This window comes from Urocitellus parryii, unplaced genomic scaffold, assembly GCF_045843805.1.
Source record: "Urocitellus parryii isolate mUroPar1 unplaced genomic scaffold, mUroPar1.hap1 Scaffold_49, whole genome shotgun sequence".
In the NCBI taxonomy this organism is placed as follows: domain Eukaryota; kingdom Metazoa; phylum Chordata; class Mammalia; order Rodentia; family Sciuridae; genus Urocitellus; species Urocitellus parryii.
The window spans coordinates 4,575,440-4,647,528 of NW_027554054.1; the positions used below are offsets into that span (position 1 = coordinate 4,575,440).

A 72,089-nucleotide genomic window follows, 5' to 3' on the forward strand; every position below is an offset into this window, starting at 1 on the left:
ACTATCCTTAAAATCCTTAAAATGTGAAACAGATTATAATTTAAGGCAAGTTTTATTATAGGGATAATGTTATATTTATGACTACATGACTGCAGTGATTATATTTTACTTTCCACAAACACATAGAATTAGAAAAAAAGTAGGTCACATCTTTCACATTTTATTCCCCAATTCTCTTAATAGTGAATATTGATATGATGAAGAAAGTCATACAAAAATGGAAGAAACCTTTACTGTATATTTAGGTTGGAGATTATAATTTTCATAAAATATAGAATGAGCCATAGAGTCTATGGGCCTCACATGGCTCAGGAAGTTGGTCTGATATGCTGACAAAGCATTTTTGGTCTGATGGGTGGCTGACAAAAGCATTTTTGGCAAAATTTAATATTTAGCTGTTGTTCTATATAAATTCACCATAATTTATGTGAAACTATTTGGGGAGTCTTGTACATCTGCTTCTGAATGTTTTCTATCAAGTTGCCAAAGAATAGTTTAGAAACCAGAATCGTTTTTATGCAGACATTGATAAATGTACAAGCATTATAGTTCTTTCCTGACAATTCTTAGCTATTCTTTTTTATGTTTTATGAAAAGGCATTGTTTTCATGATCATCACAGGAAATCCTTCAGCAGAAATCACTCATTAAACTAGTTCTATAAATCCTCTATTATTTTCTTCCAGTTCACATACAAGGTCAAGCAATTATATACAAATTTAACTTTTCAAAATTACTTTAACATTCATCTTTCTACCTCCACTACCTCCTCTCCTCTGCAGTACTCAGAGTATAGTGAAACTTGGTCTTACTTCCTCTATTTAAAATTTGAAGAAACAGAGGCAGAGAAGATTTAAGCAACATAGTTAATGCCCCATAGATGTTTGGTGGCAGAAAAATGATAAATGCACTGGTGTTTTTGATTCCCAGCCCTTACATCATTTCCCAAAATGAGTTTTCTGGAATACTAGAGTTCTGATAAATGAAAACAGGCATTCTAGTAAAATAAGTGTTTCCTGGTCACTGTATAATATAATTTCACCATTGCCAGTGGATTTTTATAGAAGTCACAAGATATTAAATGTCATTGAGGTCCTATAATTCAAAAAGAATGGTTAACCTGGCATTCCTCAACTTTTTTGTTCAAGAATATCTTGCAAAACCCACCACTATTTCACAGTACACACTTTGGAAAATGCTGATTTACAGCATATGTGAAAGCTTTACTTCCTCTCAGGACTGAGATTATTTACACATCTTGAATATACCCTTTATATATTTTGTTCCTCAGAAATCTAGAAAATTATAGACCTCAAAGTAGAAGCTAAATATACTTTTATTGATTGAGTGATAAAATCTAAAATATGGGCATTTATAAGTAGAGGCCTAAACATTATTTGGATGTATTTGTTGAAATAATGAACCAGTTTATTGAAACCAAAAGAGAAAGCAGGATCTATTGAAAAGTTTCTACCAGCTGGAACATTTAATGCACGTAGGGATAAACATTAGGAAAGAAGGCAATGACATGAATAAATCAAATAAATTTATAAGTATGTTCTGAATGTGTATTCAGTACCTATTATCTTATAGTTACTACAAATGCTTTCTCAATCTTCCCCCAAATTGAAAAATAGGTAATGCTGCCATTGAATAATAAAGTCACTTAACAAATAAAGACATGCATACCCTTTTTGATTTCCAATGGAATTAATGAAGATGCCACTAGCCAGGAGGATATGAATAACAATGAGTTGAACTCTAGCCTTGGAAGCCCAGCCATGCAGTTTAAAAGCAAACCACACATCCCTAGTGTCCCTTTCCTCCACAAATTACTCCTGCATGCAATCCAACTCATCTGGAGAAGGTAGTAGCACTTGGCAAGTTAGCAAAGTTAACATGGACTCATTTATTTCAGCCTTTACATTAAACATCAGTGTCAAGCTAAATATCATAGTAGCTTCCTTGGACTCAAAACAAAGTGAAGACTTTGGCCTTGAGATTTAAAAAAGAAAATAAAAAAAAACAATCCCCCAAATTCAATAACTTTTTGAGATGCCAGAGTCATCTTGTTTCAGTTATTCCAATTGATAAATATAACTTGAGGTTCTAGGACAAAAGAATCAAAAATAGTCATTGCTATCCCCAAAATATCTTTCCATACTCACAGGTGTCCTATGTTGTTTAAAGCCCTTTAAACTAAATGAAAGCCCAATGGACCCATTGGTCATTCATCACTGAGAATTTGTAGAGGTGTCCCATGCATATTTCACAGCTATTGTGAAGTACTGCTTGATTTCTGCCAAGATCCCAGGAGGACTGAATTACTGTTAGTCGTGATTCCCCAAGAACTGGTAGAACTCCTTCTTGTACAACCAAGCTAATATATCTTAATAACAGCTTTTCTGCCAGGGAAAGTCCAGGTAAACCTTGATATCAAAACATCCCTTATACTTTGATTTGGTATCAACTGAATCAGAGTCTTCTATGGCTTTACTCTATCATTTTTTTATAATTTCCCACTTCAGGAGAAATGGTCATTGTCCTTTAAACTTAACCACACAACAATCTATTGCTATTACTTTAATGAACCTATCTGGAAAGATTTGTAATATGAACCAGGACAGCCTGTTTCATTTAAGAAAAGGGAACCAAATTTCCAAATTTGTATCAAAATATTTGCTAGGGCAAAGCCTTTCTTGTATCTTATGCTGTCTGGTTCCACAAGTGGTAACAGTAAATAATTTCCTCCCTTTTATTATTATAGGAGGTTGAATTTGGCACTTTGCCACTGAGCTACAAACCACATCCCCATTTTTAATTCTTTTTTAAAAATTTTGTGACAGAGTCTTGCTAAGTTTTTGACGCTGGCCTCGAACTTATGATTATCCTGTCTCAACCTCTCCAGTGGCTGAAATTACAGGTGTGTGCCACTACACTGCTTCGATTTCCCTTTTCATGTTATGTGTTTGTTTTAATTGCTTTTCTATATGCTGCTTCATTATGCTGCTATCAATTTGAGTGACCTCCTTAATGACATCTTCCCTAGTTTCCTATTGGCCCTTTTTAGCAATCAAGTGTTTTAAGACAAACCTACACAATGACACTCTGTGTTAGTTTACTTGCTTAATGTTTTTTTTTTTTTTCATCTTCTTTCTTTCATTCCAAGTATAGAAAGGCATTTAGTGAATGAGCTCTGGATTCAGGATTTTAGCAATCAAATCATAACTACTAGACCTGCCAAAAATTCTATGACCTTGGACAACTTTCCAAACTTTTCTGTGCTCAAATGCCTCATCCATATACCAATGACCATAATAATAGAATATTTTGAATACCATTCTATTCATATAATAGAATTTCCCATGCAATTGTGTAATAAAGATTAAATACGATAATTAACACCCTTTGTGTAGTGCCTGAGATTGCAGATGTTCATGTAGAGTTATTGGTATCAATTCTGGCTTCTAGAAATTAAGACCCATATTTTATGCATCATCCATCAAGTTCAAGTTCTAGGAAGTGACAGAGATGAAATTCTGCCTTAAGTAAAGGTCCAAGCTATAAAGTGGATATAGAATATGTTCAAAGAACAATAAAAAATCACTAAAAAATGTTATATTGAAGTTTCACACTGTACCTAATAAATGTGTTATCACCAGGCAGAAAATGAGTGAAAGAGCTACAGTAAGAATGGGAAGAGACTGCAGCATTAAGACACAGGTCCTTTAAATGTGAAGAGACTGCAGCATTAAGTTTTAAAACTATCTTACTAGCAAATATTTTGACCTAAGTTAGAAACAGAAGTAGGCCCAAATAAGCTATTGAAGTTTCCCTTTTCTTAAGTGAAATAGGCTATCCTGCTTCATGTTACAAATTTTTCCAGATAGGTTCATAAGAGTAATAGCAATAAATTATTGTGTGGTTAAGTTTAAAGGACAATAACCATTGTCCTTTAAATGGAAAGAGACTGCAGCATTACATTTTAAAACTATCTTACTATTTCAGCTTTTGATATAGACACCCTGAAGCTTATCATCACAGATTCTCAGCCATTCCATCTCAGATTCTTCCTTCCATGTGAATGCCTCATTTCCTACAACAAACATTTTATTTCTGTGTCTCTTTCTGAATCCACTTTTCATTCCAATCTACCCTGCTTCCTCACCTGAAACTTCTCAGATGACTCTTCCTTTTATCCTAGGGGTTTTCTCCTTAAAGTCTGGCAAGTGGACCCGCAGCAACAGGAGAGTTTTGTTTTGTTTTTTGTAGTTATACATGACAGTAGAGTATAACTGGACTTATTTATACAAACATCTTATTCTAATTAGGATCTAAGCTTTGTGTTGTACACCATGTAAAAATTCACTGTGGTATATTCTGATATGTATATAGAAAATTATGTCAGAATCATTCTGCTGTCTTTCTATTCCTTTCCCCCTCTGTTCCTTTAATTTCCCTTTGTCAAATCTACTGAAATTGTATTCATCCCCTCCCCTGCTTATTGTGTGTTAGCATCTACATATCAGAGAGAATATTAGACCATTGGTTTTGAGGGATTTACTTATTTTGCTTAGAATAATAGTCTCCAGATCCATCCATTTTTTTCTGGCAAATATCATAAACATACATTGAAGAAAAGAGAGAGCCTCTTTAACAAATGATGCTGGGAAAATTGGAAATCCATATGTAACAGAATGAAATTTAACCCCAATCTTTACCCTGCAAAAAACTCAACTCAAAGTGCATCAAAGACCTATAAATTAGACCAGAAACCATACATCTACTAGAAGAAAAGATAGGTCTAACTCTCCATTATGTTGTTTTTAGGAACTGACTCCCTCAATGAGCCTCCTAAATGAGTGCAAGAAGTAAAATCAAGAGTCTATGTAAACTGGATGGTATCAAACTAAAATTCTGTTTCAAAGAAAAGGAAACAATCAAGAATGTTAAGACATCTACAGAATTTGCAAAAATCTTTACCTCATCCACCTCAAATAGAGCATTAATCCAGGGTATTAAAAAATCAGAAACCTTAACACCAAATAACCCAATCAATAAATGTGCGAAGAATCTAAATGAGCATTTCACAGAAGAAAAAATACAAATGGTCAAAAAATATATGAAAAATTGTTCAACATCTCTAATAATGAGAGAAATGCAAATTAAAACTATGCTGAGACTCCCTGTCATGCCAGTCAGAATGGCAGCGATCAAGAATACAAATAATAACAAATGTTAGCAAGGATATGTGGGAAAAGGTACACTGAAAAATTGCTAGTGGGACTGCAAACTGGAGTGGCCACTATGGAAAGCAATATGGGAGATTCCTCAGAAAACTTGGAATGGAATTACCATTTGACCGAGCTCTCTCTCTCCTTGGTATATACCCAAAGGACTCTCAATGAGAGTCTTAGCCTGCACCACAGCTAATTTTTTTAAGTTGGGATTTTTTTAGCAGGATCTCCAGGATCTTCAAGAACATTTGGGTTAGAGAAGCAGAGGAAGCATGTCTTAGGAAAACTCTTACCCCTTTTACTCTAAATAAAATCTTTGCCCCTCTGTGATGCAATAACCAAACAGACCCAGTTGTTTTTTTTTTTTTTTAGCTCATGAAAACATGCAAATGACTATCCTCCTCTTGGCCATGTAGCCTCTTCATAAGTTGTAAGAAGGAAAAGACTCACCTTCTTTCCAAGTTGTGTCTTTTTTTCCATACATAACATTAGATATCAGAGACCAAACAGGCGATTTGGTTCAGTCTTAGAAGATGGCCATTATTACCAATTGCTTCTGCAGATGAGTTTGAACATTTCAGGGTCAACATTGGAAATCACATTTCATCTCACTATCATCTCCATATTGATGATCTTCAAAATGACTGACCTCACGTTCACTCTACATCAGCCATGTTAGTATTATTTATCACTTCCAGTTCATATTTTTTCTCCCCAATTAAATCTATATATTTTTAAGTCAGAGACATGCTGGTAATGCTGCAGGGTTTCAAAGAACCCCCCACAGTACTTGATGAACTATAGCTCTCAATTCAGGCCTCTGGTTTGATCAGGTAATGATGAAATATTTCTTTGTTGAACTCAGAAACTTTCAAAAACTTGGCATTAGCACTTGGAATTGTAGCTTTTACTGAATATGATGGAGAACCAAATGTTTTATTGTCATTATCATCAAGTGTGCATTTCTCATGTGATCATGTGGCTTATATATTTTTATTGGAAAGAAGGGATCTTTCTGTCACAGTAACAAACACCTTGTATTGCATTTTAATACCCAAAATTTAGTGTAATGAAAATGGTGTGGAATCAGAAGTGCTTTTTTCAAGTCCCTGAGCAGTCATTAGCCATGTGATTGAATTCAGCTACCAACTATTTTTAATCCAGCTACCAACTATTATTCATCCTGTTTCCTTGTGTGAAAGAGAATGATGATAATGTCAATCTCATAGTATAAAGAGATAATGGGTAAAAATAAACCACTTTGAAACTACAAAAAACTTTGTTTTTCTCAATCCATTACTCTAAATTATGATCTTCAATATTGAAATTTTTATCAGTTGTCTTTTAAGTGTAGTAGTATTTAATACTAATTCAGCACTGCTTTTTTTAAAAAAAAGTTTGGAATTAGGATATTTCTATATAACTACTTGTTCTTTCCATCCTCCAAATGAAACATGGAAATTTCAAAATTAACAAGGGTGTTGGGCAATAATTCAGATGACTGCAAAAGATTAAAATTATTTGAAAAAAAATGAACTTGGTGTTTAAGCCTTTAACAGTTTGGTCTTTGAAGAAAGAAATGTGTTGCTTGATGCTGGGAATGATGATAAGGCAATGCTTATTTTCAATTATCTCCATGCTTCTGGACTTTTCTAAGAATGTTTATCAAAAATATGTAATAGATTTAGATTTGGATAGTGGAAATAAAGAAGGGGAAGAAAGAAGGAGGAAAAGAGGGTGAGAAGGAAGAAAGGACCAAAGAAGTCCAGGTATGAGTTTTGGCATTGATTTATGCTGCTGTCAAGTGTTACAAATATATAGTCAATTTGCTGAATTAGTCAATGTTTTAAAATCTCTATTTTAAACATTCTGTCCTTCCTTGAAAGTATTTCTATTTTCTAAAGGAAGCTGAGGCAGGAGAATTACAAGTTTGAGGCCAGCCTGGGCAATTTACAAGACCCTAAGCAATTTAGCTACACCCTATCTCAAAATTAAATGAAAAAAAGTGAAAAGGGCTAGGGGTGTAATACAGTGGTAAATCACACCCTAGGTTCAATTCCTGATAATAATAATAATAAAAATTAGTTAAAAACACATTATAGTATGTTAATAAGTATATTTATGTCTATGGTCTATCACAATGAAAACAATCCAGTATGATTTGACTGCTGGATAACATGGAATGTATAATTCATAAAAGTAAACTTTTCACCAAATCCTACATATCATTTGCACAATTAATAACAATATTCACATAACACATTAGGCTTTTATAATATTTTGTCTTAAATACAGATTCAAACTCTTCAAATATAAAAAAGAAAATCAAGTATACTAAATCATTTTTAAAAATTCAATATTTTTATTACACATAAATCTTTACAACTTGCACTGATCATAAAAACAATCAACACAATTATGTTGAAAAGTGCTAAATACCATAAATTTCTATTTATTCCTCTTACTTTTTTTCTTATTCTGATTTCTTATTCTTCCCAGGGCTATAATTTTTTTTTTTTGTTCTTCCGCTAAAGGAGGGTTTGATTTTACACAGAGGATGGGTGAAGATTTTGAACTGAGACCATCTAAAGTGTTTATTCCAAGAAGCATCCACCTGAGCTTATTACCCAATTAAGCTGGTTACATTTTTAGACTTTGTCCATTGTACCTAAACACTGTTAAAAGTACTAATCTGAGAAGTCTTATAGCCTTTGATTTTTGTGTGTTGTTTGTGTGGGGTAAGGTAAAAATCTTATCATCATTATCAATCTGATTGTTGTTGAATGCCTCACTTGATAAAAGGACCTAAAAGCTTATTTTCAAATGTCTGTTCTGAATGTTTTAATGCTAATATACATCATATATAAGCCTTGTTTTCATTTCTTTATTCTGTATGAATCTTTCTTATTTGAGTTAAACCCATATTTCAGTCAATATTTATACTGAAATTATAATTTTTCTATCAAGCACTAAGCTCTGCAATATTATGTCATAAGCATCGTTTCCCTGGCTATGAACTCTTATAAAAGATAATAAGAGTTATCTTATAAAAGATAAATTTGATGACTGCATTAAATTCTGTTAAGAATGTACTTAGAACAAAAACAAAGAATGCACTCAGTTTATACAAATTTTGTGTGTATTCCAAAGTAGATGATGGTCATCTATTGTGCTTTTTGCTGACAAATTTAGCACACCTTTTCACATAAATAAACATCAACTAAAAATAGCTTAATAGTACCAACTCAAGTCACAGAGATATCTTTAATGTGTAGGAGTAGGTACATATTTATTTTTTGATTTTTAATTAAATTAGCAGTTTGAAGTGGGTTATATTATCAGTGATTCTGAATTCATGTTTGACATTGGTAATAGTCATGAATGCCAATTGTCTCAAGGTTACCACTAAGATGAAAACTTTTAAAAAGAAGAAAGTCCACATTTGAACAATTAGAAAGTTTTGCACATAACTGCAAACTAGTTTCACAGTGTAGAATAAATGTCATTTCCTCTATAAAGCTATACAATTTACAAAGTCAACAGAAATATTTGGAATTTGGCAAAATAATTCTGACATCTACCTAGAAGAGAATGCGAAATAGGTCGCAGATTTTTAAGTTGAAAATAGCAATATTAGTCTACGCCAGAGAGGGGTCGAGGCGCGAGTCAGAGCCAGACCCGCGTCGGAGTCGGAGTGGGTTCGGATTGCCAGCATCGCGAGGGCGCTGCAGCGGACGCCGAGGGAGCATGCAGCACGGGTAATAGTCCCTGCGGGGCTTGGACCCGGCCCCGCCTGCCCGATGGGACGAGCGTCCCCGCGATGCACCAGCGCCCCGCCCTGTGCCCCCAGCCCAGCGCACTCGTTCAGGCCGTGGCCCTCGCCTCTGCCTGAGCCCCGCGCTCCCGCGCCATGGAACCCGGAGGTGGCGGCAGGGAGATCATGGGCAGTTTCGAGTTCTCCCGCAAGGACCTGATAGGCCACCGCGCCTTCATGGTGGTCTTCAAGCACAACCTGGAGGTCGCAGTCAAGTGTATTAACAAGAAGAATCTGGCCAAGTCCCAGACACTGCTGGGGAAGGAAGTAAAAATACTCACGGAACTGAAGCATGAGGACATTGTGGCCTTGTATAACTTCAGGAGATGGCCAATCACGCTACCTGTTCATGCAGTACTGTAATGGTGAGGACCTGGCTGACTACCTGCACACCATAGGGATCCTGAGCGAAGACACCATCAGGCTCTTCCTGCAGCAGATTGCAGGTGCCATGTGGCTGCTGCACAGCAAGGGCATCATCCACCTTAACCTCAAGCCCCAGAACATCCTGCTGTCCAACCCTGGGGGGCGCCATGAGAATCCCAATCACATCCGCGTCAAGATCGCTGACTTTGGGTTCACCGGGTACCTCTAGAGCAACATGATGGCAGCCACACTCTGGGGCTCTCCCATGTACACGGCCCCTGAAATCATCATGTCCCAGCACTACGATGGGAAGGCAGACCTGTGGAGCAGCGGCACCATCGTGTACCAGTGCCTGACTGGCAAGGCCCCATTCCAGGCCAGCAGCCCTCAGGATCTGCGCCTGTTCTAGGGAGAAGAAGAACACTCTTGTGCCCGTCATCCCCCAGGAGACGTTGGCACCTCTGAAGCAACTGCTCCTGGCTCTGCTGCAGAGCAACCACAAAGACCGCATGGACTTCGAGGAATTTTTTCGTCACCCTTTCTTGGAGGCCAATGCCTCCATTAAGTCCCCGCCGGTGCCTGTGCCCTCTTACCCAAGCTCAGGGTCTGGAAGCAGCTCCAGGAGTAGCTCCACTTCTCATCTTGTCTCCCGCCGTCCCTAGGGAAGATGCCCCACATGCAGAAGACGCTCACCTCCCCAGCGGACATGGCCGGCCTCCTGCAAGGCTCCTGGGACTCTGCTGGCAGCAGCAAGGACTCTTGTGACACAGACAACTTCGTCATGGTCCCAGCCCAGTTTCCAGTGGACCCAGTGGCTGAGGTGGCCTGTGTTAAGCCCCCACCGTATAGTCTGCTGTGTAGCGGGAGTTCCCTGGTGGCCTCTGCCGGCCTGGAGAGCCACAGCCGGACCCCATCTCCCTCTCCCTCTCCCACCTGCAGCAGCTCCCCCAGCCCCTCTGGCCTGGCTGGCCCATTCTCTAGCAGTTGGTGTGGAGCCTCATTGCCCATCCTGGTCCCCACCCAGGTGCACAACTACCAGCGCATTGAGCAGAATCTGCACTCTCCAACTCTACCCCAGACGCCCTGGTCTTCTGCCATCCGCAGGTTGGGCAGCACCAGCCCCCTGGGTTTTGCTGGAGCTAGCCCATCTCCTCCATCCCACCCTGAGGGAGCTGTCCTGGCCAGGAAGCTGTCCCTGGGTGGAGGCTGGCCCTACATGCCATCTCCTCAAGTTGGAGCCATTCCTGAGAGGCAGGGCTGGAGCAGGACACCCTCCCCACAGGGAGCCTAGATGCGGGCTGGAAGGTCCCTGCATCCAGGCTCCTCCGTGCCGGAACACTCCCCTTGGGCCCCAGGTCTTGGCTGCGGTCTGCACAGCGCTGCCCCCAACCTGTCCGACTTGCACGTTGTTCGGCCCAAGCTCCCCAAGCCCCCTACGGACCTCCTGGGAACATCTTTAAGCCCACAATAAGCCAGCCCTCCCCAGCCAGTTCCTTTGCCACAGCCCTGCCAGTCCCTGCGTGGCTCACCCCAGCTGCCTGACTTCATGCAGCACAACTCCCTGCCTCCAATCCTGGGCTCTCCCACCAAGGCCATGCCCTCCTAAGACTACCCTAAGGCCCCCAGCTCCCAGAAACCTGCTGGCTCTCCTGGCCCCGCAGGATGTGGTGATGACCACACACACACACACACACACACACACACACACACACACACATGGAATCGAACCCTGTCTGATCTCTCAGAGGTGGGGCCCTTTCCAGGGCTGCAGCTGGGCTCTGGCCTGTGGCCTGCTGAGGACAACAGGGGCCCCTTTGGCCAGTCCTTCAGCACCAGCCGCCTCACCGACCTGCTGCTCAAGGCTGCCTTTGGGACCCAGGCCTCTGACTCTGTCAGCACAGAGAGCCTACAGGAGAAGCCCATGGATATTGCACCCTCTGCTGGCTTCAGAGGGAACCTGCACCCAGGAGCCTGGGGTGGGGGAGCCAGCAGCCCTTCCCCAGTAGTCTTCACTGTGGACTCTCCCCTGAGTGGGACCACACCGCCCCAGGGACCCCACACAAGGATGATCTCAGTGAGCTCTGCTGGCTCCTCTACCCGTCACCTGCTGCCCAGGGCCTTCATGAGCCTGTCCCTGAGCTCCCTGCCCCAGGCCATTGCTGCAGCTTTGCTGATCCCCTCTCTGTCAACCTGGATGGGGCTGTGACCTTTGAGGCCCCTGATCTCACAGAGGAGATGCTCATGGAGCAGGAGCACACAGAGATCCTGCACAGCCTGTGCTTCACACTTGCCTTCCTCCAGCTTGTCCTGGAGATCACTGCCCTCAAGGGCAGTGCCAGTTAGGGGGCGGGGCCCTGAGTGCCAGCTTCAGGAGAGCATGGTGGCTGACCAGATCAGCCTGCTGAGCCGCAAGTGGGGCTTCACAGAGCAGCTGGTGCTGTACTTGAAACTGGCTGAGCTCCTGTCCTCGGGCCTGCAGACCGCCATTGACCAGATCCCGGCCAGCAAACTCTGCCTCTCTTCTACTGTGAAGCAGGTGGTCTGCAGGCTCAACAAGCTGTACAAGGCCAGCGTGGTGGTGGTGTCCTGTCAGGGCCTGAGCCTGCGGCTGCAGTGCTTCTTCCTGGACAAGCAGCGGCTGCTGGATGGCATCCATGGTGTCACCGCTGAGAGGCTCATCCTCAGTCACGCTGTGCAGATGTTGCAGTTGGCTGGTCTGGATGAGATGTTCCAGCACCAGGAGGGCTATGTACCTCGCTACCACAAGGCGTTGCTGCTGCTGGAGGGACTGCAGCGCATGCTCAGGGACCAGGCAGACATTGAGAGTGTAGCCAAGTGCAAGCTGGGCATTGAGAGAAGGCTCTCGGCCTTGTTAACTGGCATCTGGGTCTGACCCACTGCTTGGTGTGCTGTGCTAGAGGGGCTGGACCCTCTCTGCGAATCCTGCGGGGTGGGGTCCACGTACTGGCCAGACTGTCAGGACAGGCCTGCCAGCCATGGCTGATTGATGGTGCTGAGTCTGCGCCGCAGGCCCCTGGGAGGGCCATTAAGTGGAGCCATGTTGTTCAAGCCCCACCATGTGGTGTGTCTCCTGCTTCAGAGGCTGCTGGTCTTTGCCGGAGGTGGATTTCAGGGTGCCAGGGACAGCTCCCTCCCTCTGCAGGATTTCCAAACTGGTCCCCTGTGGCTGCCTCCCATGGCACGCACAGGCTCCCAGTGGTAGCAGGTGGTGTTTGTGGTACCTGCCACCCTCCAAAGCCTGGGGCAGCCATGAGGACACGCGGGGCCCTGAAACAGCATTGCTGTGTCCATGCCAAAGCAAGCTCTTCCTCAGGGCTCACTGCCAAGTCGCTTGCCCAGGAACAAGGATGCATCCTTGGTTCTCCGCCCTTCTCTATAGGAACTGTCCCTCTGAGACCACCCACCCAGCTCTTTGGCCACCTGTGCAGTTTATGCTGACTGCCTTGAGAGCTGCGTAGACAGTGCAGACTGCAAGAACCCTCTCCTGCTCTGTGGGGAGCATGTGGACGCGCGTGGACGCATGTGGACACCCCGGAGCTCTGGATACGCACATAGGTGTATACACACGAGGAGACCCGCCAGCCTGTGTGTGCAGGCCTCCCCAGCCCTTGGTGTGGTCCTGGGAGGAAGAGGAACCGCTGCACTGCAGGAGAGTCTGTCCGTGGGCTGAAAGGCTCTTAGGGACAGTGTGAAGCACCGAGTTTCCCAAAAGCAGAACAGATGTCCTCTTTCACACTTTACTCCTAAAATGTGTCTTATTTTTCTGCAGTTCTTTCTTTTTCATTGTTCAAAGGAGAGAATTTTAGGTGTTTGAGGAATTGCTCTGGAAGGTGGGTGGGCCTGAGCTTTGTTGTGGGTGCCACGTTGTGGGGGGCAGGAGGTGCCTGACAGGTGCCAGGGTATGGCACGGCCCTCTTGCCAGGTACACACTGCAATGTGGGTGTTTCTGGCTGCCTGCTCCCCACCGTCCTGCCCTGTGGCCACAGGATGGGCAGTGCCCAGCCTCCATCCCTACCTGAACATTGTTGGCAGGGGAGGGTGGACGTTTTGTGCAACAGGAAAAGTAACATATGCAGAACCTCCCCGGGTCTTCACAGCCGGTCTTGATGTCAAGGCTTCTTGCCTGGTGGCTTCTGGGCTGGGCTGAGCCCTGTCTCCAAGGGCCCAGGGTGGGGTGTCCTCAGGGTGCCCTGCCTGGGCCTCCCTAGTTTGCCCACCCTGGCTTGGCTCAGCTTTTCCAGCCTTACTTGAATGTATCCCTGAGCATTCACGGAGGCAGATGTAGGTCAGTGGTGCCCACGATATAGGTTCAGAGGTCATGTGCCACATGCACAGAAACATGTGGTTTTCCTTGCAATACTTGAAATTTCGCCACTTTGGACGTATGAGAAAACCCCCACCCCTGTCTCCCTCATTACCCCCGCTTCCATTCTGCATGTCCCCCGTGTTAGTATTTATTGCTTTATGCCGACCGGAACCCAGAGCTGCGGCAGACTGGTGCCACGCCCTGCCTGCTGGCCCCTCCTGGTGCCCACGGCTGTGGCTGTGTGTGCTGTGAGTGGATGCTGCCCTCCATGAGGTGGTGCTCAGGCCTGGGTCTTGTTAGGGTGAATGTGCGAGTCCTTCCCTTACCTGTGTTGTGTGCCTCGAGGGAAGTAAACTTTGGGATTACAAAAAAAAAAGCAATATTAAAACATGTTACTCTAAATACATTTTATAAATAAAACATATAAATATAAAACATTTACAAATAAAACATAATATGAACATGTTTTATAAATAAAACAGAATAGGATTGGTGATTAAAAAGAATAATAAGAATCACAAAGGCATGTGAAAGTTCTTTTATAAGGCAGGTTATTAAAAAAATGGAACAAATGTTTGATCTCCTGGGGACAAAAGAGTAACTTACATTTCTACTTCATGGCTTATTCCAAAATAAATTCCAGAGAAATTAAAATTCAATATAAATAAATGAAATGGCAAACCTAACATAATGTAATATTAAATATTTGTGTGATCTGTGGCAAGACAATACTTTTTAAGAGTTGCATATCTGATACCAAAGGCAGAAACCATAAAGGAGATTATTAATATGTTTAACATAAAAATGCATAAGATGCAAACATCTCTAAAACTAACATTTAAAAGTTAAAGGCATGATCTTTAAAGGTGTCCGAAGTCACCTTTGTGAGAGGGAGTGACTGAGAACCACACAGATTTTAACAGACCAAGGAGACATGAGGTTCAAGTGCCATGTGTTATCCTGAACTGGATTTGGTATTAAAACAAAAAAAGACATTTGTGGAAAATGAATAAAATCCAAGCACTGCTATTTATTTAATAGAATTCCAACAAATTTAATATTTTAGTTTTAATCATTGTTTTGTGGGTTATATAAGATGTTAACACAATGAGAAGCTGGATATAGAGTAGACAGGAGTTTTCTAGATTGTTTTTCCACCTTCTATAGATCCAAAGTAATCTTCAAATAAAACTGGATAAAAGAAAGTTAGATAACAAAGTGGAAAATTATTTTTAAATTATGACTCATGAAAGACCAATATCCTTAATTTTTGAAGATCTTCTTCAAGTCCATATAAAAATAATGCTCTTGAAGAAAGGATTTAGTGATACCAATAGAAATCATACACACACACAAAAAAAACATAAATGTATAAAAATATATTAAAATGTTCAGTCTTAATAAAAAATGCAAATTGCACAATGTAATGCTTTTTTCATCTACGAAGTTGGCAAATATTTCTTTAAAACATTTAGTATAGTCTTAGGATATGAGAAAGTGTAAACATAAAATCTAATCATCTCAATATTTTTAGTAATGTATCCAAGTTTCGATCATCTCAGTGATTTATCCTAAGGCTTTTAACTCTCAACAGACACAAAGCTTTAGCCACAATGGAGCAGCACCAACAATAATAACAAACATTGGAAACAGTTTCTAAATAGATTCTAACATTAGATAGATAAAATAAATTATAATTGTTTCATTAATGGAATAGTATGCAATCATTTTTAAATGGCATTACATGAATAGACCAGCACAGAGAGATTTTTAGGGCAGGGATTCTTCTCTACATGATACTGCAGTGGTGGTGTAGGTCATGCACATTTGTCCAGACCCAAAGCACATACCAGAGCAATAGAAAAAGCTAAGGTAAACCATGAACTTTGGGTGATCACTGTGTGTTAATATGGATTCAGTGATTATAACAGGTACACCATTCTAATGGGGCATGTTTCTAATCGAGGAATACAGAGGGAAGGTGTGCCATCTTTGTAATCTCTGCTCATTTTTTTCTGTGAATTCAAAACCGTTTCAAAAACTAAAATCTATTTTTTAAAAATATAATTACAAAGAAAAAATAGTGATAGGAAACACAATAATATTTTTGAAATGCACAAATTCTAACAGGAACCTTTTCCCTTGACTGTGTCATGCTTTTCTGTAAAAAGAAATAAGTTTTTAATTTTTGGTTTAAAAGGAATAGAATGTTGTGGCAAAGAGGACAGGAGGACACAGAAGTCAGAGGGCAAACCAAGTTGGAAAGTGGAAATAAAACAGAAAAATGTATTCCAGGTGAGTTAAGAAAAAGACAGAATGAAGGTAGAAAGTAATTGGTTAGAGATTCAGAACTGAGTCATAACTGGAGAGTATCCACCTGAGATCTGTTGGCTCCATAAGTGATGTATATGATGGGAAACTCAGCTGAAGGATGAATTATGCAGAGAAGAAAGTAAAGGGAACTTCAGTTCCAATTGTAGATTTCCCTAAGTTCTCTTCATTCAGCTGCCTGCAAATATTTCAGAATGTGAGGTCGACATTAAAGTATTACTAGTATACCCATTTTACAGACTTTTAACAAAATTCATGCAATGTCATTTATGAAGTGCTTAGCATAAAGTGCCCAAAAATGATGAATATATTTTTTAATTATCACCTTATCATTGTTAGGATGATTATTATCAAATTGAGGCTCAAAGAAGTTAACTGACTTGGGCAAGGGCACCCAACTAGAAAAGAATCTCTGCTCAGACTTGCATTCTAATCTATATAAGTCTGAGAGCCTTTTCTCTCTTACCTGTTTTGAAAATTGGATGGGTGTAGTATACCAGCATCGGGATGTAAAAAAATGAAGTATTGCAACTATACCCAGCATGAGAATGTAAAATTGCTATTCCAATGCATTTTTGTATCAATTCCATAGATGTTTAATTCTGAGCATGAAGACTCAAGGAAAGGGTGACTAATAGAAGTGTCTTCCATTGAGTAATCATAGGTTTTAGTATTTTTTTAATTTAAAATGCTGTTAGCTTGTAATATCACTAATCTGCCCAAGAAGATATATCCCACACTTATCATTTGTTCACTCAACTAATAAATGTTTCGCATCAGCATACACCATGGTCTAGACTCTCACATTACCAAGATAAATTAGACTCATGATCCCTCCCATTACATCAATTAACCAACTAATATTCACGTTTTTCTTCTTGTCCCTCTTTCCTATGTCTACTTGCTTAGTCAAGCAATTATTCATTACCTGTGTGTTTAGGATTATCACAATACTCTTACATTATTTATAGTTAAGTTTTATTCCTGAATTTGATAATATAGACATATTTTAATTATTTTTAAATGATGGAGGCATTCTCTTGACCATGATATACTATTTCCCCAATAATTTCTCTTTCTCCAAAACATATACACCAGTAGAGCTGGTTTCTTTTCCACACTGCCCCACACTACACCATCCAAAACCAGCATTTATGTTCTATCTCTATCTGCCTCCTCAAACTCTTCATTTTTTCCTTCCTTTAGTACTTTTGGTTTAGTGATATTTTAGGGTTCTCCTGCACTCTGTCCTTCCTAGTTTAATAATACTTATTTTGTGTTTAAATCCCACATCCTAGTCATACTCTGATTGCCCACTTGTATTTTGATTATATTGAAAAATTTATCACTCTTGTTTGCTTTCCAATTCTTATTCCACTATTTGAACTTTCATTTCTGATTTGTTTGCTTTTAATTTTTTTAAAATTTGTTTTAATTAGCTATGCATGACAGTATAATGCACTTTTTTGTTTGTTTAGAATATACTTTGCTATATCATGTATAATGGAGTAAAATTTCTCATTGTCCTGGTTGTATATGATGTAGAATCACACCAGTCATATAATTATATATGCACATAGGGTAATAATGAATGTTTCATTCTATGATCCTTCCTAACCTACCCTCTTTCACTCCCCTCTAACTAATCTAAAGCACCCCATTGTGATTTAGCAGCCACATAACTGAGAAAATATTGGGCTTTTGGTTTGGGGGGATTAGCTTATTTCACTTAGCATGATAATCTCCAGCTCCATCATTTAACAGCAAATGTCATAATATTATACTTCTTAAAGGCTGAGTCACATTTCATATATATATATATATATATATATATATATATATATATATATATGGAAGATGTTCTATTAATTACAATAAGTTTGTATGTATTTCTCTTTTGCACCTATCTAAAATTTCATTGGTATGATTCTACCTTTAGGATACATTATTTTTTAAGGGCTAGAGTTCCTATATACACATTCCCTCAGATGGGGCAAATACATGGTACCTATTGTTTGATATCTTGAAAATTAGGCATAGCTTTGTCTCATCCAGAGAAGTTAATGTCATGCTTGGGTTGATGTCCTTTTTGCTAATGATTTTCTACCAATTTTTAGCTTCCTGTGTTTTAAATGAGAATCAGATATTGATGTGAATTTTATTCTTTGTAGGTAATTTTCTTGTCTTGAAATTTCTAAATTATACTTTTAATTCTTGCAATTGTGAAATTTTATTAGAATATGTTTGGATGTTTTTTCTCTTTTGTGACTATCTAAAATTCCATTGTACCTTTCCACTTTTATAATAAATTAATAACTTATTTGGTGGTTTTGGGGGCAACTCTTCTCTTTTCTCCTTTGGAAATCTCATTATTTTAACATACTGGCTATCCTGGATCTACTCTCAAATACTCATATCCATAATAGCTTTCACTTTGTGGTACTTTGTTTTAAGATATTTATTCCAGGTTTCAGCTTAGATTGTTGTTACATCCTTCATCTTTTATTTGCCTACATACTTAGTTCCCTTGATGTGTTTATAAATATATTTTTATTCAATCCATTACTGTTGATTTTTTTTACATGTTTTAAAAGTAGTTAATGCTCTCCTTTAGCAGTACCACTCCTCTGAAAAGAATTTGCCCTGCCTCCTATTTGTTCTTTCTCAATTTGCTTAGAATTTAGAATTTTTTGCCTAATCAATGAATTTCAGGCCTAGTGTTCTTATGTGAACAGCAGTCTAATTATCAAGAAGCCCTGAAATACATACATATATATATTCCAGGGCCTTTTTATCTGAAGAAACCCTGTGTGCTTTACAATCTGCTGAGCTGGAGCTTGCAAAGCTTGGCCCCCTTCTAACTTAGGGAACAGAGGAAACTCAAATCACTTGCTCTACTTTGACACACATTTTCCTACTCAAAACGTGGTCCTTGGACCAGCAGCAGTGAATTGAAAAGGAAACATTTTAGACCATGAGTGAGTGCCCAGGATGCTCAATTTGCCTGATCACCTGTCTCTCCAATCAGATGGGATTACATTCGTGGTTTGAGCATTGATTGTGCCTCAGAACATCAACATGTTCTTGGAACACTGTATTATTTATGTTTGATCCCAATCTGCCTAAAAGGATGATTAGTAAAATAGCATATGACAAGTGCATACACTCCAGGAGCCCCAAGAACATAGAATTGTCATATTCCACAGATAATTTGAGATTCAGAATTTGTAGTAACATGTTCCAAGTTCTGTAGAATCCTTAAATTTATGAGCTGTGACATATTTTTTGGAATGAAGAGATTCCTCAGAAGTGAACTTGCACAGTTTTGTCATTATTCATGAATATATTTCAACTCAAGATCTCAACTCACATTTCATCAATGATTGCCTCTAAACATCAGAGTGCAATTTTAAGCTTCAAAGGGTCTAATAAAATTGTCATTGAGCTGAGAAGTGTATCAATGAATGCTTAAAATTCTGAAATCAATGCCAATAAAAAAATACATTCACAAAGTCCCTCTGCCTCAAATGTTATAATCAGGCATCAAAACTCTCCAATTTTCTGCTTCTCCCAATGTAAAAGTAAACTTGGATTCATTTTGATATGTTAAAGTTAAATAATCTAGTACCTGTCATCCAATGAGAAACATAATGACAAAAACTATTTAAATACGTCTATATATAAGTAATATATTTGTAACATGATGTCAGGTTAGTTGGAATTTGTCTGGAGCTTTTTGTAATATTCATGGACAATCTTGATATGTCACAAGATGACAAGAGCCCACAGCAATTGGGTAAGAGTCAGACTGGACCTAACTGGAGAGAGTTTGGGGTTTTCTTCTTTTTTTTCTTCTCCCTTGACAATGCCACAGTTATTATTTGTTGTGAGATTTGGATTACTGGGGTGATTGGACAGTAAGCTATTTTACAAATTGGTTATAAATATTAACTAAGTAAAACATAATCCTAAAATATATACTTTACACTAAATTCACTATATTTTCTTGCCATCTCCCACAAAGCTGTTGTGTAAAAATATCCTAAGATTTCTCCAATCACTCTGGTTCATGTTCTCTTTAATATCATGGGATTAGAAAATGTACTATTGCAGATCCTATACAGTAAAAACATACTTCTGGTGTGTGTGTGTGTGTGTGTGTGTGTGTGTGTGTGTGTGTGTTTTGCTGGGGGTGGAGTCCAGGACCTAACATAAGCTAGGCAAACACTCTACCAATGAGCTATACCTCTAGTTTAGCACCACTAAATTTATCATAGACTCACTATTAAACAATAGAGCAAGTATTACCAGCAGTCTATGCTCTTAAAATCAAGCACACCACATAACCCTCATTACATTTCCAATAGCTCACCACATTTTGGTCCCTGTTTCCCTAATTATATTCTATTAATCTGGTACAGACATCATAGCTTCCATACCTAGGAAATGAAGAAAGTAGGAAGTACCACAGTGAATATCACCTTTATGTACATACACAAGACACATATGAAAAAAAAAATATATGTAAATAACAGAAAAAAATCAGGGAAGGGAATAAGGGAAGGGAACAGAAAGGGAGGGAAACAGAAAGTACTAGAGACTGAATTAGAGGGAATTATATTCGATGCTTTTATAATTATGTCAAAATGAATCCTACTGTTATGTATAACTAAAAAGAACCATAATAAAGATTTATAAAAATAAATGTAGGGGATGTGGCTCAAGTGGTAGCATGCTCACCTGGCATGTGTGGGGGCCACTGGGTTCGATCCTCAGCAACGAATAAAATGAAAATAAAATAAAGATGTTGTGTCCACTGAAAACTAAAACATAAATATTAAAAATAAATTCTCTCTTAAGAAAAATAGAAATAAATAAATAAATGTAGGAAGGCTACAGTTTGGTGATGCACCCTTCTCCATATTTTGAATCTTGACAGGTCCTATTGCTTATCTGTATGGAAATAGCTGCTACCAGCAAAACTCACTTTGTGCTTACATCACCCACCTCTTTCTTCCATTCCCTTGGCATCTGGACTTCCCTATTCCTTCTTTTTCACTATATAGTCCCTATATTGCATTTTTTTCAATGTGGGACTTCTACTGATATCATCTAATGATGGAGATGGGAAGAGCTATAGAATTTCTCTGAGAACAGATTTCTCTTTTTACCCAAAAGGAATTATTAGTTCAGAGAAGTCATTAAACTCTATTGACACAACCATACTTTGGTCATAAAAGCACTGCATTCTGGTTCTTCTAACTTTAAATCAGTTTTCTTTCAACTTCCTCCATCCATTGTTGCATAGGCAAAACAAACAAAATGTCATGTCATCTATTATAAAAATATATTCTTAATTATGATGTCATACTCTTTTAAATTGAGATTTGAGTATCTTAATCCCTCCATCTCCCACAAGACTAGTACAGGATTCATTAAGATTGAGAAGACACCTCTCTGATACCTATTATTTACAAATATTTAGAAATATTTGTCCTAGAAGGAAAATATCACATTTGATTAAGGATGTTGTCTATTTAGTGACTAGAGCTCAACAAACATATTTGGTGGCAAAATCAAGTCATAAGCATGCAGTTAACTTCCTGAAAAAAAGACAACTTGAAAAATGGAAATTTTCTCTTAGGACCCAGTTTGTCTTAATGGAAAATACATTATCTCACAAGTAGGAGCTTGTTTCATGCTTTCTGCTAAAAAGGGAGCCAATGTTGGAATGAAGGCCTAAAGATTGAAAAAAAAAAATGAGTGGGACAGTTCTTTGGCAAGGCTGCCTGAGGGATTTGGTTTCTTGACAGTGAAAATATCCTCAACTATATAAATTATTCAGGTTGGGACAGCCTGAGTCTTAGGCTTCCTTGATGAAGTCATATGGGAAACAACATCTAGAATCAGAAATCAAGATTTTGCTTTTACAACTCACTGTTTGAAAAACTGCTAAGAGGGATACCTTCAGTGGACTCTAATGTATCATTTTTGTAACATCTGTCAAATGTATGTCAGCAGTCATACCAAGCAGAAATTTTGACCTGTTGGAAAAGATCAATTGTTCTAAATGGCACCACCATTTTGAAAAGTACTACTTCTTGATTGTTTGGAAAGCATAGACTCTTAAAATAGTGCTTAAAATAGAAGAAGAGATTTGTAAGACAATAAGCTCACCTCTGCTATGCCTGAGCTCTATGGTCATAAGCCTTCCCATTGCCCCTCAGGAAAATGGAGCCTCTCTTTAGAGGTTTCTGGTATCCATTAGAAGCATTATGATATGCAATAAACAAAACTATGGGCTAACATCTGCTTAAAGTGACTATTATAGTTAAGAAAAGCAGTGAATATTTTGGATGGAAAAAAATTCTGAAGAGAATTTAAGGTCTGCAATAACAGATCCAAAATATATTCAGTGTAGGAAGAATCAATGCAAAGGCTTGCATTTTTGTTCTAAAAGTCAAAGGCCCAAACACAGCCTGAAAAAGGCTTGCTTCAACAAAAGCACTTCTTGATTTTTCAGTTTACTACAAGAGCATCAAATGCAATTCCCCATCTAAACCTCAGAATACAGAAAACAATTTCCATGACACTGAAATGGCATACATGTGGTACCACTCCAGATGCATAGGAAAAATGTAAATTCACTGTATAAAGTGAATGCATTTGGACATTTGTACTTGATTCTTTCCTGGAATTCCAAATGAGAAAGATTGCTAAACTCTGTTGTAGACTAAACTTTGCCCCTACTTCCTCCCTCATTGGCACAATTGAGTTCAGTGACCTAACAAGTTGCTGGGATTTAATACATTCTGATTTAAATTCAGGCCTTTAACTAGAAGATGAATCATGACTCTTCACTGTTTCTTCACTGTGTCAAACGAACAAAGGGGTACAGATTTTCAGGAAATAAAATAATGTGTTTAATTCACAAACTAGGAGATACTTCCTGAAGTCAGCACTTTGTAATTGAGTCTTAACTATATGATATTATTTTTATTCAGATGAGAAAGGGCAGGACTGGTAAAAATAATTGAGATGCATCCACACCTCTATTATACTGAAATCAAAGGCTTATCAAGGAAGATCAGTTGTGATCTTTTGGCAAAGGAGCTAAACAAATCTGAAACATTTGGGAGGCAAAAAAGACATCATTAGAAATGAGCATTGGAAATGAAAATGTCCAAAATATTGTTGCACTGGGTCAATATACAAGAACACAACACATCCACTATTAGGTATAATTAAAATGCACCAATAAAAATATATAAATGTTTTAAAAACCTCCATCATAAACAAAATCAAAAGCTAGAAAAAATAAAGAGCGTTGGGATAAAATCTCCAAAATTTCTATATCTAATAGATTAAATGACAATGACTTAAGCATCTATGATATCATTCAGATCACAAAATCTGTCACACACCTGTAACATCCTTGTCAGGATTATGGCAAGCAAAAGTGGATCTGCTTATGTCCTATCTAAGGGAATTAATATACATGGGAAAGCAACAAAGTCGTCTGTCTGGGAGCAATATCTGCAGTCAGATAGTCTTGAGTTCACATCCCTACTTACTGCTCACTGCTTGTGTAAACTGCTAATTGTGCTCTCTGCCTCAGTTTCTGTTTTAGCTAAATGGGTTTTAAAATACCTGAATTAAAGTTATTTTTAACTTTTAAATTATATAATGTGTGTGTCTGTGTGTGAAGCCCAATATATTGCAACTTCTCTTAAACTTTGACACTCTGGTTCCTGGATCTGTATAGTGTGTCTCTTTGTAGCACAACCTGATATAATGATGTGAAATTTAAGAAGTGTTAGCAACACCATCAGCTGTTCCAGAATTCTACGAGGCCAGCAGCTTTTTTTTTTTTAGATGATAATACAGTGGATTCCATGGTCATAGACCAATAGTAATATCTTTATTTTTGTTAAGTGTGGTCTGATTCAATTTTAGGCATGATGTATTGACACTTTATTAGTGATACTTGTTTAGCATTTATTGTCTGTAAAAGCAAAATTAAAAAAAAAATGTTTGTTTTTTTTCTGGTTAAAATTATTTCTGGGTTAAAAGACGTCAACTTGTTAATTTATTATGAGAAAAAAATGAAAAGAACAATGCTGTAACAAGAACCTAGAGCTAGATCTCTCCTCCTAACTGGCTAGATATTTGGAAGAAGCATTTGATAGATAAAATACGGTGGCTGGAAACCATCAGTCCTCATTCATCCTGTGCAGTATCAGAGGCTGAATTAAAAACAACTAGCCAAGTCCAGTTGTCAACTTGGTTGTCTTGTACAATGACCATGATGTATGTGCTTTGGTATGTGATAGCATGAAATTCCATGATATTTACACTGCATTGTCTCTCTCAGAGATCCATCTTTATTACTGCTCCCCCCAAATTTTATAGTCTTCAAAAGTTCCTTCTAAGTCCTTGACCAAGTCTTGGTTTCTTCCTATTATTTTATGTACCTTCTCATGTACCTTCTTACCTGAGGTAACTTCTTTTTCCACGTGAAATTAAGGATGAAGTGTGCTGCCAAGTATTCTGGTCATTAGAAAGAGTTTTTTTTTTTGTCATTTTTTTTTTATTTTTCAAGGGTAATCCTGAAAGATACTGTACAATGGTGTTATTTCATTTTACTTTACTTCTAAATGAAGATAACTCATATTTATTTCTAGTAATATTTTGATAGAGGTTGGCCAATTTCCTCTTCTATCTGATTCGCAAAAGGGACCTTTTCCCAAAGAAGGAAATGAATAGGTGTTGTATCACACCTTTGCTCTAAAATTGATTGGGGTTTCTGAGAAAAAGCGTAACTTCAGTGATTATCTTCTTGGTTAGTTATTTGCTTAGTTATTGGTCACACTCTACAAGTGTGACCTCAGGTGAAATGCCAAGGAAGATAGAGAGTAAAATAAGTAGAAGTTATCAATTGATTATACTTTTGTAACTGAAGTAAAGTTTGTGAAGTATTATATGACTTGCATATCTCTCTGCCTTACATTTAAAATCAAAATATAAAACTCATCTTTATTTTTTAAGTACCACCGATAAGCTTCTAAAAATAAAATTTACATCTATTATTTTTCTAATCCTGTTCATGATTTCCCTATTTTCTTGATTATATGAAGTTCTTATAACTGATACTAACTTTATAATTTGTGTAATTTCCTGGTTTACAAACACTTATTGATTTTTGTCTCTTTTTAGTTATAATTGGCCTCCAGTGACTAAGGGAAGTCTGCTCCTTAGTCAGACTTCCGATCTGCTCCTCCCAGCCCTGCTTCAGCCTCTCAGCTTCCCAGACCCTCATGCAGTTGGTTGTAAATTCTTCCAGAAGCTGTTTTGCTGTCTACTTTTCAAGAATAAAAATAAATATCAAAAGTTAAAAAAAGATACTTTAGGGCTGGAGATATGGCTCAAGTAGTAGCGTGCTTGCCTAGCATGCATGAAGCTCTGGGTTCGATTCTCAGCACCATGTAAAAATAAAAAATAAATAAATAAATAAAGATATTGTGTCCACCTAAAACTAAAAATGAATATTTTTTAAAAAGATACTTTAAAAAGCAAAATGTAGAGGGAGAAAGTAGCAACATTTTTTTTTTTGGTAATTAATCTTTTTAAATTTTTTTTTAACATTTGTCTGTTTTCAATGTTTGGTCACCCACTAATACTTCATCAAAATAACAGTTTCTTTTATGAATTCAAGTTACCTAGGAATAGCCACACCCTTGGAACAAAACAAAACACACACACACACACACACACACACAAAAAAAAAAAAAAAAAAACAGAATTATCTTTAACCTAACTTTTTATATGATGTCTCATATCCCCTTAACTTTAGCTGCTTTTTTTCAGTTGAATTAAAACTGCTTTTTGTAGTTTGAAAGAGTGTGACTATTGAACTTGAAACCTTTTTATTCTGGGCATCCTGGTGGTTTCTGGTGAGGTTAAGTGGGTGAGAGGGTGAAGGGAAAGTGGGGGATTCTTTTCTATCATAACATGACGTTTTCCCCACAGTCTGCTCTCAGGTGCCAGACCTCAAGTAGTTTTTACAGTGGTATACTTTGATTATTTTTCCTTCCCCTTTACCCTTAGTTTTAACAGCATTTTATCAAACTGCACTTATTAAGAACCATTTTTAAAATAAAGTTATAGTTCACCTAACCAGTCTGTACTTATTGCTTATGGTTTCACTCATGTGCAATGCCTGTTTTTGGTATCTGAAAAACAGATATATTATTTTCCATATTTTATCAATTTTCCTACATGTATATAATGAAAAGAAAATTAGGTCTGGAAATATTCCATTTTGATTGAATGCTATAATCAAGAAAATAAAATTTAAATATGCTAAATATATCTCCAGATTTTCTCAAGTAGCTATGCTTAAAACAAAGAAAATATCCTAAAATGAAAAACCATGGTCAACTTCAAGAAAGCAAGAATAAAACCCAAGTATTTATCCTTAATGATGGATTATAGATGATAAATACAGCATAACCTCAAGATTTAAAGGTAAAATACTATTCAACCTGGTATTCTAAAATGAAGCAGATTGTCCATCAATGATAAATAAAAATAGATTTTCATAAATAATAAAAATTTAAACAGCAATTTTCCATGCCTCATTTCAAAAGAGTTACTCAATATAGAAGAAAAATTTAACAAAAAAGGGAGCAGGGTTTGTGGACAAAAACAGTGTCTCTAACTGCAGTTATACTGATTCTGCAGTAGACCTTGAAAATAGTTTTATTATCATACCTCAGTCCTACCTTTAAAATGATGGTTTAATAGAAATATTAGCTATTGAGTAGTCAAGTGATTGAATGTAGCAAAAATTAGAAGATTCTAGTGATCTATTTTCTCACCACAAAAAAATTGAATATTAGAAAATACAGGAAAAACAAAGTGATGAAAAAGGAAAGTAAAAACGCAGTAAACACAAATAATGGAAAGCCAAGTTCTTTATATGAAATACAGTAAAATGTGCACTTTTTGTAAAATTTAATGGGATAGAAGAAAATAGTATTGATTGTTCTTGATGGTAAGAACATCCCCATGAGCAGACTTCATGTCCTGTTTTGGATGTCAGAAAGGCTAATAAATTAGAGAAAGAAATCATTCTTACTTCTGGTGTGTGTTTTGTGATTAAAAGTTTCTTAAAGTTAAATTTGTGAAAATGCTTATGGGTTTTTAACCTTCATAAATTTTCTGTAGACAAATAATGCAAAACATAATTATTTTTAAAAGAGAATAACTAACTGAGGAAGCATGAACACAGCGACTTGTAACTATGAGAAAATAGAGTGGGGTATGATCGCCTGTATAGATGCTGATACTCAGAAATAATACAGTGTCCAATGTAGATTAAGCAAGAAATCACAGAACACATACCATAAATGATAATCAATTAAATGCTAAATCCTTTTAATATTTGACTGATTAGGCCTGAAGAAAAAGAAGTGGCCCCATAAGTTAATTTGGTTTTCCTCCCTCTCTTATTGCAATTAGAAAAAATAATGGGAACACCTAAAACATTGTGTAGGGTCTTTTATTTATTTATATTTAAAGATTATGATCAATATAATCAGACAACTAGTAGTAGGTATGGCTAAATTTAGTTACCTTTTAAAACTTTACATAGTGGCAGATAGAGTGTAGGCTGCTGATTTTGTTGTAAATTTTGGAAACTACTGTCTTATATGGCACTGGGGATTGAACTCAGGGTGCTTTATCACTCGTATATATACAAAAATCTTTGATATTTTATTTTGAGACCTGGTCTCACTTAGTTACCAAGGCTGGCCTTGAAGTTGTGATCCTTCTGCCTCAGCCTCTATGATATTTGAGATTACAGGTATGTACCACCACATCGGGCATGGACACTACTTTTGTTTTACATGCATCTAATAATCAAAATTATTTTAAATATTTTTGCCTTTGCTTTGATATAAAATATTCAATAATATCTTACCAAATTGGTTTTGACCCTAATATTCTTTTCTTGAAAAGGCCAATATTCATGTTAAGTAGGTATACTTTTTTTTTCTTACCATAACAAGATTTACTCATTAGATTCTATCCTGAGATAGCAAGTCAATTTTATCCATGTTTTAGAAAAAACAAATTGCTATAAATTGTTCTGGTCATGGTTTTAATAGAAGTACCTTCCTCTTAGTCATAATAAAAAAAAGATAGGAGAAAATTTATTTAGTAAAGTCAAAAGCTAAGATCCAACAGTTGACCAGTTCTTCTTTAAACCAGATGTTTATGATTTGATTGTTTCTCTTTTTAATTTCTTCTTCTGATTACTCTGATGACATTTTCTATGATATTTAATAGTTAGCTTCATTTAAAAGCACTAGTTTATGTGAAAAGTGGATACTAAGGGAAATAAATATCTGGAATAAATTCATAGTACTCAATATGTTTCTCATGATTATATACAGTTTCCTCCCTCCATTCTGGGATTGCAATTTATAGAGCTTTAAATGACTTCCATTTCTCACTATATTTCACTATCAGCACATGCAGAAATAATTTCTCAACAAATTTATATTAAATAAGTAGCAATTTAGAGAAAATCAGATATAATTTACACCTGTGAAATTAAAACAATATATGTGGAAGTTTGCAAAAGAATACTTGGCATATTCAAAGAATAAAATGAAGAAATTTACCAGAATTGTTGCTTTCCTTTATGTGATAGGGCACAGTTTATTGACATGTTGTTTCAAAAAAGACATTTACATTTTCCTTATGAAAAAATAGTTATTATTCTTTAAAATAAATTTTACTTGATTTTTAAAATTTTTTACCCATTTATCTTGCACACTGAGAAGTTATTTCCTGGGGTAAAACACAGTGAGATACTGATCAATCAATTGTATTTTCAACTGGTGTTGTAAAATGCATCTCTGACACATTTGCTTGTTTTTATTTTATACAATAGCATCATGCACAATCAGCATGAGAAGTATTTGGTCATTAATTTTGGTATCAGGGCTGGGGATGTGGCTCAAGTGGTAGGGCGCTCGTCTGGCATGCATGCGGCCCGTTTTCGATCCTCAGCACCACATACAAACAAAGATGTTGTGTCCGCCGAAAACTGAAAAATAAATATTAAAAGTTAAAAAAATTAATTTTGGTATCAATAGTGGGTTAGGTAGATTGAAAAGATGTTGAGAAAATTACATCTATAATGGAGGAATCTCCCAATTCTTTGTTTTCATATTTCCTGTGGTGCTTCTGCTCTTAATATTAGTATGTTAACTTTGATTTGCATTTTCCATACAGTTTCTTAAAACATAAGACATGTATAATTGAGGAAATCATATACAGTAAGTTTTTTCATAAACTGATATAAGACTCAATGAAAGACTTCAGCATTATTAATGTACATTTTATCAAAATTCCATTATATCACAATGGGACATACAGTATTAAAATTTTATATAGCTAAAGGTTTTTTAACAATGAATGATAGGCACCCTAAACAAGTATGTAGTTCCAATTATTCATTTACTGAGCTTCATTCATTCATAATATAATCATTGTCAAAAACCACACATCAGAGTGTCTGTTTTGAAAAAAATTGTTTGGTGAATTACTAACAATGCAGCATGAAATTTTTATTTATTATTGGTTCATCATACCCACATCTTACTCACGTAGTAAGATTGTTGTTATATTCGATAAGTTGTAGCTAAAATCATGAAATACCACATACCACATTGTACAGATTGTATAAATGCTCTTATTATTTCTTCATCCTTTTCACAAATATTTATAAGCTACTTACTATATGCTAATTAGAAATAAGTTCATTATAATTATCTCAGATATTTTTTAAAAAACTGCAGGACCTCATTTGAAAAAAGCAATATAGATTTCAGAAGTAACGACGTTTTCTCTAGTGAATAACGTGTATAGAAATCTGCTAAGGACTTGGGGTATGCAAATATATTTGAGATGCATCAGAGAATACATATGAAAAAAATACTACTTATTATATTATTTAAATAAAGTGAAATATCATACCAAATGTTAAAAAAAAATTAACTTCTGGGAAAAAAAAAGCAAAAAGGTGCACTAGTATTTGAAATAAGGTAATAATAATTTTTACTATAATTAGTTGTTTCTGAGTCTCATTTCACTCTTCATTTTAATTATCTATCCATTGTGTTAAGAACCCCTATAGGTGTTAAACTATATAAGGTACATATATTGTGGTGTGAGGTGTTATTGGAAAATATTAGCATTCGGTGAATAATGCCATCAATTTTCTGTTTTGAAATATTAAAGAACCATTTCAGATTTATTTCAATGGATAGTTTTGTTTAAAGTAACAGTAGTTTTTCAATGTAGAAATTACTAAGAAAAAATTAGGTGTTCTCAAAAAGTCTGTAACAACCATATTTGATGAACTTTGTGTCATAATGTATAAGAAAAGTTGCTTCCCTACCCCAAAGCAGACATCATTGGAATAACCTTGTGTAGTATCAGCACATACAAGTTTAGATGAGGACTTTTGCTTCTTTTCTCCTTTTACTTCCCACCTACAACATGGCTTATTTTTATAAGCAAATTTCTATGCTTGTTCAACCTCTCACACATCTCAGAATTCACTAGGAGGGATCCCTGACAATCTAGAAACAAACATATCTGAGACAGTGTATAGATTAATATATGAAGAAGTTCAAGAAAATATTGATCTGGCCATGAGATGGTGTGGTAAATATACAGATAGCTAAAAATTGAAATTGAAAGAAATATAATACTCCCGAGAATTACTATGAATCATGTAGTCTTTGGAAGCAGATATTTTATGTAGGAAGCTCTTGAGACTGATGTCCACTGCATCTTTTATATGAATATTTGCTCTTGTTTTGAGGGCCACCAGATTTTAGGCAGTAAACTTTTGGCTTAATATAGCATAATCAGAAAGCCCAGCATTCTCTTTTTATACCTAGGCATTGTTTACTAAACATTCATTGATTTTTTGCACAGTTTTCCCTTATTTTAATATACTTAGTACATTAGTCTTGTCACATTCAAATTCATTAATTCTTCAAAAAGTAATTTAATTAAATATCCTATTGTCTTTAAAATATCAACCTAAATTAATTTCTATACTCTAAAGCATTTTATTGTAGAATCTAGAACTTTTATGACTACTAAGAAATGACATTCTATGTCTCATTTTTTCCATTGTCTCTCTCATATTACTTTCATTATGATTTGAGTATGTCCCCCAAATGCTCATGTGTTTGGAACTTAGTTTCAAAGGGAGAGAGTTGGGAAATAGTGGAATGTTTAAGAAATGAGATCTACTAAATTGTGGTTAGATCATTGGGAGAGATGTTCTTGGAGAGGGTTAATGTAATTTTCATAGGGCACAACATAGTTCTTATTAAAGCTGGTTGTTACAAAAGAGCAAGTCTTTTTTCTGAATTTCTCTGACTTCCTGTCTTATTATGTTCTCTCTACCTCTCAAATGAGCCCTCACCATAATGCCACCTCATGTGTAATGCAGGTGAAGGAACTGTCACAGGAGCTGAGAGGATTCTATCTAGTACAGTGCACTTAAATCTTCGGAACTATGTACTCACAAAATATTTTTATGTATTTATAAGTTGTAGATGGACACAATATCTTTATTTTATTTATTTATTCATTTTTATGTGGTGCTGATAATTGAACCCAGCTTCTTGCATGTGACAGGTGAGCACTCTACCACTGAGCCACAACCCCAGCCTCTCAGAAAATATTTTATGCATTTATATCTCTTTTTATACATTGGCCTGTTTCTGGTATTTTTCTATAACATTATAAATTAGACTAAAACAACCTCTGTGTCTTATTTCTAAAGAAGAGAGGTGAGATTTTGCAATGCATTATCAAAAAATTCTGTAAAAGCTTTAGAATAAGAACTGTTATGCATTCAGTTAGTGACCTTTAGTGAGTGATTAAACATCTTTGAGTCTAAGGCATCTTACTATGAGAGTAAATAGAACATCTAAGATTAAATTTTTAAAAGCTCTTGTATCGTTTAGATGGTAATGGCTTAGCATTTCTGATTCTTATTCGTTTTTATATTTCAAAGGAGATATCTTGTATTTCTTGTAATCCTCATGGTGCTTAGGTTAATGTATTGCCATTTACTTTGGGACTCAAATATGTGGAATTTATTTTGTTTAGTAAAGCAAAAGCAAGAGTGGTTCCTTAGAATATAGCAAAGCCTCTATGAGAATGTTTTTATTTTTAATGGGAAGAATTGTCTCATTGCTAATGATTATAGAGGGAATTTACATCTTGATGACACCCATTAATCAGAAATGGTCTGAATTGTCTACATCAAAACCATTAGAAAACCATGAATAAAGAGGCAGATTAAAAAAAATAGGTTTTTCTAGCACCATTTTGAGTCTTCTATTAGAGTAAAAATTATAGAATTTTTTTACCAGTGAAAGTAGTCAAACACGTAGCTGAATTTTAAGCCTCCTGTACTCACACAAGTCACCATCAATCATAATACCATTGTAGGAAGAGAAATGTAGATCTTCACAGGCAGAAAAATCAAATACAAAAAGTGCAATTTGTCTTATGCAAAAAAAGACCTTATTATTTATGTCATACTTCTTTTAGCTCCCATGTTCCATATCTTTGAGCTCAAGATATTCAACCAGAAGAAAGTGGATTTGTTTTATGCTAGATGAGTTAAGAACTGATATAATTAGAATGTAAACATATTTTGATTTGGGGTTCAGATGTTTCAAGTATTATGGCTTTCCCAGGAAAGCAGTGCAGGAGATTTTGTCCTCCACTTCACCCAAATTGTATGGAAATATTGTTATTTGTTCAAATTAAAAGTGGAAGCCACAGGCAATCTGTAGCAGGTATTGAAATGTCATGATGAGACATCAAACTGCATTTGTTTTTCTCATGTTTTTGTATCATTGATTGCTGTGGAATTTGAATATTTGAAATATAAAAACTATATTTAAAAATAAACATTAATATTCTTTTTTATTTTAAGGTAATTTTAAGGCTCATAGCCTAAGGTCATAATACGCAGTATAATTACCTTGCTGTTTTTTACATATCTGTGTCCTCTTTGCCTAGAACAGAGCCTGGTACTATATTTTTATTCTAATTGCAAGGGGTTATGTTACCATATATAAAACTAAATGAAGGCTGTGGTTTTTCATAGATGTAGAGTGTTCCCCTATTACATATGAGGCATTGGGTTCAAGCCTCATCATCACATAAAAATAAAATAAAAGTATTGTGTCCACCTACAACTAAAAAATAAATGTTTAAAAGAAAAAAAAACCTAAATGTTAATACTGTCAAAATAGATACCCTGCCCCATCCATACCAAACTGCTTTCAGAGAATCATGTAGCTGGACCAGCCTGAGAGGCAGGCATCGCATCGTGTTCTACTTTACAGATTTAGGGAGTTCCTCAAAGTCGCCCCTGGAAAGGGTGAAGGCCTCCTCCCCCATCTATGGTGTTTTTCACAGCCTAGGTGCTAGAAAACACTTCCTGTGCCTGAGTGAATGAGTGAAGTGGGCTGTACTATCAAAACTAGGCTCCAGCAAGTTATGGCTGCATCACAGGCTTACCCTCTCTGGACCTCCAGGTCTCAGTATGTACATAGCAGGCACTAAGAGAAGTCTCTGTGAACATGCCAGTAAAATTTTTGTTTCCCCAAAACAAAGTGTCTCAAGTGATATCCCCAGGACCTCTTCCAGAAACCCCATGGAACCCAATCAACCTGAAATATGGAAAGTGCACAGCATCCCATGAGAGGGAGGAATCAAGAAAGGCTGTGCTGTGGCATCTTCAGCCTCCCTCCATTGCCTCAGTGTGTAAGAGGGAAAACTGAGACTCTCAATGGAGCAGACCCTGAGGTCACATTTCTATTTCAGAGTCCAAAGATCCTGCTTCCCCACTGGGTCCACAGTGTCTCCTGACAGAATTTCCAGATGCCTCACCTGACTCCATTTTCCTCCTGTGGACACACCCACCATGCCCTCTGGTTCTGCAACACTGCACATCCTGATTCCTAGGCTGTGCTCACCTAAGGAGTGCTGGATGGGGTGCTGCATCCCATCTGCTTTGCCTGTCTCCTCCCCACCCACTGTTCTTATGGGTTGGGCTCCTCTCATTCAGCTTGACTCTGCCTCACCAGCTCTGCCAAACATTCAAACCCCACTATGTCCTCTCCACTTTATTTCAATGGGCTCCACCCAACATCTTGCCTCTTACCTTCTCTCTTATGCAGAGCCACGCCCACTCCATCCACTTGATCCTCTGCATTCTGTCCACGTGGCTCAGCCTCCACTGACATATTTAACACTCTTGGATTGCAAGTTTTTCCCTCTAGATCTGGAATATTTGCAGTCTGGCTTAGCCACCAACATCCACTAACATACAAAAAGTCTCTGCTCTTCTTCATTATCCATGCTTTTCCATCAAGTTCACTCCTACGCCAGTCTCCCTTTGTCACCTGGCCTCTCTACTGCTCCTTGAAAACTCAATCTGAAATAAAAAAAAAAATGGGATCTTGCAGAGATGCCCATGGTTGTGACATCACTGAGTCTAACGGACAATTACCTTTTGGCTCTGGTCACCTTTGAACCCCACATCTTTAATGTTTGACCTTGAACAACTCTGCTAACCTAAGTCAGAGTATCTCCATTTACAAAAGTCAGCTGATGATAATACTTTATTTGCATAAAAGTGAGCACGTTTTCAACACTGTGTATTATGGATGCAGAAGAGGCACTGGCAAGCAACTAGCAAGATCCATGCCTTATATGTAAAAGAGTCCACCAGAATTTTAAAAAAGAATGTTTGCAAAGGATATGGCCTTCTGCTTTTCTTTAGCTCTGTGGCCTTAAACACCTTGTCTTACCCTTTCAGCACAGGATGGACACAGCTATTTGCAAACAAGAGTCATCTGTGATCTCTTCTCCAGCCAGCCTGGGGGATCTCAGAATGAGGGAGCATAAGTGTCTGATCATGGCCATCTTTCTCAAGGTTGAGTCTCAGAAGAAAAACCTCTTTATAATGACTTATGTATAACTATTGTTTATTCTGTCAGCCTGACTCAATGCTGTAGAGATAGGGCAACAGTTGAGGACTTGGGTTTGAAGCTGCAGAAACTGAACTGGGTGCTTTTAAAAAAATGATTTAGATAACACTAGGGACGTCAATGGAACCTGATGGCAAAATTCAATAAAACCAGGAGCTTGGTTTTACCAGGTGATCTCAGTGCCCAAAACCCCTTTATAGTCTTTCCTGGACACCACTGCTATATGAGCACACTGGAAGCCTTTCTCCTTTTGCTTTGTTGCTGCTCAGATTCTTAGTATTCAGAGAAGGGGTCTGGTTGGCTGGGCATAGGTATTGGCTGAGAGTATGAATTCTTCATATTAAAGTAGGTATTGAAGGATGAGTTGAAGTATAATAAATAACAAATGGAAGAACATTTGTTAATTATAGGTAAGAACACCATTTGTGACCTCACAATGAAATTTATGTCTTCTCAGAATCACACAACCACACCATGCCAGGTGCTTTTCTCATCATGTCATTCAATGTCCACAAACCTTTCAAAAATAGTGCCATATTTTGGGAAACTGTTTGCATTGTTCTACACCAATGCTAAAGGCTCCTATAAAGAATTCAAAATATACAGTAGAATACTGAAAAACTGGCCAAAGGGTGGGAATCTTGCCAAAACCCAGTGCCCCAAACACCAGAATTAACATTAGGTAGTATCATTTCTCAGGCCTTTTTAGTCACATAGATTGGAGGGTAAATAAAAAAGCAAGGGTAGGTCAAAAGAATGAAAAGAATTTGATTAAAATGGGGTTAAATGTGGGCTGGGTTTGTGGCTCACTGGGAGAGTGCTTACCTAGTGCACACAAGGTGCTAGGTTATATCATCAACACCACATAAAAATAAATAAAATAAAATAAAATAATGGGGAAAATTATAAAAAAGTTATTAAATATAAAAATAAACCATTTTCACTTGAATTTAAGGAAAAAAAACAAAATCAGTAAAAGAGAAGTAGTTGCTAACATGACATATTTATTTTTGACCAAAGTGCTTGTTTAATATAAGAATACACTAATATTGTGATTAACAAGGTGTCTCAAAAGTTAGACACTTTTAAAAAAAAATCTGAGGATGAGGCTCAGTGGTAGTGGTATGTGCCCCTAGGTTTTCAAACCCTAGTACAAAAAAAAAAAAAAAAAGAAAAAAAATATGGTTACTTTTTCTTATGTTACATATTGCAATTTTACCACTCATTTTCACCTATAATGGAGGCTGTGAAAAGTCAGTCTCTCACACATATGTCCATGCCCACACCTGACATTTTGCTGTCAGGCTACTGTTTTATGTCAAGGTCTATACTTTACTCTGGAGGCAGCATCATATTCAATCCTTAGACCCTGGCTTCTTCCTTCTATGTTTATTTAGATTCAAGTCTTTTATGGAGAAGACCCACTTCAAAAATGGGAACAGTAAGTCTTGCTTAAAATCACTTTCCCAATGTCCCATCAGTGCAGGAATTGAGATTGGGACCAGTGTTAGCCTGTTGTGGAACAGTTCTCAGGAGAGCCATAGGAGCCCTGAGATTTTGGACTTTAGTGTGGGAATCAAAAGAAAAGATACTCACTCTCTGAGAACATTCTGGGGCAGGTGGGAGATCCTGGAGATGACTCAGGCCTAACTATGCCCAAGGGCTCAGATTAGGTAAAGTCGAGGTTTTGTGTTGTACTTTCTTTCCATCCCCAGAGACCTGAATAAGAATTGTTGACAAAGATAGCTGGTTCTCTTGGCCTACAGTATTCCTGTACCTGAGGACAATGAACAGAAAGTTTAAAAAAAAAGAAAAAGAAAAATCAATGCATCTGTCTTTCAACTATTAGAAAAATATACCCATACAATACTGTAAAAGATTTCCTTTTACTTGAAAATCAAAAAAAGCCCAGTGGTTGGTAGTCTGGGCTACTACGGCTATCCAGCTATTCCAACATGTCCCAGAACCCTTCCTGTTTTTCATTCTGCCATCCATTCAATACAGCAATCAGGGGAAAGAGCTAGAGGACAAGTGGCTTCCACTGATACCTCATTGGCCAGCACAGAATCATAGATACCCCTACCTGCAAAGGATATTGGGAAATACAGTTTGTTTTCACTTTTAGTTTGGGTTTGGTTTTGTTTTTGGTTGTGGGCACTGAAACTATGATTGCTTAAGAACTGAAAAGCCATCCCCAACTCTTTTTATATTTTAGAGATAGTGTCTCTCTAAGATTTTTAAGGGCCTCATTACATTGCTGAAGCTTTCCTTAGCCTTGTAAGCCTCCTGTCTCAGCCTCTATAGTCACTGTGATTATAGGCATGTGCCACCAAGCCTGCCTGGCTTTTTTTTTTACATGCTGGAGTTGGAATCTGGGAGGCCATCCTTACACGTGATTTGAGTTAACTCCCTGCCTGGGTGAGAGGTGCTGAAACACAGCCTGTGTTAAAAAGCCTTCCCCACCCTTTCCCAGGTCAGAGTGCTTGTCCATGCAGAGGTCCACCTGGCCACTGAACTGAAGACCCAATTTCCAGCCCTGACCTTGGGATGCTGCCCCTCTTATCCTTCATTGGATGGGATTTTCCCTTGAATTTTTTGTTCCCCAATAAAAGCTCACTCCCTGGCATGCTCTCCCTCTCTCACTAGTCCCTTCTGTAAACCTCACCACCACATTAGGTGGCTGGAGTCGGGAACTAGGAGAAGCCATCTTGGAGCTGTGCTAAAGGTAATGAGAGACTCTTTAATTTAAAACTCACTAGCAATTTCTTATGCACCGAATCTTTTTTCATGAAGCTCACGCTGGTCTTGTGGCAGAGGAACCCAGAGCCAGTCACATGGGAAACACTCGTTTTACTACTGAACTGTACTTTCAGCCTTAATCCTGTCATTTTGAATTATTAGAAACCCATTTTATAAAATATAAGGTCCCAGTGGAATGAATTAGTGATACCTGAACCTGGACCTTAACAACCAGTTGTGCTCGGGATGCTTAGTGCAGGCCCAGTGCTTAGTCACACGGTGGCATGAAATAATGGGCATCAAGTAACGAATGGGTTCACATGGGCTGCTAAAGGAGAAAAGCTGGATAGGTGGACAGGCTGAGATATTGTTTTTTCATATGTGTTATGGTGGTAATCCCAGATAGAGAAGAGGTACAGGGTTAGTCCATTTGGGTGGTTACCCACTGAGATACATTGCCAGCTTTTAAAATATTTTTTTTCTTTTTTGACAGATCTTTATTTTCTTTATTTATATGTGGTTCTGAGAATCAAACCTAGTGCCTCACACATGCCATGCAATTCAGTTGTGCTACCACTGAATCACAGGCCCAGCCTCATTCATAGCACCTTTTATTTATTTGTTTGATTTGGCCCTTCTGGGATTGAAATCTTGGATACTCCACCACTGAGCAACATCACCAGCCTCATTTTGTATTTTATTTCGAGTCTTACTAATTTTGTTAGTTCATCACCTTTATTGAGGCTGACTATGAACTCTTGATCCTTCTTCCTCAGCCTCTTGAGCCACTGGGATTACAGGTGTGTGCCACTGTGTCTGGGTCCCCTTTTATTTCTTGTTTTTTTTTTATTATTTTGATAAAGTGTTAAATTGTTTCTCAGGACCTCAATAAGTTAATGAATTTGTCTTTGAACTTTCAATACTCCTGCCTCAGCCTCCACATCCACTGGAATGAGAGGCCTGTGCCACTGAGCCAACTCTAATACAATTTTTAAAGTTATTTATTCCATGTTAACATGGATCTACTTAAACTTACAATCCCAAAACATACATATAATATATTCACTTATTATAAATAAATTTATAAGAATTGGGATATGCCATTTTTTATAAAAATAGATGTCACAAAAATTACTCTCATTGACCAAATGCGACCCATAAAATCTTGAAAACATGGTTATTTGATTTATATATTTTTATTCTTTTTCCAGATTTATTATTATAGAAAAGTTCAAAACACTGAATGAGTTAATGCAAAGAATTATGCCAATTGCCCAAATTATTATTTGAGGATAATATTTTATTTTTCCTAGTAATGACATTTATTTTCCCACAAATACTGCATGTGGCATTTATGTGTTGAAGCTAAAAAGTTGATTACACAGAAACTGAAACAGAAATGCTTCACAGATTTATGATAAGAATTAGAAAGAGACTGATTGTGTGTAAGGAGTGACAAAAACAGTTAAGACCAGAAAGTAACTCTTAGGTTTTATAGCACAATAAGGTGATTACGTTCTATAATAACTTCTTAAGCAAATGAAAATAGCCAGAAATTTGCAGGTTTCAAACAAAGAATAATAATTTAAATAGATGAAAATTACCCTGATCTGATAATTACACACTATATACACATGTAGAGTTACAATAATGGGTCTCATATCCAAGTACAAATAGTAGATTCCAGTTAAAAATTAAAATTGACAGAAATCAACTCTTTGATGTTTTAACCGAATATGTACATCACCTCAGATTTTAAAATGGTATCATATGTTCATAAATGTTTCACTATTTTGGTTTTTCTTACTGCCATGTCGTTTATATCTAAAAGGTCTAAAGAGTCATGGAATGATTTAGCCTCATCCACATGGTATTCTGATGACTGCTATTTTTTTGAAAACTTGTTTACACTTTATTTTATTATTTTATGTTTTATGTGGTGTTTAGGATTGAACATAGTTTCTCACATGTGCTAGGCAAGCACTCTATCACTGAGACACAATCTTAGCCCTGATGCCTGGTATTTTTTAATATGTGGCTTGAAATAATTTAAAATACATACCTACTATTTCAGACACTTGACTTAAAACACAACATGCCTTGTATAGAAAATATTCCATCAAATTAACATCAAATTTTCTGTATCAATTTTATGTGTGGTTTCTTTACTGAAGAAATACTTTGCTTCCTTCAAGCAGATGAATATTGAGATTTTATGGAAGTTCATCTTTTAGGCTTGGGTCAAATTCTTCTTCTTTAATTAGTAACCTTACAATGAAATGACTTTGAGTCTATCTGAAATGTGACTTTAATTACCACCTTTACACCAGATGACTGAGGACAAGACAATAATAATATATTTCTACTGATACTCAATAACTGGACTTTGGTCACTTAAGATATTTTTCTGGTCATGATAACAACATAAATGCAAGGTGGATAGGTACATTGGGGATTAAAAGACAGGCCTAAAATACTGCCAAGGAGTTTTCTACACATATTGCTAAAATATGTTAACATTATGAAAACAAATTTGAAGCAAAAACATATGTAGCCATTATTAAAAGAAAAGATTTAAATCTATTGAATCACATATATGAGGAACTGCATATTTAAAACATAATGGCCAACATTTCTACTGAGGACTTTTATTTCAGAATCCCACCCATATTTGATACTTTTTCTTCTTTCATACACAATAGCTCTAGAATATATGTAATGTGACTCCTTATATGTCATACAAGATTATCAGATTTAGCATCAAGGTAACACTTTAACTCAATAAAAGATTATAAATACAAATTTTTAAAAAATCATCTTAGAGGGCATGATTTTCAGTGTCATATTAGATGATATATTAAAGGCATTATTTCTGGTAATAAATGTCAAAACAGCACTAAAAAATACATCTATGTGCACACCTACTACATTACGATGCATTTTTGAGAAGGTTGCAATTCTTTACTTTTGTGCAATCCTACCATTTCAATTCACTGAAAATTGTAGTTTTCAATATGTTCCCACTGCTTAATCAAGAAGAGAAAGATGAAATCAAAGTAACACACTACCTCAGAAAACCTCAAGATGAGATTATATCAAGAACTATTTTGATAATATATGGTAATTCTGAATCTACAAGAAAGTCTATGTACAGTGGGAGCACAACTACCATTACATAATCCAAACATAATTTGGTAAAAAATATTGGAATGGCACCTGGAGGATATTAGGGGAACAAAGGCTTCTGCTTCATGTTATCCTAAGATATATACTATTAATATGGAATATGAGAAAAAATGAAAAAGATCATCAAACTATGTTATTTTATTAGTAAAAGAAACATTTTCCTATGAAGTTTGTTTTGAGATTTCAGCTAACACCATAATTTTCTTCTGCAACTTTACATTCCTTTTCTAGCACAAGATCTATCCCAAGAACTTTACCATTGATATCTTGGCCCTAATACATCTAGGGATGCTGATAATTATGGGGTTCATAGTTACAGATGTTTTCATCTCATAATTTTGGAGATGACATCAAATAAAAATTAATAATCTACTTTCACCAGGTTTTTTGGGGGATGCTTCTTCATTTGTACCACCTGCCCGCTGAGTGTTCTCTATGACATCACCTTCAGCCCCAGAAGCTCCTGCTTGGCATAGTTCAACCATTAATTCTCACATCAGATCCTGTGATTCCTCGTTCATTGTGGGTATTCTACATGTTCTTGAATGCTTAATTCTCATTCTCTTCTACTGCCATCATCAATGTGACCTAACATGATCTTATATTTATTACTGTATGCTGAACAATTGTACTAATGCATTACTTTCTAAGGCATTTATTTTCAATATTGGGGGTGTTCCAGGAAGTCTTTTTTCTAAGGCTCATGTCCTCAGGTCTTTCTAAATGTCAATAAATAGATAAAAACCTGACTAAAAAATAAATGATGTTATCACTATTAATACATGAACATTAAAATAAATAAACAATATTTAAAACTCTCAGCCCATAGGTATAAGGACTTAGATTATGTAGATCAATTTGTTGGAAGACACAAACTACCAAAATGCATTTTGTCGTTGGAGATCATTGTAACTGAGAAGAAGTTATTGTTTTCAGAATTGAACTCTCACCAAGCCATGGGTTTATTTAGGATAGGACACTGCTGTTTTCTTCTGTAACCATGACATGGTATCAATCATATGTAAAAAGAAAAAAAAAATAACAGAAATAGGAAATGGTTCTCTCAGAAAAAAAATAAATTACAAGCACATTGTGATAGTGCACAGAATATCTAGAATGTGGCCTCTGTGTGTGGGGCATCTACAGAAAGCATGAACTTGTATACCTGCTGGGAGAAAGAAAAACGTTGCAACCCTCCAGAGAATTGGGCTTTATTATTTGAAAGTATAAAAATATCCATTGATAAAGCAATATTTCTTGCAGGACTGAACATTGAATGTACATTTGCAAGAATATAAAATAGATTCCCAGAGCTATTCAATACAGAAATATTGTTAAGAAATGAAATTCAGAAATAGCCCAAATGTCCATTGTTTGTTTAGTTCCAACTTTCGTCTATCTTTATCATGGAAAGATAAGATTTTTTCATATGTGGAGTGTTTTCCAGGTTGTTTCATTGAGTGAAAAATAAGGGGTGGAAAGGATATACAGGAGCACTCACTTTTTGGTAAGAAAGAAATTTACATAATAATTTATTATTGTTATTGCCTCCTACCAAAAAAGAAACAGTAAGAATATATACTAGAAACAATTAAAACAGTTTTTCATGAAGGGCAATGGTTAAAGATTAGTGGGGATGAAATATAGGTGAGTCTTCAGTGGATTTTAACATGGGTTTATATTTGAGCCACATAAACAAAGACCATGTTCAAAACACAGAATTAAAAGACAAAAATCAAGCCCAACAGACAGGTAAGAGTCTCACAACACAAACATGAACCATACTATTCTGTGACTAATTAATTTCTTAAGCTTGCATGATTTCCAGGATCTTTTCTCCAATGTGAACAAAATGTTTACCTTAAATTGCAATGCTTGCTGTGATGTAACATTTACTGATCAGTAATTGGCAATAAAGGATGACAGGATTCGTATGCAATGTTTAGTGTGAGCAAGCAAGGGACAACATGGGTTTTATGCTTTCTCCATTAGACTGGAGTATACAAGAGCAGGGGCCACTTATCTTGTGTGAGCAACCTGGTGAATACATAGATATGACTATTAATATACACTGAAGAATTCTTTGAAAGTTTAATGCTAAGAACACAGAGAGGTCTTGAGAGTTACTTTCAGGTCCAGGTTTCAGAAGCTTGGCTATACAGACTTGGGGAAAAATGACCAGTCCTAGACCCTGTGTGAGTATGTATTTTAATGTTGTGGTAGTTTATCATGAGCCTAGGCAGACAAAGGTGGGGTCCTGCAGGTTATTAAGTAATGGAATAGGATTATTGTCATTTATTAAAAGACAGCTGAAAAGAAACTTCTCAATTTATCCTGTGAGGACAGAGATGGTGTACTTCTTTATTCTCATCAAGCTGCTATAATAATTTATGGTAGACTAGGTGGTTTATAAGCCACAGCCACTCATTTTTCACAGTGTCTAAGGTCAAGGCACAAGGCAATTCAATATTTGGAAAGGACATTTCTAATAGGTAGAAGCTTCTGGCTGTGTCATCATGTGGTGGAAGAAGCCAGCTAGCCTGTAGAACTGTTCATTAGAGCATTAATTCCACTGATGAAGTCTTCAGCCTCAGAACCTCAACACCTCCCCCAAAGACTCACGTTCTAATACCATCATCTTAACGGAGAGGAGTTCAACCAAGGTACTCAAGGGGACACAAACCTTCAAATTAGAGCTGTCTATAAAAAAAATACATGTTCTCAATAGTCAATAAACCTGTTGGAAATTGATCTTGGACATCTGAGATTTCAGAAGTCCACAAATGATTTTTTTTTGCTTGTAAGGTATATGTTTCTAGTACTCCCTTAGAGAAGTCCAAACAGACTAAAATATATCTAAAGTGATAATTCTGTCTTTTCAATTGTTCCTTCAATATGAACTCTTCCCTGAATTTTACATAGGTTATCAACTCTCTGGGCATCCCTCCATGTATGTGCCTATGTACATGCACATACAACAGCAAGGAGCTTGGGGCTTTCCACCAAGCCCAACCCTCATATTCTGTATTTTTTCATGTCAAAATTGGGAACCACCCACTTGGCCCCATTCATGTAAGGCAGGCCCAGGGCTCCTGTAGTGTTACTCTCTGACCTCTTTAAGATAGGAGTGAAGCCTCCTTCTACCCTGCACTCTGGACTCTGCTCTAACCTCCTCAGTGGCCCTGCCTTTATATTGGTTAAACCCAGGCCTTCCATTGGATCTGTACCTCATTTTCCTGCTCTATAACCTGATCATTCTGTGCCAATACTTTTCATGCTCATCTTTGCATTTTTTCCTCTGTTCCCACAGCAACAATGAAGCTGCCATTTGCTAGCTGTGTGACCTTAAGCAAGTTAACTCGACACAGCTGAGCATTCCTGACCTGCAAGATGGGTGTAAACATGGCTTCTTCTCATGGAGTTCTTATTGCCAGTGAAGAGATCAGGGATAAAAGTCTCAAAAACAATAGTCCAGTACATGTTAATCAATGGCTCCTGACATCATTACGTGTCACCATTACTAGCTATCAATCCCACTTCACAATATGGGAAACATGAATCCTTGAAAAGTAAAAAAATAAATAAATAAAATAATTAAGCTCATGGGGCCAGTGGGCCCAGGTCTGCTTTGACTCTAGATTTTGTGCCCCCAATCAGAGCTCAAGGCCAGGATGAATACAAAGGTGCCACATGAGGAGAGGACTAATGTAAAGTAGATAAAGGCAGTTTCATGAATAGACAAAAAGGAAAGAATTGAGGGAAGGAGCCAAATCCTACACCTGACACCTGGAGAATCAGGAGATTTTACCTTCATATTGACTCTCTTCTCTTGAGAACAAAACTGTACTGAAAATAGACCCGTAAGACAGGTTAGTCATCAATGCAGACAATAAGGACACTCTGGATGTTACCAGGCGGTTTGGTGAATGTACAAGCAGTCAGAGCCACAGATTTAAAGACCTCAAATGGTTCACATGAGACCTTTTGCTTCCTGCATCTTCATTCCCTGGCTCACACAACGGCAGGCTGAGCTTGGACACTGAAGGTCCTGTGTGCTGGCAGGTGACATCCCCAGAAAATAGCATCTACACATATTTTCACAAGTTTACTCATTCTACTCAGCCATAAACAAGAATAGAATTATATCATTTGTGGGAAATGAATGAACATGGAGAACATCAAATTAAATGAAATAAATCAGATGCAGAAATTCAATTGTCAAGTGTTTTATCTCATATGAGAAAGGTAAAAGAAAAATGGAGTTAAAAAAGAAGTGGATCTCAAAAAAATTAGAGGAAGAATAATTAAGACTGATGGAAAAAATAATAAGAGAGATGATTCAAGCCCTGAGAAATGAGACTGGTCAATGACCTCTACATATATGTAGAGATCACAAATGAACATACTAATAAAATAATTACAATGTCCTAAATTAAATGACATTTTTAGTATCAGTGACTGAAATTCAGCATGCTTCACCATTGAGCAACATCCCCATCACTTAGTCCTATTTTTGTATTTTTTTTGAAACAGGGTTTTGCTAAGTTTTTCAAGGCTTTGCCAAAAGAGCTAAAGCTGGGTGCCAACAAAGCAAAAATACAAAGGCCTGTCATCACCCTGGCTTATGGAGCACTCACTAGGCACTAAGTACTAACTATCTATGACTTCATTTAATTCTCACTATAGTCTTGGGAAGCAAGTGGCATTAGCCCCATCTTAAAGACAAATAAACAGGAGAGAAATTAAAGATCTATTCAAGCTAAGTGAGGTGGCACATGTCTGCCATCCCAGCAGATTAGGAGCCTAAGTCAGAAAGACTGTGAGTTCAAAGCCAACCTCAGCAAAATTGAGGTGCTAAGCAACTCAGTGAGACACTGTCTATAAATAAAAATACAAAGTAGGATTGGGAATATGACTCAGTGGTTATGTTCCCCTGAGTTCAATCCCAAGTCCCAAAGGAAAAAGAAACTATTCAAGCCTCTCTAAACACATAAAAGCCAGAGTAAAAATGTATGATATGTACTCAAGACCTTGGTCCATTACATTTATCTTATACTAGTCATAACATCTAGGAACATCCCTGCAAGCTTAATAAATCCGATGCTTGAGAGCACTCCCCAGATATTTTTTTTATCACTGAATGGAGCTAAAGTCCAGGTATCAGGTAATTGACTCTACTGCTCACAATTAGAGATGCAATCACTTTTATATTAAAAATCAGGGAAACTTAGACAAAAACATTGGATTCACCTGCTCAATGTTGTGCATCAAGTCCACAGAAAAATCAGGGAGTGTGTCTGTACTTCTGTAGCTCTCCAGAGAGATCTCTGTGGCTCCAAGCAAAAGAAGACTCCACAAAGCTGGGGGGACACAAGCCAACCACTCTGCCACAACTCACCCCGCAATACTCCCAGGGGATAAGTGTACATAGAGGAGAGAATTCCAGTTGGTAACTTAGTGATCAATGGACAATGCCACCCAAGGAAATAGAGAACAACCAAATTCAGCAAAGGCAGAGGAGTAGCTGGGCCAGGATGGGGGATGGCCTAGAGGATAAACTTTTCCAAGGCACATGAAGCCCAAGGCTTCCTCCTCCCCAGATGAGCCTTGCCTTATCACAGATATGCTTGTTCAACTATTTATGCCCTTCTCCTATTTTATATTTCTCTTGCACATGGATTTGAAGGTCTCATGATTTGGCATTTCTTATTTTTTTTTCCTGCAGCCTTCAAACTACTCCAAATTCAACCATGTGAAAAATTACCTGTAGGCATTACAGTTTTTATTTTATTTTATTACCATTTAATTCAAGTTTCCAAATCTCTCTCAAAATACCTTTTTTTTTTCATTTTCATGATACTTTTATTAACTGTTCACACATTGACAATGGTTGTGATAAAGCAATATCTTCTGAATCCAACACTGGAATTTCAGTGACCTGCTTGAAATGATTGTACTTTCTTTTGATTCTACATCACAAGTCTTCATTTTATTTTTTTATATAACTTTATATATAGTACAGACAAGACTAAGCTAATATTACATGGTTTATCTCAGAGAAAGGGCAGGCCTCCCCTCTACATCCATTCGTGAATATGAGGGCTCATCACAGGTTCCTTAGGGTTGCCTTTCAGCATGGGTTCTGACTCAGCTCCATGTGCAATCTTCCTGTGATCAGCCCGTGGCCTTCACCACTACTACTACTTCTTCTTCTTCTTCTTCTTCTTCTTCTTCTTCTTCTTCTTCTTCTTCTTTTGAAATTTCAGATTAATTTTAATATTTTACACATAGCCTGAATCACAAAAAGCCAGTTTAGAAATGGTGACATGCAGAAACAACACTATCCAAAAACCAGGTGCTTCATGTGAGAAAAAGCTAGGGAAGAGGAGCCTATCACACATGATAGAGAGAGGACCCTCAGAATCATGGTGTAAAGATGGGAGGTGCCAGAAATCCCTCACCCCAAAGTGGAGGCATTGTAAATTGTTTAATTGGACTGGACTAATTTGACCTTATGATCAGAGTAATAGCAATTTTGTTTGAACATGATTCCAATTGAGATGCCTTTCCAAATATGTCCAGAAAATAGTTTTGAGACCATCTCTTCCAGGATTGCTGTTATCCACCAAAGAAGAAGTAAAATTAAGAGACAGCTTACGTGTTACACTAGGAAAGCCACAGTTCTGTGTTTTCCAGGGAGATTTTGTCATATTTCTCTAGACAATTATATTATAGGCCTGCAGAGACAGAACTTAAAGATGTCTTTACTTAAAACGTGCAACTCTTTAGGCTATTACCTGCACCACATCATCCTTTGCCTCATCCATCTGGATAAGTGCCTCTGCATGCTTAGATTCGGAAGTAGTGTGCAGTTGGATCACGGAAAGCCTGTGAAAGAAGGAAATTTTAGCATTCTAGTGAGGTTTCTTGTAGATACAGAAGAGAGACTTCAGCTCCAACAGTTTTACTCAATCCAGAGGACTGTGTTCTGTATGGTACATTGAGGATATTTTCTTCTAACAATATTTGCATCTTTAACTTATATCCTCCTAAAATGAGTCCTTTTTAAATAGGTAATAATGATTAATTTTAGTTTTCCATTTGTTCTAAGTTTAATGAGTTCTAGTGATACAACCTACATATAGAATGTCAACTAGAGATTTTAAAAATTACTTATTTGTATACATATTATAAAAGAAGACATGAGTTTTAACTTGATATTTTATAAACTTTTATTTTATTTTATTTTCATGTGGTGCTGAGGATAAAACCCAGGTCCTCACACATGCTAGGCAAGGTGCTTCACCACTCAGCCATATCTCCATCTGTAATTTAGCATTTTTTTATTTATAAAACTTGCTTCTGTAATGTTAAAAAATAAAATAGAACTACTATTGATGTGAATTCTATAATTTGAGTAATTATAAGTTTTTTAAATTTTTAGAATGAAATGATATTCTATGTTCAAAACTTCATTTCATAGAGGACAATATCACAATGCCATAAACTACTTATATTTCTCATAAAGTCTTTGGATCCAATTTAAATCAAAAGATTAAAAATTTCCTGATCCTGTACTCTTTCAGTTAGGAAATGACAAATGAGAGGATCATGATAAAAGGGTTTGTAAGGACACTGAATTTTTTTGAAAATCAAATGAACGCACTAGTAATTTCCCATTCCTGGATTAAAAATACACAGGAATATAATTTCCAAGTTTAGAGGAGGAATATTTGGGTTCATTCATTCTTTATTTATTAGTTTCATGTGTGTATATATATCTGACTACATACATACATATATGCCCTTTCCCATTTCTGTCACAATGGAAATGTCTGAATTTAGTTTTTCTTAAAGGAACATTTAGGTCAGTGGAATCTTATCCTGCCCTTATCACTGTACTTAAATTTCTGATGTTTTCACAAACTAAGTTGTTTTTTAGGTTTTTTGTTTGTTTGTTTGTTTGTTTGTTTGTTTTTTGTCTTTAGCATGAACAAATCATTGTGAACACAGGAAAGCCAAAGTTGTGGGGAAGAAAAGCAGGACTTGAATTTTACATAACTACATCAATCAGAGAGACAAACTGCCCTCTAGGACTCCTTGGGTTTCCCAGTAATGACAGCTTGACATCTGTGATGAAGCACCTCTCTGGCTTCCTATTTCTTTACTTCAAGATTAAACAGATCTTAACTTTATGATCCATATAAATTTATTGATCATCAACTATGTGAAAAATCTAAGGCTAGACTCTGGAATGAGGAGTTCTTTAAGCCACTGTGCATTTTCTAGCTTGCATGGTAATTGCTCTCTAATTTAGAAACTGTATATTTACTAAGAGTTTCTAAAAAAATTCTATAATTAGAGGCATATAACTCATATAAGCATATATTACATTAATACATTTGAATAAATGAAGCACATGAGATCACAAAACAAAACATAGAACTAAAACTCCTCAAACAGATATAAAAAAGTGCTGCAATTACAAAGCAAAATAACTGTCCTTTAGGTCCAAAGCGTGTGTTTTCAAAGTCCTATAGCTAATAAATGTCTATACCTTCTTAATACCAAATTTATTGCTGTGCATGCATTATCTTTGTTTGAAGGATCATGTGTTGATATAGTGTTTCATTTCCAAAAACTCTCTTAAAAGAACTAAGAATTTTTCTTGTAACATCCATCACTAATTGTATTAGTACCAAAGTTATATGGTGAATTTTGAGCCTATAGGAGAGGTTTACTTAAAATTTAAAAATTTTGTGTCACTGAAAAGGTAGGAGATATATTATATTAAAGCTGACCTTATTGTCTAGGAAATAGAAATCTGTCAAAGGAAATATATCCAGGTATTTGGTCATTCTGAGGTACTGATCTGTGTGTAATAAGTACAATTTAATTGTATTTGCAGATTTATGGAACTGTGCTTCAAAATAAATGTGTCTTGAGAAATAATATTAGTGTATTTAACCTCTAAATCTATGTATAGAAAATTTACATAATATCATAAATTTATACGATTTGTGTAGAAATCCTATTCACTGTATAGTATTTTGAGGAGATTCATGGATTTGATATTTTTGCTTCAAATATGTTTTGTCAAAAATAAACAGAACTTGGTTATAAAGCTTTTTGTTTTATATTATATCATCAATTTATGGTGATATTATTATTCTCTTTCAAGCACAACTATATATAAAAATATAGTAATTCTGTTTCTTGGTGTCATGTTATCTTCCAAAATTCTTATCCTTTGTGAAAAAAAAAGATAATTTTGTAGTGCAGAATTACTTCCTAATAAAGCCTATTTTATTTCCTCCAATTTTAATCATGGATCTAAATTTATATTAAAATGTATTGAAAATTTTTGACTGTGTATTATAAGCCCTTAAACTAAGCTAACTATTTTACTTAGAGATCTGGATCTTCAAATATACAAGTCTATTTTACCAACAATGAATTAAAGTAACAGTAAAAGAGAAGCATAAAACGAGATAAACATCCACAATGAAAAGAGGAGGTAATCTCCAGTGACAAAAAGACTTCAAAGAACTTCTGGAAAACAGAAAGTCTGGAAGTAGATGAAGGATGCATTTGAGTTCTAATTAGAACTTCCCAGGAGGTGGATTAAATGACTAGGCATCTTGAAAGTCCATAAGTTATTTTGCTTCAGATCAGCACAATGGAAATAAAGGGAAGGAAGCACATTTGGGCACACAGAATCTGGGGTTGCATTCTAATCTCAAAGGAGGCTTCTGCTTACTCAAAGTGAAATTATGGATCTGTCTTGCACTCTCATATTTTTCCTACTTGAGACATGGAGTGTAATTTACATGAGTCTCAAACAGTCTTGAGTTTAGGAAGCTTTAAATGGTAATAGCCAGAAAAACGATCTTCTACTAATGAAAATATTTTGAAAAGACCACTTTCAGCAATTGTCTGGGAAATGAATTCGTCAGTCCTAATGGTGCCATAAAGCATAGTTCCCTATAGTGACACCACAAAAACTCACTTTTCAGTCTAAGTTCTGAACTTAGCTTACGGTACTTGTGAGACTCAATTCCTGAAGAAAACTTATAAAAATGGAAAACAGTGCAATTAATTACAGTTTTGACAGCTGTGTAGACTGAATGTCAAATTAATAGTCATCTTGTGTCTCTTCTGCTGTTCAATTTAGATCCACTAAACATACTTCTTTTGGTCTCTATACTCATTCCCAAATCATTTGAGGCTCCTCACTATAATTGTCTCAAGACAAAACTACTGCACTGATCCTTTTACAACTCCTGTATGGAAAGTGAATACTAAAAAGTAGAGAATTGGATCATCTGTTTTCAAATTGAATCATCTGACTTTTATCTTCAAATATACAATAGACTTTTATATTTGGTCATTTATATTTGGATACAGTGGATACCATGGTCATAGACCAATAGTTCCTGGATCTATATAGTGTGTCTCTTTGTAGCACAACCTGATATAATGATGTGAAATTTAAGAAGTGTTAGCAGCATCATCAGGTGTTCCAGAATTCTACCAGGCCAGCAGCTTTTTTTTAGATGATAATACAGTGGACACCATGGTCATAGACCAATAGTAATATCTTTATTTTTGTTATGTGTGATCTGATTCAATTTTAGGCATGATGTATTGACACTTTATTAGTGGTACTTGTTTAGCATTTATTGTCTGTAAAAGCAAAATTTAAAAAAAAAATGTTTGGGTTTTTCTGGTTAAATTTTTTCTGGGTTAAAAGACGTTAACTTATTAATTTATTATGAGAAAAAGATGAAAAGAACATTGCTGTAACAAGAACCTAGAGATAGATCTCTCCTCCTAGCTGGCTAGATATTTGAAAGAAGCATTTGATACATAAAACACGGTGACTGAAAACCACTATGGTACTCAGTCCTCATTCATCCTATGCAGCATCAGAGGCTGGAATTAAAACAACTAGCCAAGTCCAGTTGTCAACTTGGTTGTCTTGTACAATGTCCATGATGTATGTGCTTTGGTATGTGATAGCATGAAATCCCATAATATTTACACTACATTGTCTCTCTCAGAGATCCATCCTTATTACTGTACCCCCCAAATTTCATAGTCTTCAAAAGTTCCTTCTAAATCCTTGACCAAGTCTTGGTTTCTTCCTATTATTTTATGTACCTTCTCATGTACCCTCTTACCTGAGGTAACTTCTTTTTCCACGTGAAATTAAGGATGAAGTGTGCTGCCAAGTATTCTGCTCTTTAGAAAGAGTTTTTTTTTTCATTTTTTTTTTTTTTATTTTTCAAGGGTAATCCCGAAAGATACTGTACAATGGTGTTATTTTATTTCACTTTACCTCTAAATGAAGAATACTCGTATTTATTTCTAGTAATATTTTGATAGAGGTTGACCAATTTCCTCTTCTATCTGATTTGCAAAAGGGACCTTTTCCCAAAGAAGGAAATGAATAGGTGTTGTATCACACTTTTTCTCTGAAATTGGTTGGGGTTTTCTGAGAAAGAGTGTAACTTCAGTGATTATCCTCTTGGTTAGTTATTTGTTTAGTTATTGGTCACACTCTACAAGTGTGACCTCAGGTGAAATGCGAAGGAAGACAGAGAGTAAAATAAGTTGAAGTTATCAATTGATTATACTTTTGTAACTGAAGTAAGGTTTGTGAAGTACTATATGACTTGCAAATCTCTCTGCCTTACATTTAAAATCAAAATATAAAATTCATTTTTATGTTTTATGTACCACCAATAAGCTTCTAAAAGTAAAATTTACATCTATTATTTTTCTAATCCTCTTCATGATTTCTCTATTTTCTTGATTATATGAAGTTTTTATAACTGATACTAACTTGATAATTTGTGTCATTTCCTGGTTTACACTTATTGATTTTTGTCTCTTTTTAGGTATAATTGGGCTCCAGTGACTAAGGGAAGTCTGCTCCTTAGTCAGACTTCCGATCTGCTCCTCCCAGCCCTGCTTCAGACTCTCAGCTTCCCCGACCCTCATGAAGTTGGTTGTAAATTCTTCCAGAAGCTGTTTTGCTGTCTACTTCTCAGGACTAAAAATCAATATCAAAACTTAAAAAAAAGATACGTTAGGGCTGGGGATATGGCTCAAGTAGTAGCATGCTTGCATAGCATGCATAAAGCACTGGGTTTAATTCTCAGCACCATGTAAAATCAAAAAAAATAAAGATATTGTGTCCACCTAAAACTAAAAAGGATTTTTTTTAAAAAGATACTTTAAAAAGCAAAATGTAGAGGGAGAATGTAGCAACAATTTTTTCTGGTAATTAGGCTTTTTAATTTTTTTTTTTTAACATTTGTCTGTTTTCAATGTTGGTCACCCACTAACACTTCATCAAAATAACAGTTTCTTTTCTGAGTTCAGGTGACCAAGGAATAGCCACACCCTTGGAACAAAACAAAACACACACACACACACACACACACACACGCACACACACACACACAAAAAAAACAGAATTATCTTTAACCTAATTTTTTATATGATGTCTCAGATCCCCTTAAATTTGCACATTAGCTTCTTTGTTCAGTTGAATTGAAACTGCTTTTTGTAGTTGGAAAGAGTGTGACTATTGAACTTGAAACCTTTTATTCTGGGCATCTTGGTGGTTTCTGGTGAGGTTAAGTGGGTGAGACGGTGAAGGGAAAGTGGGGGATTCTTTCCTATCATAACATGAAGTTTTCCCTACAGTCTGCTCTCAGGTGCCAGAATTCAAGTATTTTTTACATTGGTATACTTTGATTATTTTTACTTCCCCTTTACCCATTAGTTTTAACAGCATTTTATCAAACTACACTTATTAAGAACCATTTTTAAAATAAAATTATAGTTCACCTAACCAGTCTGTACTTATTGATTATGGTTTCACTCACCTGCTATGCCTGTTTTTGGTGTCTGAAAAACAGATATATTATTTTCTATATTTTATCCATTTTCCTACACATATATACTGAAAAGAAAACTAGGTCTGGAAATATTCCATTTTGATTGAATGCTATAATCAAGAGAATAAAATTTAAATATGCTAAATATATCTCCAGATTTTCTCAAGTAACTATGCTTATACAAAGAAAATATCCTAAAATGAAAATCCATGGTCAGCTTCAAAAAAGCAAGAATAAAACCCAAATATTTATCCTTAATGTTGGATTATAGATGATAAATACAGAATAGCCTCAAGATTTAAAGGAAAAATAGTATTCAACCTGGTATTCTAAAATGAAGCAGATTATCCATCAATCATAAATAAAAATAGATTTTCATAAATAATAAAAATCTAAAAAGCAATTTTCCATACCTCATTTCAAAGAGAGTTACTCAATATAGAAGAAAAATGTAACAAAAAAAGAGAGCAGAGTTTATGGACAGAAACAGTAACTCTAACTGCAGAGCTCAAGAAAGTTATGCTGATTCTGCAGTAGACCTTGAAAATAGTTTTGTTAGTATACCTCAGCCCTATCTTTAAAATGATGGCTTAATAGAAATATTAGCTATTGACTAGTCAAGTGATTGAATGTAGCAAAAGTTAGAAGATTCTAGTGATCTATTTTCTCAACAAAAAATTGAATATTAGACAATACAGGAAAAACAAAGTGATGAAATAGGAAAGTAAAAACGCACTAAAAACAAATAATGGAAAGCCAAGTTCTGTATATGAAATAGAGTAAAATGTGCACTTTTTGTAAAATTTATTGGGATAGAAGAAAGTAGTATTGATTGTTCTTGATGGTAAGAACATCCCCCCATGAGCAGCATTCATGTCCTGATATTGGAAGTCAGAAAGGCTAATAAATTAGAGAAAGAAATCATTCTTACTTCTGGTGTGTGTTTTGTGATGAAAAGTTTCTTAAAGTCAAATTTGTGAAAATGTTTATGTGTTTTTAACCTTCATAAATTTTCTGTAGACAAAGAATGCAACACATAATTATTTTTAAAAGAGAATAACTAACTGAGGAAACATGAACACAGGGACTTGTAAATATTAAAAAAAATATAGTGGGGTGTGGTGGCCTGTACAGATGCTGATACTCAGAAATAATAAAGTGTCCAATGTAGATTAAGCAAGAAATCACAGAACACATACCATAAATGATAATCAATTAAACACTAAATCCTTTTAATATTTGACTGATTAGGCCTGAAGAAAAAGAAGTGGCCCCATAAGTTAAATTGGTTTTCCTCCCTCTCTCATTGCAATTAGAAAAAATAATGGGAACACCTAAAACATTGTGTAGCATCTTTTATTTATATTTCAAGATTATGATCAATATAATCAGACAACTAGTAGTAGGCATGGCTAAATTTAGTTACCTTTTAAAACTTTACATATTGGTAGATAGAGTGTAGGCTGATGATCTGGGTGTAAATTTTGGAAGCTACTATTTTATATGGCACTGGGGATTGAACTCAGGGTGCTCTATCACTCATATATATACAAAATTCTTTGATATTTTATTTTGAGACCTGGTCTCATTTAGTTACCAAGGCTGGCCTTGAAGTTGTGATCCTTCTGCCTCAGCCTCTATGATATTTGAAATTACAGGTATGTACCACCACATCAGGCATGGACACTATTTTTTTACATGCATCTAATAATCAAAACTATTTTAAGTATTTTTGCCTTTTCTTTGATATAAAATATTCAATACTATCTTACCAAATTGGTTTTGACCCTAATATTCTTTTCTTGAAAATAACAATATTCATGTTAAGTAGTTATACTTTTTTTTCTTACCATAACAAGATTTACTCATTCATTCTATCCTGAGTTAGCAAGTCAATTTTATCCATGTTTGAGAAAAACAAATTGCTATAAATTGTTCTGGTCACGGTTTTAAGAGAAGTACCTTCCTCTTAGTCATAATAATAAAAAAAAGAATAGGAGAAAATTTAGTAAAGTCAAAAGCTAAGATCCAACACTTGGCCAGTTCTTGTTTCAACCAGATGTTTATGATTTGATTGTTTCGTTTTTAAATTTCGTCTTCTGATTACTCTGATGGCCTTTTATATGATATTTAATAGTCAGCTTCATTTTAAAGCACTAGTTTATGTGAAAAGTGGATACTAAGGGAAATAAATATCTGGAACAAATTAATAGTACTCAATATGTTTCTCATGATTATATAGAATTTCCTCCCACCATTCTGGGATTGCAATTTATAGAGCTTTAAATAATTTCCATTTCTCACTCTATTTCACTATCAGCACATGCAGAAATATTTTCTGAACAAATTTATATTAAATAAGTAGCAATTTAGAGAAAATCAGATATAATTTTCACCTGTGATATTAAAACAATATATGTGGAAGTTTGCCAAAGAATACTTGGCATATTCAAAGAATAAAATGAAGAAATTGACCAGAATTGTTGCTTTTCTTTATGTGATAGGGCACAGTTTATTGACATTTTCCTTATAAAAAAATAGTTGTTATTCCTTAACATAAATTTTACTTGATTTTTTAAATTTTTTTACCCATTTATCATGTACACTTTGAAGTTATTTGCTGGGGTAAAACACAGTGAGATACTGATGAATCAATTGTATTTTCAACTAGTGTTGTAAAATGCATCTCTTCTGACACATTTGCTTGTTTTCATTTTATATAATAGCATCATGCACTATCAGCATGAGAAGAATTTGGTCATTAATTTTGGTATCAATAGTGGGTTAGGTGCATTGCAAAGATGTTGAGAAACTTACATCTATAATGGAGGAATCTCCAAATTCTTTGTTTTTATATTTCCTGTGGTGCTTCTGCTCTTCATATTAGTATGTTAACTTTAATTTGCATTGTCTGTACAGTTTCTTAAAACATAAGACACTTAGAATTGAGGAAATCATATATAGTAAGTTTATTTCATAAACTGATATAAGACTGAATGAAAGACTTCAGCATTATTAATGTACATTTTATCAAAATTCCATTATATCACAATGGTACAAACAGTATTAAAATTTTATATAGGTAAAGGGTTTTTAACAATGAATGATAGGCACCCTAAGCAAGAATGTAGTTCCAATTATTCATTTACTGAGCTTCATTCATTCATAATATAATTGTCAAAAACCACATATCAGAGTGTGTGTTTTGAAAAAAAAAATTGGTGCATTACTAACAATGTAGCATGAAATTTTTATTTATTATTGGTTCATCATACCCACATCTTACTCACATAGTAAGATTGTTATAATATTCAATAAGTTGTAGCTAAAATCATGAAATACCACATACCATAGTGTGAAGATTATATAAATGTTCTTATTATTTCTTCATCCGTTTCACAAATATTTATCAGCTACTTACTATATGCTAATTAGAAATAAGTTCATCATAATTATCTCAGATATGTTTTTAAAAAAACTGCAAGACCTCATTTGAAAAGAGCAATATAGATTTCAGAAGTAACTATGGTTTCTCTAGTGAACAATGTGTATAGAAATCTGCTAAGGTCTTGGGGTATGCAAATATATTTGAGATGCATCAGATAGTACATATGAAAAAAATACTACTTATATGTTATTTAAATAAAGTGAAATGTCATACCAAAGGTTAAAAAATTAACTTTTGGGGAAAAAAACAAAAGGGTGCACTAGTATTTGAAATAAGGTAATAATAATTAGTTGTTTCTGAGTCTTATTTCACTCTTTACTTTAATTCTCTATCCATTGTGTTAAGAACCCCTATAGGTGTTAAACTATATTATATATATATATATATATATATATATATATATATATATATATATATATATATATATATTGTGGCGTTAGGTGTTATTGGAAAATATTAGCACTTGGTGAATAATGCCATCAATTTTCTGTTTTGTAGTATTAAAGAACTATTTCAGATTAAACTATTTCAGTATTAAAGAACTATCTATTTGCAATGGATAGTTTTGTTTAAAGTAATAGTAGTTTTTCAAAGTAGAAATTATTTAGAAAATTTTAGGTGTTCTCCAAAAGTCTGTAACAACCATATTTGATGAACTTTGTGTCATAATGTATAAGAAAAGTTGCTTCCCTACCCCAAACCAGATTTCATTGGAATAACCTTGTGTAGTATCAGCACATGCAAGTTTAGATGAGGACTTTTGCTTCTTTTCTCCTTTTACTTCCAACCTACAACGTGGCTTATTTTTCATAAGCAAATTTCTATGCTTGTTCAACCTCTCACACATCTCAGAATTCACTAGGAGGGATCCCTGACAAAATAGAAACAAACATATCTGAGATAGTGTATAGATTAATATATGAAGAAGTTCAAGAAAATATTGATCTGGCCATGAGATGGTGCGTTAACTATACAGAAAGCTTAAAATTTAAATTGAAAGAAAAATAATACTCCTCAGAATTACTATGAATCATGCAGTCTTTGGAAGCAGATATTTAAAGTAGGATGCTCTTGAGACTGATGTCCACTGCATCTTTTATATGAATATTTGCTCTGGTTTTGAGGGCCACCAGATTTTAGGCAGTAAACTTTTGGCTTGATATAGCATAATCAGAAAGCCCAGCATTCTCTTTTTATACATAGGCATTGTTTACTAAACATTCATTGAGTTTTTGCACAGACTTTTCCCTTATTTTAATATACCTAGCCCATTAGTCTTTTCACATTCAAATTCATTCATTCTTCAAAAAGTAATTTAATTAAAATTCCTATTGTCTTTAATATAAAATATCACTCTAAAATAATTTCTATACTATAAAGCATTTTATTGTGGTATCTAGAATCTTTATAACTACAAAGAAATGACATTTTTCCATTGTCTCTCTCATATTACTTTCATTATGATTTGAGTATGTCCCCCAAATGCTCATGTGTTTGGAACTTAGTTTCAAAGGGAGAGAGTTGGGAAATAGTGGAATGTTTAAGAAATGAGATCTACTAAATTGTGGTTAGATCATTGGGAGAGATGTTCTTGGAGAGGGTTAATGTAATTTTCATAGGGCACAACATAGTTCTTATTAAAGCTGGTTGTTACAAAAGAGCAAGTCTTTTTTCTGGATTTCTCTGACTTCCTGTCTCTTTATGTTCTCTCTACCTCTCAAATGAGCCCTCACCATAATGCCACCTCATGTGTAATGCAGGTGAAGGAGCTGTCACAGAAGCTGAGAAGATTCTGGTACAGTGCACTTAAATCTTCAGAACTAAGTGCTCAAAAATATTTTTATTTATTTATAAGTTGTAGTTGGACTCAATATCTTTATTTAATTTATTTATTCATTTTCATGTGGTGCTAAGAATTGAACCCAGCTTCTTGCATGTGACAGGTGAGCACTCTACCACTGAGCCACAAACCCAGCCTCTCAGAAATTTTTTTATGCATTTATATCTCTTTTTATACATTGGCCTGTTTCTGGTATTTTTCTATAACATTATAAAACAGACTAAAACAACCTCTGTGTCTTATTTCTAAAGAAGAGAGGTGAGGCTTTGCAATGTATTATCAAAAAATAGTGTAAAAGTTTTAGAATAAGAACTTCTATGCATTCACTGAGTGACCTTTAGTGAGTGATTAAAAATATTTGAGTCTAAGGCATCTTACTGTTAGAGTGAGTAGAACATCTAAGATTATATTTTAAAAGCTCTGGTATAATTTAGATTGTAATGGCTTAGCATTTCTGATTCTTATTTGTTTTTATATTTCAAAGGTGATATCTTGTATTTCTTGTATTCCTCATGGTGCTTAAGTTAATGTTTTGCCATTTACTTTGGGACTCAAATATGTGGAATTTATTTTGTAAAACAAAAGCAAGAGTGTTTCTTAGAATATAGCAAAGACTCTATGAGAGTGTTTTTATTTTTAATGGGAAAAATTGTCTCATTGCTAATGATTATAGAGGGAATTTACATCTTGATGACACCCATTAATCAGAAATGGTCTGAATTGTCTACATTAAAACCATTAGAAAACCATGAATAAAGAGGCAGATTAAAAAAAATAGGTTTTTTCTAGCACCATTTTGAGTCTTCTATTAGAGTACAAATTATAATATTTTTTACCAATGAAAGGATTCAAACACATGTAGCTGCATTTTAAGCCTCCTGTAATCACACAAGTCACCATCAATCATAATACCATTGTAGGAAGAGAAATGTAGATCGTCACAGGCAGAAAAATCAAATAAAAAAGTGCAATTTTCCTTATGCAAAAAAAGAACTCATTATTTATGTCATGCTTCTTTTAGCTCCCAGGTTCCATATCTTTGAGCTCAAGATATTCAACCAGGGGGCTGGTGATGTGGCTCAAGCAGGAGCGCACTTGCCTGGCATGCGTGCGGCCCAGGTTTGATCCTCGGCACCACAAACAAACAAAGATGTTGTGTCCACCAATAACCAAAAAATAAATATTAAAACTCTCTCTCTCTCTCTCTCTCTCTCTCTCTCTCTCTCTCTCTCTCTAAAAAAAAGATATTCAACCCAAAGAAAGTGGATTTGTTTATGCTAGATGAGTTAAGAACTGATATAATTAGAATGTAGAGTAAGCATATTTTGATTTGGGGTTCAGTTGTTTCAAGTATGATGGCTTTCCCAGGAAAGCAATGCAGGGATTTTGTCCTCCACTTCACCCAAATTATATGGAAATATTATTATTTGTTTAAATTAAAAGTGGAAGCCACAGGCAATATACAGCAGGTACTGAAATGCCATGATGAGACATCAAACTGCAGTTGTTTTTCTCATATTTTTGTATCATTGATTGCTGTGGAATTTGAATATTTGAAATATAAAAACTGTGTTCAAAAATAAACATTAATATTCTTTTGTATTTTAAGGTAATTTTAAGGCTCATAGCCTAAGGTCATAATACACAGTGTAATTACCTCATACTTTTCTAATGTAATCCCAAGACAAAGGAGTTGGGATATATTTTTCATGAAAAAAAATATTTTTACTAAGTGAAATTATGTTGTTCCATGTATCATACTTTTCTATGCAGTATATGTTTGGCCTTAAAATTAATAGAAGTGAATGCTTGATGGGACTGCCAAAAGGTTTATATTATCTTGTCCTGGTGAATATTGTGGCAGAATATATGAAGGATGAAACAGAAGATTTCTGAAATTCTGTATTTTTTGGCTGCAAACTGTTGAAAGGTACATCATTGTTATTAATGAAAAAGATTGACTAAAAACAGCAATGTTCTTTAAGTGTACATACGTAATCAAATTCTTTGTTAAGCAAAAATGCCCTGTGCAGCCAGGGATGGCTGAAACACATTATACTTAGACTCTGGTAATCTCAGTTCTTTTTTTTTTTTTTAACTCTAAATAGTAAATTTTTCTAGCTCAATAAATCTGTCTCTATTACTTTTCTTGCTTTTAAAACTAGAGGAGCAATACTTGTCTTTTTTAACTTTCTGGATTATTTCCCAATTTGATTGCAATAAAATATGCAGAAAACTTTTGGAAAATATTACAAAGCATACAAATGGAAGTGAATAATCTTTGCTTACTTTGTAACACTTTTATTTCTTTCAAATGCTATTGTAGCTCAAAGTGGGTAACTTATCTTTCTTCAATTACATTTAACTGATTATATGTCCATTTTCCCCCTAGCATTTGGAAATCACACTTCATCCACTATTGGGCTCTTACTTAAATCTTTTTTTTTTTAAAGAGAGAGTGAGAGAGGAGAGAGAGAGAGAGAGAGAGAGAGAGAGAGAGAGAGAGAGAGAGAATTTTTAATATTTATTTATTTATTTATTTTAGTTCTCGGCGGACACAACATCTTTGTTGGTATGTGGTGCTGAGGATCGAACCCGGGCTGCACGCATGCCAGGCGAGCGCGCTACCGCTTGAGCCACATCCCCAGCCCCTCTTACTTAAATCTTTACAATTTGTTATTTCTTTATTATTGTGTGTTGATACAATTGATTTTTCTTCTCATTTAGTGTAGTTTCATGTATAATTAAATTGGTATAAATATGTCTATATTGGAGAGTGTACAATGTCCCCAGACCTTGTTCTTAGGCATATGTTGCTGTAAACTCAATTCTTCATGAATTATATGTAATGTTAATAAAATTGTGAATGATATTCAATATGATTTTTGTATGGATTCTGTGTATAAGAAGCTTTTACCCTATTGTACCTGAAAAGCCAACATCTTATGATAAGAAACTTAATCTTTACATACAACCTTCTCAGTTTATCTCTTACTATTTGGTCCTCAGAAAATGAGACTATAAAACATAGCTCATTGATTATTTTGTCATAAGTATAAGACCTCACTCAACCTTAATTAACTCCACATACATTTCTCTAATTCCTGCCCTGAAATAACACTACCCATAGAATAACAAGGATGTCAGAATTTACTAATGTACATGAAAATACTGATCTTTGACCTCATTCACAGAAAAATGAAATGTCTCCAATGAGGATGAAGTCTAGAATGCCATTATGCACACAAGAAAAACAAAGCTCTTCTCTCCTGTAAGAGCTACCTTTAAGTTTGTGGAAATTCAGTCTATTAAAATCACTAGGAAATTTTAAAATGTTAAAAAGTAAAAATTTTAACATTTATAAATCAAGATATAAAACTCTGGGGCTTATTTTCCTATATCTATATCCTTCTTAAAACTCTTAATTTCACCATAAATACAAACAGAAAAAAAATAATAATCTGACTTATGGAAATTTTATTCCACATTGAGTTTAATTAAAATGTGTAAAAGTATTAACAGATGCTAGAGTATTATTCACTCAACAGTATGTTTCACTGTTACATAGAACATTTAGTCAAGTGGAACACTATGATGTCTGTAATTTAACAACAGGATGCAATACATGAGGGTTAACATATAAACAAATATTCAGTTATAAAGACATATTGCATACATAAGGTAAATATAGGTAAAAAAAATGCACTGTAAACCTGGCATGATGGTCCATGCTTGTAATCCAAGCAAATTGGGAAGCTGAGAAATTTCAGAAGTGTATATTCAGCCTCAGCATGTTAGTGTGGTTTCAAGCAACTTAGCAAGACAGTCTCAAAATTTGAAAAAGTGGAGAGTGGGCTTAGAAATATGGCTCAGTGTATACAAATACCTAAACTTAAACTGAAATACAAAGAAAAATAAAGTTTAAAATATTACACTTCAGTATTAAACATCAAAAATAGATTTCATATAATTCTTTTCTCAGTATTCAACAGAGAAAATAGTAATTTTTGATTTAGAAAAACAATTATCAATTATATTCTTTCAAAGATGTGGTTTCATTACTATGCATGTATGATATTTATGACTGATATTTCTACAAAATAACTTGATAATGCTTAATAAATTTAAGCAAAAGTTAAAGACAACTACTTGTTTTCTAAACTTAAATGAGTTTTGTATTTTACTGATCCTCATATACATCAAGGTGTAATATGTAGATAATTACTATACTCTCACATTTATTATAAATGTTTCATTGTTATATAAGGCATACATTTTGGACAAAATCTGTTCAGTGTTCTCTACTAGTATGATTTTTGAGATGTTCAATGAATTTAAAATTTAAGTACATTTTGGAAATATTTTTTAACTTTTTAGAGTTTCTGGGCACAATGAATTCTCCAAAAATAAGCAGTGTTTAAGAAACACGTGGCTACAGGTTTTTTTTTCCATTTGTATTTTTCTCTAACCAGTATGTATCCACAGGTGCTGAGTATTGATGAATAAATTTTGGAGGCATTGTCAAATTGTCAATTTTCATATTTCAAAATTTTCTCTTCACTATGGTTATTGTGGTGAGGATCAAATGTTGTCCCTTTCTTAGAGTAATGGTAAAATGGTCTCATTTGTAGAGCTTCCTACAGTGTGTTTTCTCTGATGTCTAGTAATATGTGATATAATATAAAATGTTTCTGCATTCTGTACATTTAGATGTCTTTTTTTCCAGAATAAGTAGCCTAGTGGTGAAAAAAAAGATTTCTTATTAAAAGCTTTGCTGCATTGTTTCACTTTGTAGTATAAATTTCTGTATCAATTTGGTTGTTAAATAAGGTTTAGTCTTTCTTTTTTAATGTTTATTTTTTAGTTGTAGTTGGACACAATACCTTTATTTCACTTATTTATTTTTATGTGGTGCTGAGAATCAAACCCAGGATTTCACACATGCGAGACTAGCACTCTACCATTGAACCACAACCCCAGCCCCAAGGTTTAGTCTTTCTTTAAAAGTCTTATCACTTTATTCACATTTCACATTCACCAGGATGTCTTCTGCTTTGGTGAATAAAGTTTTATTTATTATTAAAAGCTTTTCCACATTATTCACATTTGTAGGGCTATTCTCCAGTGTGAGTTCTGTTGTGGTGAATAAGGCCTGTTTAATTGCTAAAAGTCTTGCCAAATTCCTTATATTTGTAAGGCTTCTCTCCAGTGTAAATGTTCTGTGGCAAAAAAGGTGTAATATTTGAGTAAAAACATTGTCACACACTTTGCATTTGTGAGGCTTCTCTCCAGTGTGAGTTCTGTTGTGGCAAATAAGGTATCATTTTTGAGTGAATGCTTTGCCACAATCTTTACATTTGTAGGGCTTCTCTCCAGTGTGAGTTCTCCTGTGGTGATTAAGGCTTGATTTTTCACCAAAAGCTTTGCCACAATCTTTACATTTGTAGGACTTCTCTCCAGTGTGTGTTCTGCTGTGGCAAATAAGATATGATATGTGACCAAAAGCTTTGCCACAATCTTTACATGTGTAGGGCTTCTCTCCTGTGTGAGTTTTGCTGTGGCAAATAAGGTATGATTTTCGACCAAAGGCTTTGCCACATTCTGTTCATTTGTAGGGCTTCTCTCCAGTGTGTGTTCTGCTGTGGCAAATAAGATGTGATATGTGACCAAAAGCTTTGCCACATTCTTTACATTTGTAGCGCTTCTCTCTAGTGTGAGTTCTGCTGTGGCAAATAAGGTCTGATTTTCGACCAAAAGACTTGCCACAATCTTTGCATCTGTAGGGCTTCTCTCCAGTGTGTGTTCTCCTGTGGTGAATAAGGCTTGATTTTTCACCAAAAGCTTTGCCACAATCTTTACATGTGTAGGGCTTCTCTCCAGTGTGAGTTTTGCTGTGGTAAATAAGGTATGATTTTCAACCAAAAGCTTTGCCACAATCTTTACATTTTTAGGACTTCTCTCCAGTGTGTGTTCTGCTGTGGCGAATAAGATGTGATTTTTGACCAAAAGCTTTGCCACATTCTGTACATTTGTAGGGCTTCTCTCCAGTGTGAGTTCTCCTGTGGAGAATAAGGTCTGATTTTCGACCAAAGGTTTGCCACAATCTTTACATTTGTAGGGCTTCTCTCCAGTGTGAGTTCTCCTGTGGCAAATAAGGTATGATTTTCGACCAATGGCTTTGCCACAATCTTTACATTTGTAGGGCTTCTCTCCAGTGTGAGTTCTCCTATGGCGAATAAGGACTGATTTTTGACCAAAAGCTTTGCCACATTCTTTACATTTGTAGGGCTTCTCTCCAGTGTGAGTTCTTCTGTGGTAAATAAGGTATGATTTTTCAGAAAAAGCTTTGCCACAATCTTTACATTTGTAGGGCTTCTCTCCAGTGTGAATTCTGCTGTGGCGAGTAAGGCTTGATTTTTCACCCAAAGCTTTGCCACATGCTGTACATTTGTAGGGCTTCTCTCCAGTGTGTGTTCTGCTGTGGCAAACAAGATGTGATTTGTGACCAAAAGCTTTGCCACATTCTGTACATTTGTAGGGCTTCTCTCCAGTGTGTGTTCTGCTGTGGCAAACAAGATGTGATTTGTGACCAAAAGCTTTGCCACATTCTGTACATTTGTAGGGCTTCTCTCCAGTATAATTTCTCTGGTGGTGAACAAGGACTGATTTTGTATATGATTTCTTGTGTTCACTCTCACTTGTAGTTTTACATATTTTCTTTTGTGGTAAACAGTTAAGATCACAACTTTTATATTTTGCAATTATCACTTCATGAAATCTATTTTTTAGGCCCTTTTCTGGTGAATATTCTTGGGTATGATTAAGAGTCATGACTGAAAAAACCAAAAATTAAAAAAAAAATACCTATTAGACTGGGATAAATATATTTTAAATACATAACATGAAATTAAGGTAAAATAAGTACATCAGGAGTGTAGCAGATTAGGAAATCCAAAGTCACCATAAATCCAAAAAAATATTAGTTCAATAAAAATGCACAGAAAAAATTAACTTGAGAATATTATCCAAATTTTTGTAGAGACCACAGTATCCAAGAAGAGAACATCATTAAGAAGAGTAACATAATTAAGTGTAGAAAAGTATCATTAATATCCTTTGTCCTTCATAAGATAGTAGTGTGTATTTAGGAAATATCTACCATCTACCTTCACTGTCAGTAGAAAAAGAGAAATGTAAAACATATACAAACATTTCTGGTTTTTTAAAAGAGTGTCCAAAATATGGGTTTTGTCTTCAATGACATAGATACATGAAAATATCTAGGAGATTTTGAATGATAATACCATAAATATTCAACAAGGAAAAGAGGCAATGGACTCTTAAAAAGAAATATGAACAAAAAATTTACTAAGAAATATACACATATATATCTATAAAATTTTTAATAAAAACATTTTAAAAGACTATAAAAACCTTATATAGATTATGGCCATAATATTTGGATGAATTCAACACATGACAATCAAGTATAATAAGTTGATTTTTATATTATTACATTTGTGTGATATGAGAATTTCCTTTATTGACAAATACAACTTTGTTTATTTATAAATATATCATGGTACTTTATACTATATATACAAGGTAAAATGACTAAATAGAATGAATTAACAAAATTATTATTTCATATAATTTATCAATTTTTTTTTCTTACAAGGTATTGTATTCCTTCTACTAGTATTTATGAAGAACATAATACACTCACTATGTGGTAAAATAAAACTCTGACCCTATTATGCTAAATAAAATAAAAAAAATATTTTATATATAAACCCTATAGTATCAACCCTACATAAAACACACTACCTGTTGAGCAAAATTTTGCTCACTAAATTTCTGACTTCCACATTTTGAATCAAAAGCTCCTACAACTTAATATCTGCCTGCCACCTTTCACTTAATTCAAAGTCCTGCATATATTTCTTATAACACTGTAAGAGACAAAATACTATATAACTAAATAATAATAGTATATAAGTACATATTTTTAAACATTTGACATTGATGGGCACACAAGTTGAGTCTCTAGCTTTAATACTGAGAAAAATATTGGCACTAAACACAAAAGCTGAGGTATCTCTTCAATTTTCTGATTTAATTGTTCATGGATACATATTTAGAACTGGCAATTCTGGATCTTTAGGTCATCCAACTTTTAATGTTTCATGTGTAATGCTTGAGATTACCCTAAAAATTCTATATCACAGACTGCAACACAAGTCTTTTTTAAATTGTTTGAGTCATGCTGTTTCTAAATTTTTGTGACTTCTCTCAAACATAACGTACTTTTGCATGGCCTCCTAATTAGCAAATATTACAAGGATGCAGCACTGTTCTTGCCTATTTCTTTTATTTAAATTTTTTTACACTTTTTTTCCCAAAAATGGACTATATAATCTACTGGTGGCTCCTTTATTGAACAAATAAAAAATAGTACAGCAAATATAAACAAAGAGAAGCATGGGCTAAATCCAAGTGACAAAAAAGAAAAATAAAACAAGAAGAATTTAACATTAGGATACTGACAGTTATGAATTACTCAAAGAACACTAAATAACTATTTAAAAAATGTTTAGAGAGTGAAATTGAAAAATATTAACATCAATGAGCACAATGTTTATGTGAACAATTCTTTAAGAAAAAATGAGAGGGGCATTTCTAGTGTGCAAATTTGAAATTGTACAAATATGGAAGAGGCTTATCAACCAGTACCAAGTTTAAGACAAGCAACTTGTAAAATACTGTAAAAATTAAAAATCTATAGGATATATAAAGGGAAGTGGGAAATATATATATATATATATATATATATATATATATACACACACACACACACACACACACACACACACACACACAGTGTGCTTTGTGTAGGGTTGATACTATAGGCAAAGACTCTCTCTCTCTCTCTCTCTCTCTTTCTCTCTCTCTCTCTTCATATATATATATATATATATATATATATATATGTATATGAAGTGTGAAAAGAATCCAAGCATGCCACAATAAAAAAAGATACAGAAATTAAATCACTAATTAAAAGAAAAAAATTTAAAAAATGTAAAAAAAATTTAAAGTAGAAGTATAATGATTTATTCACTTCAAAATATTTATGATTACTAGTGCATTATTGCAAAACACAAAACAAAAGAAAAAAATTTACTAACAGAATTGAATCTAAAAAAAAAAAATGTCAAGTCAGTTCCAGCACAGAGCATGGAAAGAAACCAAGCATGATCTGCTCCTAGAGGCCCTATTTGATTAAATATGGATAATGCTCCTGCCTTTACATTTCATCATTTTGCACAATTTTTAATCAATGAGATATAGTATTAAATCATGAAATTTCTCATAATTCTTTTGGACAAGCTTTTTTTGAGTGAGTAAACTGTATCCTAATACTTGCCTTTTAATACAGAAACATACAAAGATCTACCCTCTCTTATATCAGTATGCATTGAATATTGTTTTACTTACAGTTAAGGTGCTCAATATACAACATAAAGTTAATACCCAAAATTGATCATCTGCATTGAATAGACATTTTATTCTCAAACCGACATTACCAATAAAATTATGTAATATATGAAGTTCCACCTGACCAGCATGACAAGATCCTTTGCCTTTGATCATGTGGGGAAAAGCATAGACTGCTACACTTATGCCAACATGTCCTGTTTAGACTCTAGCTTCATGCTTGAAAAATAGCAGTTATAAATGTTCATCAGGGACTTCACATGCTGATTTCTAAGTTTCATTTAACCCTGGAAGATAAGAGTTCATCCAAACAAGAGAATAATTATTCTCCTCAAAAGAAGAGAAACAATAAAAGAGGACCCCAAGATACTTGAATTTTGGTTACTTGAGGAGATAAAAACCATTAACAGCCTCAGCTCAACAGGTGTTGGATAAAATGGGGTTAGAATGTAATCTAGATAACTATGTTACTGCTTTGATTGCTAAACTCACACAAAACTCCATAAATTCTTTGGTCTTAATAACCATTTTGCTCTGTTTTTGTACACCAGCTCTGGGAAATTCAGTACTGTCAGATCCTGGACTTCTAGAACCCATTACAATATCTTGACTCACTTGCATAAAATTGTGATATACCTGCAAAAATATCTCATGATATTCAGTGTTGTCTTAGCAGAATGTGTCCTTACCATCCATGTAGTATTTAATAGGTCACCATCCTGTGCAATTAATTCATAAAAGATCTATTCCTCTTGATAAAACCTCTGATCATTCAGTGAAACTTCTCTCTAAGGCAGAATTTAAGGCTTTGACATTCTCCTTGGTGGGTTTACCTGGACTAGCTCTACCAGCTTATAAAACTACTATGAAACTCACCTATGCTATCATAAATAGTGCGAATCATGCCTCCGTGGATGTAAATATGCTTAATGAAGAACAAAAACAACATTGTCAAGCTATACTTGACAATCATGCTGAAATTGATTGTCTGTTATTGTTACATCATAAAGTATATCAGAAGTTTAATACCATGTGTTTCTTCAATTTAAGTTATAATAGTAATTTTATTTCAAAAGACTTAAATTACCTCAAAGATATCATTAATAAAGTTCAACAAGATGATGGATTTTGGAATTGTTGGATTGGTTAACTTCATGTTTACTCAGTTTTATCTGGGTGAAAAATATTCATAGGTGGATGTTTACTGATGTTGGAACTTGCTCTTGTCTATGCCTGCCCTATTTTTTTGCCCCCACCAGCATTAAGGAGATAAGTAATATTATTTATTCAAAAGGCCTTAAAAAAAGAGGAGAGGTATTAGGTATTCTGGCCTTGCAATAGACAGGAAAGTTTGGGGGTGATTGTAACTGGCACCCTGAGTCCCACAATTGTAATGCCCAGCAGTTTCTCCCTGAAGCAATTAAGACAACAAGACAACTCTACAGGTGTACTATCTAGTTTATGTGGTAATTTCATTAGGGATAAGGGGCTCTATATTTGTATTAACTGTACCTAATCTTGGTTAGCTAGCACTTGGGGTTAAAGAAACACTGGGTTAGAATGTAGTCATGGTATCAGAAGCTATGTAATTTCAGGGTATTATATGTGCAGCTGTTAAGAGGGGTGGCCAGTTCTTTTTTTTTTCTTTTTTCCTTTTCACTGTGTGTGTGTCTCTCTCTTCTGTTTGCTTTTTAAAAGGTTTTCTCACAAGAAGATTTGAAACAGATCATGCTGGCCCTAACAACAAAAGGTAAATTTTGATGGTTAATCTGAATAAACTGGGCCATCTCTAAAGAAGAAAACAGAGAACAACACTAGATTTGAAAATGTGATAAATATAGGGCAGTATGTGTTAAATGATTGCAATCAAAATAAATAAACCTAAGCTTCTGAAAATTTTTTTCTGCTGGATAACTACTTTTTCAACTTTTTTCAGTTTGATTTTCTCCTTGACATTTGAATGACTCAACTGTGTCCCCTGCTATGTGTAGTCTACATTAGTTTACATCACTAAATTATACTAGGTACTACTTATCTAAAGTGAAGGATGTGTAACACACAAATAAAGAGTCAGGTTAAAGAAAAAAAATATATATATATATATATAATCTGTATATATATATATATATATATATATATATATATATATATACAGAGAGAGAGAGAAAGAGAGATATAGTAAAATATCTGTACTAAAAATACCCTTTTTCTTTGAAACACAAATCTGAAACTCATTTTTATAGAGAAGTTCCCAGAAGATAATCTGCAACAGAAGTAAATTAAATAATAATTAGTAATTAATAATTTTAAAGGGAAATTAAACTTACCCAGGAAGGCAAAGTTTCTATAGTTCTCTAGCATCACATCTCTATATAAATTTTTCTGAGCAGGCTGAAGGCATTCCCACTCCTCTTCAGTAAAATCAATGGCTATATCCATAAATGTTAACATTTCCTAAAATAAGAATATGTAAATAAATAACACATTGAATACAGGAATATTTGCACAGTCTGTAATGTAATTACAGTTGAAATTAGAGTTAGTAGACTATCATGTAGTTAGTGTTTTGGAACACAATAATACTATTATCTACTTCTGCATAAAAAGTGAATTAAGTTCAAAAAGTATAAATACTCCACATTTATGAAACACAATATAAAACTCAGGCATTGGGGCTGGGGATGTGGCTCAAGCGGTAGCACGCTGGCCTGGCATGCGTGCGGCCCGGGTTCGATCCTCAGCACCACATGCCAACGAAGATGTTGTGTCCGCCGAGAACTAAAAAAAAAAAATAAATATTAAAAATTCTCTATCTCTCTCTCTCTCCTCTCTCACTCTCTCTTTAAAAAAAAACTCAGGCATTATCACAAAAAATATATATTTTGTAATTTTTTATATCTTGATCTAAATTATACATATTTTTCAGATGAGAAAATCATGGTAATTAAGAAAGGCAATCCTCAAATTTTAATTGTACAACCACTAATCAGAGATTTACTAATGTGTAGGATCTTATTTGTTATTTCTCTGATAGAGCTGGCTATTCAGAATGTGTAGTGAGATCTCTAGTAATTCTAATATCAATGGTATAAAAGAAATTTTGAAATGTAACAAGGTAGACAGACCACTTAATGAAAATATTTAGTAGTTTATTTAATTTCAAACATTTTATGGGTTTTAGGTATGTTATTAATATAAAAATAGAAACAACAATACTGTTTGAATTTTCCTTTTTATAATTTTAACATTTTTTAACATACAAAATTATATATATATAC

General features: G+C 35.1%; 2 pseudogenes; one reads left to right on the top strand and one right to left on the bottom strand.

Moving 5' to 3' along the window:
- The first annotated feature begins 9,146 nt into the window (after positions 1-9,146).
- On the top strand, positions 9,147-12,309 carry LOC144252641 (serine/threonine-protein kinase ULK1 pseudogene; annotated as a pseudogene).
- A 52,073-nt stretch (positions 12,310-64,382) lies between these two features.
- Positions 64,383-66,144, bottom strand: LOC144252642 (uncharacterized; annotated as a pseudogene).
- Positions 66,145-72,089: the final 5,945 nt, after the last annotated feature.